The sequence below is a fragment of the Xyrauchen texanus genome, chromosome 18 (genome assembly GCF_025860055.1).
Source record: "Xyrauchen texanus isolate HMW12.3.18 chromosome 18, RBS_HiC_50CHRs, whole genome shotgun sequence".
Classification (NCBI taxonomy): Eukaryota; Metazoa; Chordata; class Actinopteri; order Cypriniformes; family Catostomidae; genus Xyrauchen; species Xyrauchen texanus.
The window spans coordinates 20,704,163-20,776,251 of NC_068293.1; the positions used below are offsets into that span (position 1 = coordinate 20,704,163).

Sequence of the window (72,089 nt, forward strand, 5' to 3'; positions counted from 1 at the left end):
AATTTTATTCAAGAATTTGAAAAGAGAGACCAAATCAGTCAGTTTGAAAATGAGAGTGAGTTGATATATCCTAACAATACAAAACTTGATAATCAATTTATAAAATAATTTCAGTTGACTTATTTTCGAGATTTTTGTGTTTCGTTTTTTGACATTTGAGAAGTGAGAATGTTTCAGGGGGAAAGAAAGAAAAAAAAGGGGGCTTGAGTTTAAGTGATTTCATCACTACAGGCTGTCATTACGCACAAAATATGTTATTAAAAATAAAATAAAAACAATTAAAAAATATGCTTGATTCTTCGAGTCAGTTTGCTTATAAATGTCTTGAACTTCAAAACAAACGGAACGCTCCCATTGTAATAAACGAAGATATGGAAAGCAAGGGTGTCCACAGGTAGCCTATAATTTGTTATATTTTGTCGATATGAGTGGATATCAGGCTACAAATGGGTCTTCCCCAATCCACCGTTTGCGCAAACTGTATACTGAAATCCTCACGTCAGACCACACGTAACGGGTTCACCGCCAGTGGGCAGGAAGACCATTTAAACCTGCTTGCTCATGTTGCGAATACCAGTTCATCACAAGCCGTGGCGACAGCTGCACCAACATCTGTAAAATCCACAGAGCGATGAGGGAAATGCACGTTTTAACCGTCGTGTTCGCTGTTGTATTTGTCGTTGAGGAGACTGAAGCTTGGGGTTTCAAGAATGGAATACTGCACAACTCCATCTGGCTCGGTATTTCTTAAAATTGTTATATGTTTCAATGACCCAAATAGTTAATAGTAGTTTCAGAGTGATTCATGTAAACTGTGTTTTGTGAATTAATTTTCTTTCTTTCTTTCCTTCTTTCTTTCTTTCTTTCTTTCTTCATATGTGTTTGTGTATGTTTCACCGAGAACCCATTGCATGAGTTACATTCTGTTACGGTGTAATGCAACTTACCATCCTCAGTCCACATTCAGAGTGATCCAAGGAACTCACAGACATTACTCTAGAGACTAGAAATGATTTAATAACAGGAAGACATATGAAAGCTCAAGTACCATTAGATATTTAAGCATTTCTTGACATTGTTTGAATAGTTTTGGTTTAAGACTTATTAAATAAATAACCTTATTGAGTTACTTATGATACCCCACCATGAAAGCACTTTAAAAAAAAAAATTCTTACAGCAATGCTTTAATGAGTCTCCAATTTAGCTGATTTCCAAGAGTTGTGTGTGGAACTCATTAATGATACCTTGATGTTTGAGGCCAACACAGTAAAAACATTGGTCCAACTTCTTCAGGGTTATGCATGCGTGCTTAAAAACAACTGCAAAGCAGCATGATGTTCTTTGAGAAGCAGAAAGGGGCCAAAACAGAGGCAAAAACATTACTGGTTTAGTAATCATACCAACAGCAACTATCATTGAATGTATATTGGATTCAGGATGTCTTGCACAATGCATAATCTGTTGTGGTCAATGTCTACAAGCTTTTGCTAACCATTTTGATGTTACCTCCTGTAATAGGTTTCCTACATATATTAGGTCTGATGTCATTCATGTTCCGAGATGTTCAGCAGACCTAGATAACTCCACATGAGTGCTGCTCTCAGAGTCCTTTTAAGCTGATAGTGTTACTAAATAAGACACATCTTCTCCCTTTACAGAGCAAGCAGCTGGAGTTTACCACCGTGAGTCTCGCAAAGGGAGATATCAGCTGACGTATAAGGAAGCCAAGGCTGTGTGCAAATTTGAGGGGGGGACACTTGCTACATATGATCAACTTGAGACTGCTCGCCAAATTGGTTTGTATCACAAGTTTGGCTCTTCTCAGATGCCAATAGAAACAGCAGTGGAGGGTCTGGCTCACAGAATAAATGTTGAAAACTGAGCAATTTCTGTTACTTGTATCAAATTGTAATGGCTTTATTCTATAAACAACAGCAGGAAGAAATTTTAAACCACACCTGAGACAGTCAGCAAGAAGAATGATAATGAAATTAGGAAAAGATTGAAATAAAGAAATCTCACAGAGATTCTGACACAACGTTCCATTAAATTTGAAATGTAATCATGACAACTCTCGGAATACATTTTAAAGTATTACAATGAATTTGACAAAATAGTAGGTTTGTACTCTGCAGACTATATCTGCTTGTGCTGCTGCTGCTGATGCAGAGCAAGTATGAAAACTTGCTACTGCTAAGAACATACATAGACATGCCTTTTCAAGCATGTAAAACATACGGCTGATGCACAAATAGACATACATACAACTCTGCTGTAGCAGGTTAAGACAAGTGGTGCAGGGGAAGAGGAGGATTTCAGTAGGCAAAAAACTCATAGCGCACTGGAGTGATATTGGCTTATTTGGAATCGACTGAGCAATTTAAATGCTAGACAAAGATGGAGCATGCATTTTGATTGCGTATCAAATGGTTTACCAGCTTGCACAATGTAACAAAAACTTTATCCCCATACATCATTTAAACAAAGTAATTAATCAGACATGGTTCCCACTAGTGTTATGTTTGAACTGTAATAAAAGTTTGTGTTATGTGTTGCCTGAATAGCAACACCTGTTTTCCTGAAAAGTGACTCCCTTTCTTTTGCAGCAAAAGTAGATTTGTTCCAGGCATTGGCTCTGTTTTTTTAGGAGGTCTTTGCTTCTTTTCTTTCTATTTGCAGCCCTCAAATGGTGCGCTTGGTTTCTCACAGCACAAAAGTTCTTTTTTCTCTTTATACCCCCCAAAGTTCACAGACAAATTTGGAAAATTACCAGTTTTCTTGTGGAGAACATATTATATTCTATCTCTTTGTGCAATACTGAAATTGTAATACAGTAATATGAACAATGGAAAAAAGGAATTATCAACTGCATTTTAACTATAATATATTATTTATAATAATTAATATAATTATAATATATACAATTCATAATTATATATTATTTATAACATATAATTATTTATGTTATTTAATGAGTCAGTTATGTGGAGATATTGTGAATATACTCATGGCTGAAGGAACTAATGCACAATGCAAAACTTTTATTAAAAAGAAAAAAGTAAAATAATTCCTTCCTTTAGAATATTAAGTCCCTGACAAATAATCAGTAAATGAACAATGCAATACAACAAGAATAAAGGTCAGCTACATGTGCAGCGCAGTGATACAAATAGTATCATGGTGGAGAGATCACAGCAGTGTTTTATCATGAACAATGCCCAGCCATTGACCAGTTATTCAGGACTGGAACTATCCATTTTATAAAATTAAATTATACTAAATTTAAAAATGTATGTTTTTGTAAAATGACTGGTTTTAAATTATAAAAGTATTCCAAAATCACAAAAATTGACCAATAAATGACACAAAAACAGTTTTCAGTATTTCAACAATTGTCATTCTCCCAAAGGGTTCCATGTGTGTGCTGCTGGATGGTTTGACAAAGGACGTGTGGGCTATCCTATTGTTAAAACTGGCGCCAACTGTGGTTTCGGAAAGGTTGGAATCATTGATTACGGATACCGGCTCAACAAAAGTGAGAAGTGGGATGTCTACTGCTACAACCCTGAGGGTGAGTTTGAGAAATGGCAGTTAGGCAATCCTGGGTGGATTTTAGTCATCCACTGAGAGATTTGGAATCAAAATGATTTTGACAAAGTAGATTTTTCTTGAAAGCTCTCCAGAGTGTCCAGACAGAGAGTGAAACAAAGCTGTTAGTCACAGAACTCATGGTTAGCAAGATATACATTTCCATAGTTGAAGAAAATGACTTTAAATCATAATTCAGTCATTCATTGGTTTCTTAATATAAGGGTGAGATAACTTGTGGTCTGGACAAAGACAACCATGACTTAACATTGGGGAAAAAATATCATGGCATATCATGACAGATGGATTGAAATAGAGGTCAGTGAACATCAGCACAGGAAATTATTCATACAAGTTGAACTGATACAAAACAAAAGCTCTGGATGTTAAAATATATGTCGACACAGGAAGAGAGCTGAGAACAAAATTGTATGCCACATAATACATTTATTATAAAATGCTTTTATGCTTGCTCTGGCTTAATTTGTGTGAGTTTGGAAGAGTCTAATGAAAAATGTGTCACACCATGATAAATCTAAAATAAGCCCCATAACATTTTTACAAGTTTGGTAATACATTGCCAGGGACCTTTCTGAGTTTGTGACGGGTTCTTTTTCCCTGATTTGTAATGTGTTGAGACCTAGTAAATGACTAACCGTTTTGGGGAATTTGAGTCAGCGGTGATCTAAACAGGGTAAACTGCTACAGGTTGAGAATGATGTCCTGTAAAAATTTTAAACACATCTTTGTTTATGTCTTCCTTTCAAATAACAGACATGACTTATAAATACAAAATAAGCTCTTTCAAGCATCTATTATGACTTGACTGACTCAATAATAATGTAATTATTCATTATTATCTCTGTCCAATCTACTCACATAACTTCACTACCTCATTCAGGGCAAGACACCAGATGTGTGAGTCACTAAGTACTTGCTAAAACCACAGTCATGAATGTGGATTTGTCATTGTCTGTGTAAGCAAAATGCTCAAATCCCTTTGGCTGCCTTCTCTAATTTATACGTTTGGTATTTATCTCCACATAGAGAGATGAGGAGTTGAGACATTATTTATGAACAATGAGATCACAAAACTCAATGGGTAGATTAAACATTAGCAATTATGTACATCCAGATCTCTTGAGAAAACTATTTACAGCTGCATCATTTATATAGAAATTAAATGTAAGTGACATATGGTTTTACTTACAGAGATAGTGTGCCCAAAAAGAAAGATTCTGTCATCATTTAGTACTCACCCTCATGTTGTTCCAAACCTGTGGGACACATAATGAGATGTTATAGCCTCAGTCACTTTTTACTTTCAATGTATGAAAAAAGATGCAACGAAAGTAAATGGTGAAAACCTTTTTTGTTCCATGGAAGGAAGAAAATCATGTGGGTTTGGAACGACATGAGAGTGAGCCCTATGCCTATAAGAGTGATTCAGAGTTACTTTGTTGCTGCACATTAATGATATTTCATATGCCATTATACTGTATTTTTATTTGATTTTGGATAGACTTTACAGTGAAATGTAAGATAATCAGGCCTTTGTTAAGGTGAACAGATCTTGTACACCAGTAATACTGTCATTACAGCAAAAGAGTGTGGAGGAGTGCATACCGATCAGCAGAAGGTTTTCCATTCACCTGGTTACCCAGAGGGCTATCAGGATGAGCAGATTTGCTACTGGCACATTCGTGTACGCTATGGCCAAAGGATCCGCCTTCACTTCCTAGACTTTGACATTGAGGAGGACACAGCTTGTCTCAGTGATTACTTGGAGATCTACGACAGCTACGATGATGTTTCAGGATTTGTTGGAAGGTGCGTTCAGAATATTATTTTGTTTTATTATACTTTGCTTTATTGTGTTTTGCATTGCTTTTTGTTCCGTTTTGTTTTTGTTCATCATTAATGTGAATTGTGTCTCACAATTGACCTTCACGTTCTGCTTCTTGCTACTGAGAGTTTACAGTGCTGAAATTATAAAAAAATTTGATTAAAAATATCTGAATAAATGTGTCTGTCTAGATACTGTGGGGATGAAATTCCAGCGGACTTAATAAGTTCAGGTATGTTGCTACAGTCATTTGAATTGTAATAATGTGGTAATTATCGTGCCTACGTTAATCTGGCATGGTTCTTTTGCATTGGGACCTCCAGGTGTGTTTTTATATAGAGTATGAATACTCAGACCAAATGTGAGTACATCAAGATACATGTAACTGTTTTTGGAAATGAATTCTTATTTATGGAAACTGGTGCATGTAAGCTGTTAACTCAAACCATAGGGCTGTAGAGTTCCCAAAATAATAATTATGATAAAAAGACAAATATTCTTCTCTGATTTTCTGTGTTTCTATATTGTCTCTTGTTCAGGAAATGTCATGACCCTGAAATTCCTCTCTGATTCCTCTGTGGGGGCTGGAGGGTTTCAACTACAGTACATCGCTGTGAACTCATCCCTGCACTATGACGATCATGCTGACACCTTCTCTTGACCGATGTTCAATACATCAGACCTACTTTTTACCACTGTGTCATTTTTATTATTATAATTTTTTCACCTAAAGTGCAATATAAATGCTAACAATAATCAGTTATATTTCTCTCATTGTTTGATATTATATAGTAAGCTTTATCACACACTATAGCCATTTGTATGTCCAACATTCTCTGATAAGCCTTATACACTACATGGCTAAACGGATGTGGAAACCCCCTTCTGATGAACAGGTTTAGTTAATCCAAGTATTTCAGGGAAGACAAATCTGAATGCTATTTGATTTGTGGCAATAGTTTGGGGAGAGCACTTTCTGTACCAGCAAAACATTGACCTTGTGCATAAAGTGTGGTCCATAAAGAAAAGATTTTCTGAGTCTGGTGTGGAAGAAATTGACTGGCATAAATGCTTTCTAGCACAAAGCCCAGACACCTTACATGAACACCTTTGGGATAAATTGGGAAGCAGATTGCATGCCAGGTTCCCTCGCCCAATATCATTGTTTGGCTATATGGCATAAATAGTCAATATCAGTACCTGGCCATGTGGCAGAAATATACTATTCTGAATTTGGCCCCTGACCTCACTGATGCTATTGTGTCTGAATGAGTGCAAATCCCAGCAGCCATGTTCAAATATCTAGTGAAAAGTCCTTCTCAGAAGAGTGAAAGCTGTTATCGCAGCAAATGGGTTTGAAATGAATTATTCAACAAGCACATATGAGTGTGGTGTTCTCACCATGTAGTGTTGCTCAGATTTACAAACAAATGTAATTTTTTTTAAAGATTGTAGAAATAGGTGAACGGTGTGTAAATATTATATAAAACATTAAATATTGCTCACATTTAAACAACACAATGTGTCTTGGTTTGATTCACTGTTCACTCTCGTTGTGACCAAGTTGGCATTTTCACCTAATGAATAATTTATAAGTGGGCGGAGATTACGTGGGGTTGAAGGTGACGTTAACAGCGCGTCGTGTTTGGCGCCAGCATTTTCGCGGGGTGTGAGGAGTGGACAGACAGAGCACAACCTTTATCGTTTATAAACACTGCAGTAAAAAAAATATAATATAGAGCTCGTGTTAATGATACCGCCTTCATTTGATAGAGTGTCTGCTGCCGTGAGGTGAGAAATGTAATGCCTGTTGTTGAACAGGGGGCTGGGTTGGTAACATGAGGAGGGCAACTAGCTCGCTAACTGGAATCTTTGTAGGGGAAGGATCTTTTGGATTAAATTGATTAAAACTCGAAATATACATGACGTTTACTGCACATTTTCATTTCAACGCACGTTTGTTGTTACGAAGTGGCCATGTGGGTTGTATACACAGCGCACATGTTTATGCAACGCTGTCAGCAAACGGATTCTATATTTTCTAAACATGTCCACCACGGTGAAAAGTGTCATATAGATGGTTAAGATCCGATATACAACAATTGCTCGAGTTCAATGGGTGATGTATTGTAAATAGCCTCTCGTGCACCTGGCTAAGCTATTACACATCACACGTATTGAAAACATCCTTGTCATTTTGTTAGCTCTCGTGCATCTTCCTTCTGAGTAGCGAGAGAACGCGATGTTCATGCTTCGGTTTTCTCCACCTTACCTTTACCACCAATAAAAAATTGACACTCTCTTCACACGATTATTCGCAGATTAGTGTAACTTTCCATTGACGACAATTAATTGCAATAATGTCTGTTGCACAACTCGCTGGACAGGATTGATTTGGTACTCCCCAAAATTGAGATCGTTCAGTGTAAACACAATCGAATGCATTACAAACTTGTATTATTTGTAATCAACTCTAAATGCACTTAACGCTAAATCTTAAATGGGCTTGTATGTCCTGCAGGTTGTTAGGATGATGGCAGCAGTGCCTCTATCCAGTGCCAGCCTCCTTCCTCTTCTGGAGTGTCTGGAGGATGCTACAGCCGGGCTGTCGGAGCAGACAGATGCCTACATCACCATCGCAAAGTAAGTATTTACCTACGGTTTGGTGTCTGCCTATGTCTGGATTAGCATCCACATAGGCTCTTTTTAGCAATTAACGTTTTGGTGATTCAAATTGTATCAAACAGTTGAACAAATGTACATCCGCTTATAAATGGCAATTGAAAGATAATGTTCTTGAAGTTGTTAATAGATTTACATTTCAGGCTTTTGTTCCTCTTTTTAATTCTCCCAGCCGTCTCAATGGAGAAGAAGGACGACAGTTTCTGCCTGTAGTTGTGAAGCATTTTGCACGCCTCAGTAAAGTCCTTCTGGTAAGAATGGATCTTGTATGAAAGAAAAGACTCATGTACTGTCACTTTATTTGTGTTCAAAACAAAATATTTGGCATTGCTTTTTTGCACATGCATAAAAAAAAAAAAAAAAGAAAGTTTAGCTTTTGAGAAGCCTACTATGCAGGGCACAGAAATCTGTGTGTTTGTGGATCGTATCAGCGCTGCAGGTGTTAAATTCTTTCTTTTTTTTGTTCAGGTTCACATCTCCAGTGAGAGTGAGGACCTGTGTCAAGCTGCACTGCAGGCCCTGGGCTTCTGTGTCTTCCATTCTCACATTGTTTCAGTTATCCCAGGTACACAAAAATAAATGGTTTTAATACTTTTGAAGTCATGTACATTTATTATTAATTGTTATTAGTTTACATTATCCTTTGTTTTCCCTCTCTCTCTTTTGCTGCAGCAAATGTTTCAGAAGATATACTTTCTACGCTTTGTAATGTTGTGGTAAATTTCAAAGAAAAATTTACGTGCACTCGAGCTTTATGGGTTATTTCAAAACAGAATTTCCCTCCAGAGGTGGTGGCCAAAAAGGTATTTGTTTGGTGTGCATGCACTTTAAATCAACATTATTTTTTACATTTATTAAAGTAATGTTTAATTTTAATTATTTTGTGGTTATGAATTTTACATTTCTACCTGTCAGGCCCCAGAGATTCTCAAGAGCCTGGAGGTCATGCATACCAGAGAATTACAGTCCATCCTCATTGATCATGAGTCGCTCAATGTTATCATAAGGTTTGCCTTATTTGCAGTCTTCCGTATTTTCTCTTTTGGTACTAATGGAATTGCTACAGGCTTGCATTGCTCTGCTTACTTGAGATACTGTAGGAAAGGCATACAATTGTGATGCTGATTTTGTAATGAACTTCAGATTGCTGGAGCAGGCTCCCCCTCAGATGGCTGCTGGAGCCGTGTGCTGGGCAAAGTTGGTTGTTCCTCTGGTAGTTCACTCGGCCAATAAAGTGCGCTTGCGTGCAGCAGCAGCCCTGGAGCTGGGCATGCCTCTTCTTCTGGAGAAACAGCAGGAGGTGGCAGCAATTGTAGAGCCAATGATGTCCTCTGTAAGCGTTGGCTTTCAGTTGTTTTTGTACAGTACATGTATAAATATGAAATGGAAATGACCATAATGCCTCTCTACTACTCTGGCACCTCTAGACTCTCATCCCTGAAATGCAGAAACTGTTCACTTCAAGAAATGAGATGAATATGCTTAAGTTGTGGCCCTTATTTGTGAGGCTTCTGGGAAAGGTAAGCTGGAAAAAGCTGTTCTTCAAAATTTGCTGTTTGATTTTCATTGTAATAAAGTTTTCTGTCTCTTTTCAGTTGCTTCACAAAGGTGGCGCTTTCATTAACTCCTTGTTATATTTGGAGGAGTTAGGTTTCCGCAGCTCATCTCCCAATATTAAGAAGATTGCCTTCATAGCTTGGAAGAGCCTTATTGACAACTTTGCCCTTAATCCGGGCAAGTTTTTTTTTAATGTATATATATATTTTTTTCTTGGTACTAATAGATGATGGTGGATTCCTTCCTACTTCCAGTGTTTGGTAACTGAAATATAATTAGAAATCTCAGCAATCTCTATAAACAAATTGCTAATCCATTGCAAGAAAACATTATGTGAGTTTTACAATCATCGGATTAATGTATGCTTCTGACATTTGCACACATTGGATAAGCCAGTAAGAACGTCTGTGAAGGTGTTTATATGCATAGTGAACTATCTGGATAATGAGCAAAAATCTGTGTGCCAGTCATTTTTTTTTAAACCGCTTATGAGCTTACCTTGATAAAAACCATTTACATGACCTTACATATTGTCATCTTATAAAGCATAATCGGTGATGGTACTTGCAAATACTCTAACTGAAAATTCTTGTTCTTGAGTAGATATCCTTTGCAGCAACAAGCGTCTGAAGCTTCTCATGCAGCCACTCAGCTCCATACATGTCAGGACTGAAGCTCTATTGCTCACTAAGCTCGAGGTGTGGTGGTATCTCACGGTCAAGCTTGGGCCCAACTTGGCTGCTAACTTTGAGCAGGTAAAATTCACTGTGCTCTGATAGGTGGCTTATGATTTTGGTCCTGGCAGGCTGGGACAGTTGTAACAGAAATTGTATGACCATGGTCGCTTTTGGTTACTAAGGAGCAACATATTTCTCTTTCCATTCCATCCATTATGCACTGTCGAAGGTTGGCATACCGCTGCTGCACAGCACGCTTCCTACTGATTCTCCACTACAGTCCCCAGCTACACCCGCTAGAACCCCTAACCCAAGTAATGGTACACCTAACACACCTAAATCAGGTACAGCTCATTTGATCTCTGGTGCCTTCTGCATCATCTCATCTTATAAAAGTTATGCAATGAAGTTATGCATTTTCTTTTTAATTTAAAAGTTACTTAATACACCTTGATATGACTTTTTTTTTATTTAAAAAATCTTGACAGCCTTAGAGTTTTCTGATACTATGACGTTCTGCTCACTAGGTATTCCATCTTGTAGCACTCCGAACACTACTCCTCGTATGAATCTGAACAGCAGTATGCAAGCAGTGCAGTCCTATTGCTCCATTCAGCTACTAGGGCTGGAGATGCTTCTGCAGTGGCTCTTGGGTCCAGAAGTTACAAGCACTGCTGCCAAAGAAAATCTTCAGCTCAGTCTGGGTAAACGTATACACTTAGTCATGTGTAAGCTTTGTAATTGTATCCCACCTTAATTTTTAAACAATAGAACAATTCTAATTGCTTTTTAAGTTACTAATGATTGATGATGGATGTGTCGGATTATCTCAATATTTTTTACATTGATAGAATTATGATAATGGAATGGCATCAAGGAATTGACCTTCAAATACTAGCAGATATCAGTGTTTTTTGTGTTTGTTTTCAGAGCCCCTGACTCACTCACTCCTTACCAGCCCCTCATCCTTCAGTAGACATGCCTCTATCCTCATTTCAGCAGCCAGAGATGGCTTCATTGCTGTGGGAAAACATGCTCCAGGTATTCAATACAGGGGCCAAGAATCATGATACCAACTCTGCATTTGTCTTGTTTTTTTGTTCAACATTGTCACAAAGGTTTATATTTTCAAACTACTACTTGCACAAATGACAGTCATTCTAAAGGAACCAGTTACAGAAAGGGAAAGATGTAGGCAGCTCTTTTTTCCACACTTTTGTCCTTGTTCATTATCACCTGATAGGAGTTTGTACTTGTCTCCACAGAAGCACTTCTCAATCTTGTTTGGAGCAGTCTCATTGGTTTTGTCAGTGCAACAATAGAAGCTGGTACGTGGTGGAGAGTTTCTCACTGTGAATGTAAAGGATTACTTGTGCACAGAACTTGCGCTATCATGGACACTGATTTATAGTAATTTAGAAAGTGTCCCCCCCCCTTCAACAGGTAATAAGAAGGAGCGGCAGGGTTCAGAGGTCCTCACCTTTCTTCTACAGGCTCTACAGTCCATCCTGTCCTCAGTTGTTTTGCCTCCGGAGCGTGCTCTGGTAAATGACACTTAAGTGCTTTATGTAGTAAAATAGTGTTGCCTAACCCGGCTGAGATCAGGCTTGCCAATTAATAAAATATTCTATCAGAATTAGTTTAATGATAAGTTAGATATTTCTTTCTGATTAAAATGTTTTGATTCATATAGATAACAAATAAAAGCAATACATATACAGAATCAATATTTAACCCCACCCTGAACCTGAACAACATCCCTGTTGTCACAAACGATTACAGACACACACACACACACACACACAAAAACGAAATAAAAATATAATCACACAGATCCGTACTCCTCAAGAGTACGGATGGACACTCCATCAATAATTTGGTATTCTAATATTTTATTTAAATGAAGGTAATTAATGAGTAGGGATGTGAATTTTTGATGGTACGATTATTGTCTGATTAAAAAAAAAATCAAGATTTTTACGATTATCTGCAAATTTACCTATTATGCAACAATAAAACCCTTCACAAACCTATCACAACTTAAATTTTATTGCAGCATTCATCAGGACATGCAGTTAACATGTATATTTCTACTTTTAAGTTGAAAACAAGTACGTAAAGTATTTGTATTTAAGTAGGTACAATTTTCTCTATCTGCTCTCTGACACCAAAACGTACCATTTAACTTTTAAAAAAAGTATGTATACCCTTTCAATAAATAAAAATAAATAACCAAAAACAACTATAACTTAAACCATATGTTTAAAATAAAACTGTCAGGCTAGGAGAACCTTATTTCTTTATTCAGTAATCTAACGATCAGCCGGATAATCACAGCAATTATATGCTCACTGAAATCTTATTCAAGTAGGAAAAACTATTCGGAAGCATGGTAGCATTTTAATCTTAAGCTTAACTCTTCAGATTTACAGTTTCAATTCAGTTTTTTACTTTACTATAAGGTAAGTAGTAAACTATGTATAATATGTGCTGTGTTTGTAAAAATATTACCTTCATCTGGGCATGAATCTCTGGATGGTGATCCCTCATTAGATGTGTTCACGGCTTTTGCTGACACTTTTAGTCTGCATACTGGATGCCCGTCTTCAACAATTCCTGTGTCATTTAATTGGATTCTATGGCAGATACAACTCCGGGAGATCACGTTATTCTGCCATGTTTTCATTTTGAGAGTTTCGTCTGTACTGAAAGTTCACGTTCTGCATGCGCCCCGCCGTACCTAGAAAAATCACCTTGTGAACTCCGTTACAATAGTAACAGCCAGGCAGAGGGCAGGGCACACACGTTCTTACGGTTTAATAACCGTGACCATTTTAATAACTGTTAATTTTTAAATCGGGTAATTGCGACATCCCTATTAACGAGAGAGACATTGTAAAATATTTTTTTTTATTCATAAAGTTTGCATCACCATTAAAAAAATAAAATAACAAGCTTCTAACTATATTCAAAACAAGCTTATATCATGTCATGTTTTTAATTATATTTTTTTATATTTTAAACAATTTAAGCTCTCTCAAAGTGAAGAAAAAGAAACCGCTAATGAAGTAGACTAACGCAGTTAACATACAGGAGTATAAAAACTCAGCATATAATAGTTATGTTTATATTGTATCTCATGTAAAATTTTTGTTGATTAAAACATGCATGTTTTGCATATCCACGTGCTTTGTAAACTATACATTTATACACACCAGTTTAAATTATGTAATGTCCCTTACCTCAGCTAGCATAGTCTTTCTCGGATGCCATGTTTGTAGTTTACAAAAGTGTCACGGGGATTACGTTGCAAGTTGCAACGGGGACGCTGCTTTCTGACGAGCTGCACATATATGAGAGTTAAACAGAAACCCAGCTTTCTCGCAGTAAGCCACATTCTCTCAATAACCAGATTTGTTTGGTGTCCATCTGAACGTACTGAGTGACCGAACCCTTTGCTCAACAAATGTGATCAACTTGTCCACACTCACAGTGCCACCCAGTACATTCTGTTATAACTGACTTTTTAGTTTGTGTGTTCAGGATTTAACATGCATCTCACCGTATATATGGCCAGCAAAGCAAAACTTGTGCAATTCGAATAGTATTTTTACTATTCAAATAATTATTGCAGAACAAATATTCGACTACTCGTGCACATCCCTACCCGAGAGCCCTTTAAAAATGCCAAATAGCTGCCCCATTTCCCATCAAATGAATCTCTACTCCCCAGCCTTCTACGTGACGCTTCCTCGAAAGCCGCCACCCTCCACATCTCCAAGCACCATTCTTGAAATGAGGGAGCTCAAGCCGACTTCATCCCCTTAAAATAATTTGTCTGCCGAGCATGACACTTTTTTTTAGAATCCTTGCCCACACTCCTTCCTCCAAAACCAGGTTTAAATCTTTCTCCCATAATCTCTTGACAGAATTTAAAGCTCCGTTGAACAGACTATGAATTAGCAGGGCATAATACACTGATGCCTCTTCCAAAAGCAGTAATCACCATTCCCAGAGTATCTGCCACTTTAGGGGGGTTTATGCTACCGCGATCTGGAAATCCCAAAATGTTGCTCCAGATTTTCAAAGGATCTCAACACTCCACTCTCATATAGGTCACTGATTGCATTAACCTCCCTCACAATCCACTCTGACCAGCAGAAAGGGGACTTATTAATACATAATTTGGGTACTCTGGACACTTTTGTCCATACTGAGTGCAAATGCTAGATTATGGTGTGTAACTTTTCTGATTTGTTTGATAGAAAGACTTTGCAATGGCAAGATCGCGATCAAGAAATTCATGTTCAATACAAAACCAGGGGGAGTCTCTCAGGTGGAAGCGACCATGAGCCAAATGTCTGAGACCGAATGCATAATAATAAAACAAACTCTTTTAATGCCTAGCCCACCTTTGTCAGTTGACCTATGCAATTAACAAATGTTATCGAGCACATTTACCATTCCAAATGAAGGACTTAGCATAGCAATCAAATTGCTGGAAATAAGAGAGGGGGGACATCTGCAGGGAGAGATTGTATTGGGGAGTTACATTTTGGAATACAATTAATTTTAATAACATTAACCATCCCAATCATAGATAAATGTAATGAAGCCCACCTGGTCCACATCACTCAAACCTTTTTATTAAACAAATTTGCTGGGAATAAAATGCCCAAATCTTAATGCCATGTTTGGGCCACTGGAAGGTGCCCGGCTGTAAAGCCGTTACCAAGCAGTACGCTGTCAGAGCCAAAGCTTCAGATTTAGACCAAGTGTCTCTTTATCCTGAGAACTTGGAAAAGGAGTTAATAGTTCTGTGTAGGCAAGACATAGATCTAGTAGGGTCGAAGACAAATAATAAAATGGCATCTGCTTAACGCAAAATTTTTGTGCCACACCTTCCGCCACCAGCCCTGGAAAATCATCCTCCTCCTTGGAGCTGCTAATGGTTCCAGGGCAAGACAGACCAATAATGGGGAAAGAGGGCAGCCTTTCCAGGTGCCCCTATCCAAAGTAAAATAATCTGAAATTAATCCATTTGTTTGTACTGCCGCTACCAGGTGTCTATAAAGTAACTTAATCCATCCAATAAAAGTATTCCCAAACATTTCCAAAATGTAAAAACATAATCCCATTCTACCGTATCATACGCCTTTTCGGCGTCAAGTGAAAATTGTACATTTTGTACAATATTTTAACATCTAGCTGGATCAGGGAAATTGGACGGTAACTCTTACACTCAGGTGGAGCCAGTTCTGTAGCATAAGATCTAACAAATTCAGCGGCTATGTCGTATGGCCCCGGAGCCTTGACTGTAGGCAAGGCCTTAACCGTCTGTGGGTGTTTTGAGCCCTGGAGAAGTTTTGACATGCCTTGACATTTGTGCATTTGTCAGTTGTTTAAAAACATATTAATGGCTAAAGTCTGAGAACACTGTATTCAGCACAAACTGGGCTAAAATAATATACAAGCAACATGTGTGAACATGTTTGTAGTTTTGAGAAAATAACATTTATCCATGGTTTTTGAAAAAACAAAAATTTAAAGTCACTGAAATAAGGTCATTTAACACATAATAAACATTTGTCCACAAGACGTTTGAGAACTGGATCTTGTAGCCTAGATTTTTTGCTACAAAATGATGTGAAAACCATCCTGATCACTCATTCATACAAAACAATATTGTAATTTAACTTTTGTAAGACACTTTTAGTGTTGAAAGTTCATATGTGCGGAGGCGTGAACGATAATGAATATGGATTGTGATTCACACCTGAGGACGCAAAAGACTCCTCCCCTGGGCCTATCAATGAAGAATGTGAGGAGACTTGATCAAAATCAAATTTCAAAATAAGTAATCTGACTATACATTTTCTTTACAAAAAGACTTTACTTAATTTTATACCTATACTACCATTTAAAGAAGTCTCTTCTGCTCACAAAGAATGCATTTATTTTAACCAAAATACACTTAAAAACATTGTGTGATCTCATTTTACAATCTAAAAGAACAGTTTTCTATTTGAATATGTTGTAAAATGCAATTTGTGATCAAAGCTGAATTTTCAGCATCATTACTGCAGTCTTCAGTGTCACATGATCCTTCAGAAATCATTATAATATGCTGATTTTCTAATATGAGTATATTTAAAGGGCATTTTACTCATTTAACCTGAACACATATTTGCAAGCACAAGCTTTGTTGTTGATAATGAGGCAGCATAAACGCTAGATAAAATATAATCTAAACATTCATATTATTTTTATATCATATTACATATAAAATTTATATCATACAGCATACAATTTAAATACCTGCTTTAGCCAAAACAACATTTAAATGTAACTAAAACTTGCTTATTAGGACACATTTCAATACTCTCAATCCTGGCTGGCAAGTCTGGAAACAGTCCCACTAGTAAAGTCTCTCTTCAAAATACAAACGTTCATCGAAGTCCCGCTCTTCTTCGGAGGAAAATTTTAACTCTTCCTTTTAATATCCTGGCGTTTCATCGCCTGTGTATCGTTACAAACATGCAGAAAAGTTGAGCTGTGTTGTGTTTAAATTAAACCTCACCGTCAGGGGCGTGTACATTTGCATTGATCGTCTCAGCACATTAGCGTATGAATGGCGCGCTCTGCGTCATTAGCTTTAATGAGTTGAGCCAGAAGAAACTGTACATCGCTTTGTTTCATACAGATTACATTGCAGGAGAATATTTGTTTTAAATTTGAATTGTTTTATTTAAAAGTAGACATTTGAAGCTTTCTTTAGACATATGTTTCATGTTTGTGTGATAAGTATTCGCAGAGTTTGTTCATTTTTGTGACGTGTTTCAGAAATATGCTCAGAAATATGCTCGTGACTGCTGAAAGCTCACCCTTTTTATTTTCTTTATTTTACAAAAGCACAAGGTTTTGTTATTGTGAGTGTACACAAATAAAAGTAGACCCTTTTATAGTTTCTAATGATGTCTTACACTTATCTGTATACATACAGGCATATCATGTGGGGTGCCAGCAGCTTGCAACATCCCTTCAAGATCTGTAAAGCCCTGATCATCAGTGTTTGGTGCATAGATATGTCAAAATCAACCTTTTGTACCTGCTGTTGAACACATTTTCTTTGCTTATACTTTCCACTCTGCAGCTTTTGTTGGAAGCAACTGTTAAGGGAATACCTCAAAAAGTGCTTGGTTCTGCAGCCTATCAAGTGGCAAACATGGATGTGTTGAATGTAAGTTCTGTATTTACCTCTTACTGTTAACTCTGTCACCTAGAGATTTGGGTTTATACTGTTATCACTACTGCAAAGTTAAGTCATAGGATCAGTAGCCTTGGTAAATCAGGTTTATAATTGTCTTTTCACTGATGTTGACAGAGTATGCTTAATGCTTATATTTTAAAAATGCCAATGTAGCTTGAATTTGTAAATAAGATTTTCCAAATCTTTTCCAGGGTACACCAGCACTTTTTCTAATACTGCTTTTCTACAACAGTAGCCAGCTCTCATCATTTCTTGAAGATGAGAGGTGAGCATGAAGATTTGTGTACTGGATAGGTCTACCTTTTAAATTTCATATTGCTCATAATTTGAACAAACCCATAACCTTGTGTCTGAGTGTTTTTTGTGTTATGGACATAAATTATGTATTAATTTTTTTTCTTTCTTCCCCGTCATTAAAATAGTTTGATTGCTTAGGTGGGGCAACTTTTGATTTTGTTTTTATCTGGTAGATTTTTTACAAGCCTGGAAATCCTTGTAAGTTGTGGGTTTTGTGGACAGACATCCCCCCTGGCTTTTGGAGAAGCTGTTTTAGGAGCAATTAGTGGGAGTGTGGAGGCTGTTAAGAACAAGAAGCAGCTCTGTAGAATGTGGAGTGTGGTGGTTACCCCTCTAACTAATACCATCACTCAGGTACAAAACTCAAATCCTCTGTGCTATAGAAAGTATAGAAAGAGTATTTTATCTCATAATGAGAAATAATTGTTCCTACACAGACCAATGAAGTGAATCAAGGAGATGCTTTGGAGCACAATTTCAGCGCCATTCACAGTGCCTTGATGTTCCCAGTCATTCACCTGTTGCCTAGTTCAGCCCTATCTCAAGTAAATCCCTAATTTACCTTTTGTGTGAATTCTGTGACATATATTATGTAAATATTTCATTAAATTCATGTTGTGGTTGAACTTAATTTCCTTAGACAACCCAAAAGACCATGATCAGTACATGGTCCAAGCTTTATAAGGCTTTTGCCCGCTGCTCAGCTTTGGTAGCCACCGCAGAGGAGAATGTGTGCTGTGAAGAGCTGTGTGCCAAGATCTCTGTCTCTCTTTATGGTGATGCTCTGAAAGTATGAGTTTCAACTGTTCGATTAATTTTGAAAACGTATAAACATATGAACATAATTGGTGCATTGGGGTTATTCTGTTTGTCACATCTTTTTTACATTTTTTTTTTAAAGAGTCCCTCTATGTTAGATGCAATAGCTAATGTCTTGCTGATCATCACAGAGAGTATGGACTTCTCTCCTTACACCGCACAGTTCCAGCAGAAGATGAAATGTAAGGCAAATCACTTGAGTTGTCAAAGAGTGCAACATATTTTAAATTGCACCATCACCATGTATTCATTTGTTAATCCATAGCTCCTCATACACCCTTGAGTTGGGCACGGAAGAGAAACAAAGCCCTGGGGAATTTCTCGAACTTCCATGCTCTCCTGATGCAGACTCTTGAAGCATTTCTTGCTTTGAACCCATCAGAAGCATCTGCAGAGCCCAATTGTGGGCTTGGCTTGACACTGATCTCTATTTTTTCAATCCTTTTTACTAACATCAAAATGCCCACATTCATACAAGAAGTGCTCTCAACCATCACCAAACCACTCGCACGTTTTTTTGAACAATTCCCAAGGTGTGTAGAACTTTCTCATTCTTAAATTGAACCTCTCTTTTGTTTTATGTGTAACACTGTGTCTTTTGATTAAAAGTTTTGATGAAGAGTCAAAGCATAGTGCAGCACTACCCAAGGTAAGAATATACTCCGTTATGTGTTTCCTTTCCAAATTAACATCTTTATACACACTTAAGTAGACTTTGACAGATTTTGTTACATTTATTCTGTAGTTAGAGAAACTGGCTGCAGACCTGCTTTGCTGTCTTCAGACACACTCAACTCTGCACGACGATGAGCTGCTTGCTGTGTTGTCACCCTTGCTTTGTGTGCTTTTCCCACACAAGAGCAAGCAAATTCGCACTGTGGTCACTCAGTTTTGGAATGCCACGTTTGGAAATATGCTCTCATTGATTTACCCAGAGGCTCTAAGGTATGTTTTTAAGGCAGTGGATTTTTAATCTGTAGCATGAAGAGAGCAGTTTTTTGGGCTTCCCTGAATCAAGTATACCAGTATACCATTTTGGTATGTGGTCATTTTTTTTGCAGGAGAAAATAGAAAAAAAAATTATTTCTTCCTAGGGCTGTTTTAAATCAGGCTAAGGAGAAGACTCCATTGATATTACCTGGATTTAAAGCCGTTACTACCCCAGATGATTGCAGTGAACCATATTCGGTATGTTCAGTATTTCTTTTAATACAAATTCATACATTTTCTGTTTTGATTCCCAATTGCCTTTTTCTTGGCTCTAACTAAAAGATGTTCTCTGACCAGAGTGAGAGTTCTCAGCTGGACCCTCAGGTCAGTGGTGTAAAGGTGACCTCTGTGGGAAAGAGGAATTCTCTTTTTTCTAGGGCAGAAAATCTGAAAGAAAGAAGCTCTGTAACTAAGCCTGTGTCTGTAAGTATCATTATCCAACAAACAAATCTATACTGTACTGTAAATCTGAATCTGTACTTAAATTGTACCAGTGGAGCTTAAAATCTGGAGCAATGCTTCAATCACTTCTCTAGGTTAAGCTGGATTTTGGATCCCCCAAGCCTTTGAGGTGTGAAGCTATTGAGGAGGCGGCATCAGTGGATTTTGTTTTTATTCCACCTGAAACTAAGGAGAGAGTGCTGACTGAGCACCAGAAAGAGGTCAAAAGGACTAAAAGGTAAGTTTGATTAACAAAATATACCAACATGTTGAGAAACCATGAATTTTAAAAGTTTTAATTCTACCATGGTTTTTATTTGCATAAGAGCTGATATTCCTGCTTTGTACAATAATCTGGATGCCTCCCTTGACACCGCAGTCTTTACACAATACTCTCAAAGTCAGGAGGAATCCATGTAAGTATTGGCCTCATGACTTTTTTTCCTTTATCCAATAATTTTCACCAGTTAGTTTTTTTTTATCAACATTCAATTGTTTTTAGGGACAAATTGACAACAGATGAAAAAGATCTACTAACAGAAGAAAAGATTCAGCTGAAGGTATAACCTTTTTATTTATTTATTTATATATTACAATTCTGGCACTGTTTAAGTTATTTTGTGGAGAAGCTGCGCTGCTTTATTTTAGCTGCATTAATTGCTTCTAATGCTGTTCGCCTCCTCCCCAAGGAGGTTGCCACAATTAAGGATCCAATCGCAGACGTTAAGTTAATCCAAGATGCCACCAGATCAGACCTAGAAACAACAGAAAAAGCTAAGATGCAATCGCCATCTAGAGATGTCTCGGTGGATGATGTGAGTGACCATGAGAAAAGTGGATTAGAGGAGATCAGCCCTAATGTTTCAAGTTCATCTGATATGATAACCGGTACACCACCTCAACCCAACAGCAGGCGTCAGTCTTTCATAACTTTAGAGAAATATGTTGAGGGGAAGCCATCTAGTCCCGCCGGTGTTACATTTACTGGTCCATTCACTCGGAAATCAAACAGACTGGATTCTTCAAAGGCATTGCAGACTAGTCCTAATGCCTCTTTGGCCTCAGAACCTTTTACGGAGGAGGACTCTCAAAAGATTTGCAGCACTGAGCTATCTGCTCAAAATGAGGAAGAACGCATGGAGGCAAAAGATGACATTAAGTCAACAAATAGTCATCCTTGCAAAGGCACAGATGAGGAAGAGAATGACGTGGTCCCAGATACCCAGACTCAAGTATCTAATGGAAAAGAAATGTTGGATATTAAGAATAGTCCTGTGTTCAAAGCCAGTGTGCAGGACACAAGTGCCATTGTATCTGAAAAAGCCTCTTATGAGGGAGATTCACAGACTCTTCCTGATTCTCAAAGTGATCTTAGCTCAAGTCAAGAACCAAGAAGGTCAGGCAGACGTCGAAGTCGACCTCTTCGTCCAGGAGAGGATCCAGTGGCGAGGGAGCCTGAGAGCCAATCGCCAGAAAAAAATCAGGTTGCAGAGCTGAAAAATGCACACAAGCCCACTCTAGCTCCTACTACATCAACAAATAGCACTTTGCCTGGGAGGAGCCTAAGAAGTAAGATTCTTGAGGAGAGTAAAGCTGAAAATGACCTGCTAAAGAATAAAGGGGTGGAAGGAGAGCCTAGCCAAACTGATTCACAGATTTCCTCTGCAGAGTCTTCTAAGGCACTTTCACAGAGAATAGGTATGTTTGGGAATAAAGAAACTGAGTCTTCTCATGAGAGGTGTCCTGTAGCTCGATCTGATAGCCAATCTAAAGAGAGACTGTCACCTCTTAATGAGCCTGAGAGTCTGTCACCAGGTAGACCTATGAGGAAGACTAGAATGAGCAGTGCCAATCTTGAGGGATTTAAAGAAAAGAAAGAGGCAGATGAAAACACCCAAAATAATTCTCAAAACGCAGTATCCGCTTCGAGAAAAAAAATTACACATCCACCGGTTTCTGATATAGAGCCTCAAAGCCAACAAATTGGCACGTTACGAAGAACAAGGAGATCTGCCCCATCGGAAGTAGTGGAGATGGCCAGTTCACAGACCAAAGATAAGCCAGCAACTGATGAACAAAAAGGGCAAGAATTGAGCGAAAATTACTCCCAAACACTAACAATGGTAAAGAGCAGATCTTTAAGAAGGAAAAACACAGAGGAAGATATAAGCTCTAGTAGAGATACAACTTTAAACTTAAGTGAGACCCCAGATTCCTCTGAAGGACAGGGTAGATACAAAACTCGAAGATCATCTAAAGGTTTGCTGGCCACTTCTGACAAAACAGAGTCTGAAATATCTGATAGCAGGGACAATGGACAAAGGCCTAAAAAGAGGCCACGGAATCAACAAACCAATGACACGCTCCAAGTTCCTGAGAAGGTTCTGGATAAGGATGATGGTAATGCTCGTTCTGACATTTCAATGGAGAGATCTACATCACAGAATGGGCCTGATCCTGAACCTAGTTTGGATATTTCAGGCACTGACACCAAAGAATTTGAACAAAAAGACAAAGAGGTCCCTGCAACTGAGAATGTAGTACAAGAACGGAGTCAAACCGACACCGAATTAAGAATGATAATGGATGCAGATAAAAAGGATGTGGCATGTACATCTATCAGTCAGAAAGCTGAGGGTGAAGAAACAAAGACGTCTTTACAGAACAGCCCATTGGTAACTGAAGATTTAAAGTTGAAGACAGAAGTTTTGCATAAATGCCCACATACAAGAGGGCAGGGCCGTGGACGTAGACGATCAAGAAACTGTAACTGCTTTAACAACCGTAGCTTGTTCTCGCAGGAAATTGACTCGCAGGATCTGAACAATGATCAGGTTCCACTTGATACAAATGGACTGACATCCCAATTGGAGCAGTCCAGTCCTACATCTTTATCAGAGGGAGACGAATGCACTGCAGATGCAGGTGTTATCCCAGATGCTGACATACAGTTATCTTCATCTGAGGTTTTGTCTTCTGAAAGCCCTATTACAAAGCTTGGTGATATTGTTTCTCAGCTGTCTCATGTTGAGGAAAGATCAAACCTAAATTCATCAAAACCAATGGGTAACTCGATCAAAGAGCTTTTTGAAGTCCAGGAAGTAAAGATGGACCAGTTTGAGGATTTAGGGTGTGGAGGCAGTCAAAAGGACATGGAGGAAGAGGACTGTTCAGAAAACGCATCAGCAAGTCAGGAACCACTTCAGAGTTCAACACCTCAAGACACCTCTCCAAGCAAAGGTCATCCAGTGGAAGATGCACCTAAATGCCAAGAGCAGCTAGAGTCTGCCCATTTCCAGCAAGAGGATGCAGTTATGCCTGCAGATAAGCAAAGTGAAGGCCTTATTGTTCCAGATAAAAAGGAGCTCATGTCAGAAAACCCAAATAAAGCACATACACTTGACAAAGACGCTCCTCTTGTTGAGAGAGAGTGTGAAGACACACAGATGGACAACCAGGATCTTCTTGCTGATGTACAAGAAACTGCCTCTGATGGTCTTAAAGAGTCATCAGTGCCTTCACAGATTAGTACCTCTGAAGTCTGCTTAGATTCTCCACCCAAACCTAAACCTTTAGAAGCTATCAGTGGTGAGCTGGAGCCTGGCCAGAGCCCGAGCAGAAGTAGAACTTGTGTATGGACGCCATCTGCCTCTCCATCCACCAGCATTCTAAAGAAGGGGCAGAAGAGAACTTTTGATGAGGATACTCCCTCTCCTATTCTTAAGGTATTTGACACGATGGTTTTAACATTAACTATATATTAATTGAAACAAATGTAAAATAATAATAGCCTTGAAATTTGTTTTAATAATGATAATTTTCTTGTTGAAAACTGGGCAACGTTTGTAAGATTAATTCAATTGATATTTAACCAGTTGATCATCTTGAGTATGAATGAATTAAATTAGTAGTTCTGACAATTTTCAGAAAGCGGCTACATATCACTTTTTGTTTTGCAGTCTCGTCGAGTGTCCTTTGCAACTCCAATTTACCATCAAGAATTAGCTGATGATATTGATCGACGTAGTCCTGTTGTTCACACCAGCTCACCTAGGTCAAAAGTCTTGAGTGGACAGTCAAAGGTTTAATATTATATGTACTATGAAATTATTATTATATATACACTGGCAGCAAAAAGTTTGGAATAATGTACAGATTTTACTGTTTCGGAAGGAAATTGGTACATTCACCAAAGTGCCGTTCAACTGATCACAAATTATAGTCAGGACATTACTGATGTAAAAAACGGCATAATCACTATTTGAAAAAAGTAATTTATCAAATCTAGACAGGCCCCAGTTACAGCAGCCATCACTCCAACACCTTGTCCTTGAGTAATCATGCTAAATTGCTAATTTGGTACTAGAAAATAATTTGCCATAATATTAAACACTTCTGAAAGATATTTGGTTCATTAAATGAAGCTTAATATTGTCTTCCATTTTTTTTTACCTAATATTGACCTGAAGACATGCCAGTCTATTGCATACTGTAGCAACTCAAAAACAAACACAAAGAATAAACTGCTTTCTCTAGATACTTGTCAGTCAATCATTGTTTTGAGGAATGAAGTCTATACAATGCTTGAAATTGCCCAAAACTGAAGATTTCATACAAAGGTGTACTCTACAGTTTTCAAAGACAAAGGACAACTGGCTCTAATAAGGACAGAAAGAGATGTTAAAGGCCAGATGTTCAACTAAACAAGTGATTAAGTACCACAGAGTCTCTAGGTTGAAAAATAGATGCCTCACATGTCTTCAGCTGACAGCATCATTGAATTCTACCCACTCAACACCAGTTTCATGTACAACAGTAAAGGGAAAACTAGGGTGCAGGCCTTATGGGAAGAACTGCAAAGAAATGCCACTTTTGAAACAGAAAAACAAAACACATGTAAAAGTGGGCAAAGAAACATAGACATTGGACAACAGATAATTGGAAAAGAGTGTTATGGATCTTAACCCCATTGAGGTTTTGTGGGATCAGCTAGAATGTAAGGAGCGTGAGAAGTGCCCAACAAGACTACAGCAAGTGTGGGGTGAAATGTCTCCTGAATCTGAACAAACTTGACAGCTAGAATGCCAAGAATCTGCAAAGCTGTCATTGCTGCACATGGAGGATTTTTTGATGAGAACTCTTTGAAGTAGATTAAGATTTATTAGATTTTTTTTTCTTCAAATTGTAATAGTTATTTTTATGTTATTAATGTCCTGACTATACATTGTGATCAGTTTAATGCCACTTTGGTGAATATAAGTACCAATTTCTTTCCATAAGAGCAAAATCTGTACATTTTAACAAACTTTTGGCCGTGTGTGCGTGTGTGTGGATAAACTGATGGCCTTCTAATTTCATTGCAGTATATCACTACACCTACGAAAGGCTGTTCAACCCTTAGCCCACGTAACCTCCGTAGCCCTGGATTCAGAAGTTCTAAAAAATGCCTGGTTAGTATTTTAAGTGATGTTTTCAATTTCTGAAACTGTTTATTTTCAGGGACGCAGCGATACAATTTTTCCGATACCTTATGTCGCTGTGTTTCCTTATCTGATACCAGAATTTTTTTTTCTTAAGTTTAGAATATCTGTACCTCACTGTGTGAAACTTATTGGGAGTACTCTATTGTATGTAAAGAAACAAACTTCTAAATACACTATACACATTATTTGTTTGCAGGATTTGTTAACTTTTTCTATTTGGATCGCTGAATGTTTACCCATAGGCTCAAATTGGCGATATGTGTAAACATAGGCTCAAATTGGCGATATGTGCTTTTGCTATTAAAAGCTATAATCTGCACTAGTACCAAGTATGAATGTTGCACAAGGTTTTAAATCAAAACAATTTACTTTTACTAACACAATCACACTAAATAAAAAATGGCATAATACGATTTATAAATACATAATTTTTTTTTAATGCTGTACCATTTGGGTATCTGAACTTTTTTCGTTTCTGTTCTGAACTTGATCATAGATTTCAGAGATGAGCCAGGAACCACGACCTATTGCTAAGGATTGTGTTTTTCCTGCACTGGTTGGCTGCTCTGCTCCTGTAGAGGCTGTTTTACCACAGATATCCTCCAACATGTGGTGAGCCAGTTCATCTATTTCCCCTATTAATACAGCTCTTTCGGTTTCTTTCCTCAATCTTGCATATTTAAAATTTTCAGGGTTCAAAATGTGAAAAATTATTTAACTTTACACAGTGTTTTAGAGGACTTAAATATGAGTAATTCTGCTGACTGACCATTTGGTCACATTACACATGTATAAAATTACTACTTTTCCAAAACCATGTTGAGTTTAAGTGTTTTTTTCTCATCAACAGATTCCATCACAGATATTTAAGTTTATTTTTTAGATATCAATGGTATTTCAGTACAAATCCTTAATTCTGTGTATGTTCAGGCCTCGTGGCTTTGGTCAACTTGTTCGAGCCAGGAACATCAAAACAGTTGGAGACTTGAGTGCCCTTACCCCTAATGAAATCAAATCACTTCCTATTCGTTCACCTAAGCTGTCCAATGTGAGGAAAGCACTTAAAACCTATCATGAAAAACAGGTAATGTGTAAGTTATCTTTTTGTCTCTGCCATTGTAATGAAAGATTGTTCTTACACCTTAAATTTGACCACTCAGAGGAAAGGGTGTTCTGATGAGCTGAAGAGTTTTGACGAAATGGAAAAAATTACATCGGAGCCTGAAGAGATGGAGTTTCCTCAAAGCCACGATGAAGAGCAAACACCAGAAGAATCACCAGAGGCTCAAGGTAATATATATTCTCAACGGAGAATGGCCAGACTGGTCTGAGCTGACAGAAAAGCTACGGTAACTCATTACTTTTTTTCACAATTGTAGTGAACAGAATATAATCTCAGAATGCACAACATGTTAAAACTTGAGGCGAATGGGCTACAACAGCAGAAGACAGTGTCAGGTTCCACTTTTGTCAACCATGGACAAAAAGCTGAGGCTGCAGTGGGCACAGGCTCACCAAAACTGGACAGTTAAAGACTGGAAAAACGTAGCCTGGTCTGCTGAATCTCGATTTCTGCTGAGGCACACAGATGGTAGACACACTGCTGCCATGGCTTTCTGTTCTTGGCTGACAGAAGTTCATCCTGACATGGTCTTCAACTGTTGTAGCCCATCTGCCTCAATGTTTCACAAGTGCATTCTGAGATGCTATTCTGCTCACTACAATTTTACAGAGGGGTTATCTGAGTTACCGTCAAAAAGGTTGCCGACCCCTGGTCTAGCTGATCTCACAAAAGCTCAATGGGGTTAAGATCTATAACACTCTTTTCCAATTATGTATTTCAATGTCTGTTTCTTTGCCCACTCTAACCTTTTATTTTTGTTTTTCTGTTTAAAAAGTGGCTTTTTCTTTCCAATTCTTCCCATAAGGCCTGCACCTTGAGTCTTTTTTTTTTTACATGAAACTGGTGTTGAGCAGGTAGAATTAAATGAAGCTGTCAGCTGAGGATATGTGAGGCATCTATTTCTCAAACTAGAGACTCTGAGGTACTTATCCTCTTGTTTAGTTGTACATCTGGCCTTCCACACCTCTTTCTGTCCTTGTTGGAGCCAGTTGTCCTTTGTCTTTGAAGACTGTAGTGTAAACCTTTGTATGAAATATTCATATTTCAAGTATTGTATAGCCTTCATTCCTCAAAACACTTATTGACTGATGAGTTTCTAGAGAAAGCAGTTTTTTTTGGTTGCCATTTTTGACCTAATATTGACCTTAAGACATGCCAGTCTATTGCATACTGTGGCAACTCAAACACAAAGACTATGTTAAGGTTAATTTAATGAACCAAATAGCTTTCAGCTGTGTTTGATATAATGGCAAGTGATTTTCTTGTACCGAATTCCCAATTTAGCATGATTACTCAAGGCCAAGTTGTTGGAGTGATGGCTGCTGGAAATGGGTCCTCTCTAAATTTAATAAAAAATGACTTTTTGATGCTGTTTTTTACATCAGTAATGTCCTTGACTATATATTGTGATCAGTTGAATGCCACTTTGGTGAATTATAGTACCAATTTCCTACCAAAACAGCAAAATCTGTACATTATTCCAAACTTTTGGCCTCCAGTGTATATGTATATCTAGATATGTAAACAGTTAAAGTCAGAAGTTTACATACACCTTGGCCAAATACATTTAAACTCTGTTTTTCATAATTCATGACATTTAATCATAGAAAACATTCCCTGTCAGGTCAGTTGGGATCACTACTTTATTTAAAGAATGTGAAATCTCTGAGTTATGTGACGCCATGTGAGAGTCGGATGTTTGCTAGTTTTATTTATATTTATGTCATAAATTGGTGAGATTCTATACACCCTTCTGCATATGTTCAATTCAAAATATTCAAAATTCTCTGGCTCTGAGACATTAAAAGACACTTACGTGCTCAAGCTGAAACCTCTGACTGGCCTGCAGACCAGGGACTCAGTTTGGATGGTGCGGTGTGAGAAATTCAGCAGCAACTGGCGAAAATGTCTGCTGACGAAAGTTGTTGCTGACTTGGAGGATCTTGCTAAAATGCGTCATCAGAGAGGGAATTAGCTGCTAACCCACTAGTGACCAAAGTAGATTTGGAACGGTGGTGAAAAATTTCGGAGTTTCATAATAGGTGAAACAACATCCAAATTGTTGGAATTCCGGAGCATGAAGAATGCAGAAATATGGTAAAATTCCTTGATGAGCTCTTCCAGAGTCTGCTCAACATAACAGTCCACAAGCTGAAAATCAAGGGAGCTCACAGAGTCCCGGCTCGCAGATCCGCTGAGGGAGACTGGCCCCGATCAATTCCTGCCAAATTTCTGGAGATCATCCGATAAATTGGGCGATGAGAAAAGGAAAGCTTTTCAGAGAATTTTCTTGTTCCCAGACTTTGCGAATTCGATGAGAGAAACGTGATCGATTCAAGGAATGCAAGAAACTTTTACATCAGCAGCGCTTTATTGGTGGATTTCCGAAGTGTCCAAGACCTCCCACTGACTTAAAACCCATAATAAATTTATATATTAAAAATAAATGGCAAACTGAGTGGGATCAATGCATCATGAACAAACTCCAGGAAATTAGACCTATTGTTGGCAAAAGAAGTTCCACTCTTGTTTTCAAATCGCTGGGACCAGATTGTCTACACCCACTGTCGTATTGGTCACTCCAGGTTGACTCAAGTTTTTTTTATGAGAAGGTTCACCAACATGTACCTTCTGCCAAATCCATTATCCCGTAAACATGTTTTATTAGTCTGTACTGTTCTTATCCCCGTGAGAAACCTTTTTTTATTCAGTCAGCACTCTGGAAGAAATTTTTAACTAAGTCAAACAGAATGCAATTTTATAGTTTAGGAAAAATATATTTTAATAACCTTTTTATAGAATAACTTAGAAGAAATAGCCATAGAAGCTGGCATGGCGTTAAAAACAAAAAAAAACCTACATCAACGGAAGGTTGCTTTTGCACTGAAGTTCCCGGCCAAGCTGAGAATGGATACCAAAGATGGCTGCAAAAAATGTACATTCCCACAGTAAGCATTGTCTTTCATAGACAATGGTGTGAGTAAACCATTTAAAAAAATTTTTTTTTACTGTGTCTGAGGAAGCTGGGTGCATTTTTGTTTCTTTTTGTGTTGGTTACGCCTAGCGGCAGGACTATGTTTCATGGAATAACACTCCCAAGAAACCTTTGTATTGACGAAGGGTCACTTTTACATTGAAATTCCAGGCCAAATTGAGAATAGATGCTAAGGATGGCTGCGAAATATCTACATGTCCACAACAAGCAATGTCTTTCATAAAATATATGTACTGAGGAATTTATGGTGTTTCTCTCATGCCTCCAGTCTTGCTGAACATACACTTGACTGTCCGAAGAAGCTGGGTGCCTTTTTTTTTTTTTGTGTGTGTGTTGGTTCTGCCTAGCGGGGAGGAGGCCTCGGGGAAGACCCAGGATTAGGTGGAGAGATTACATCTCCACACTGGCCTGGGAACGCCTTGGGGTTCCCCAGTCAGAGCTGGTTAATGTGGCTCGGGATAGGGAAGTTTGGGGCCCCCTGCTGCAGCAGCTGCCCCCGCGACCCAACTTCGGATAAGCGGTTGAAGATGGATGGATGGATTTTGGGATTCCCAGATCTCAGTTCTTTAGGTATTTACAGTTGCGCCTCCTGCTCTATATTGTATTGGAGTAGCACACACCTATCCTAAAGCGGCAGATACTTTGGGAGAGGTGATTAATGCTTTTGGAAATGTTCATGAAGCATCAGTGTATTACTTCCCTGCTAATTCAGTGTTTGGGGGATGGGGCTTTAACTTCTATCAAGAGATTACGGGAGAAAGATTTGAACTTGGTATTGAAGGAAGGAGTGTGAACTAGGATTAAAAAAAAATGTCAAGTCTATATCTAGAGATGTATGGGTTCACCTTATGCAATTTAAGAATTTACATAGATTTTATTGAACACCCTCTAGATTATATAGACTTGGTCTTAAAGGCACACCCATCTGCTGAGGCCAGGGCTTTGTGATAGCCGTTTCAATACCTTGACTTTGTTGTCCTTGCCAAAATTTTTAAAGTATGCTTGGGGTCATTGTCCATTTAGTTGACCATTACGACCCGATTTCAATATATCAACAAATTTCCTTCCTCATGAAGCCATCTATTTTGTGACATACACCAGTCACTCCTGCAGCAATTTCATTATAATAGAGGACATTTCTCCAAAAAGATCTTTCTCCCAATGTGCACATGCAAATTGTAGTCTGGCTTTTTATGGTGGTTTTGGAGCAGTGATTCTTCCTTGCTGAGCTGCCTTTCAGGTAATATCGATATAGGACTCGTTTTTCTGTGGATATAGGTACTTGTTTACCTGTTTCCTCCTGCATCTTCACAAGGTCCTTTGCTGTTGTTCTGGGATTGATTTGCACTTTTTGCACCAAACTACATTCATCTCAAGGAGACATCTTCCTAAGTGGTATGATGGCTGTGTGGTCTCTTTTTTTTTTTTTTTACTTGCGTATTATTGTTTGTACAGATGAACGTGGTACCTTCAGGCATTTGGATAATTTTCCCAAGGATGAACCAGACTTGTGGGAGTCCACAATTTTTGTTTCTGAGCTCTTAGCTGATTTTTTTTTTTTCCCCAAGGATTTCAAGCAAAGAGGCACTGAGTTTGATGGTAGGCCTTAAAATACATCCACAGGTACACCTCCAATTCAGTACACCACCTATCAGAAGCTAACTGGCTAATAGTCTGAAGGCTTGATGTCATTTCCTGGAATTTTCCAAGCTGCTTAAAGGCACCATTGACTTGGTGTATATAAACTTCTGACCCACTGGAATTGTGATTTATATTTAATTTTTAGGCACAAAATTTGGCATAGTGTGCATGTCTTCAATAATAATGCCATAAATAATTTTCATTTATCAGTTAATGTCATACAAAGTCCAGAAACATAAAGCTAATCAATATTTATTGGGTTCAACTTTGCCTTTAAAATAGCCCCAATTCTCCTAGCTACACCTGGACACAGTTTTTCTTGGTTGTTAGCAGATAGGATGTACCAAGCTTCTTGGAGAATTCACCACAGTTCTTCTATTTAGGCTGTGTTAGTTGCATCTGTCTCCATGTAATGCCAGACTGAGTCATTGTTCTGTGGGGGCCATACCATCTGTTGCAGAGCGCCTTGTTCTTTTCTATTTGCAAAAGTAATGTTTGGGAGTCTAAAATGTATTATATATTTTATTATATTTTTCCTATTGACACACTAAAGCTGAAGAATTAAATGACCATCTTAAGACAAATGTTTTTGTGAAACCTCTTAAGTGCCTAGAACGTGTGTGTGTGTGTGTGTGTGTGTGTGTGTGTATATTTATCAAAGTATTGAGTACCAAAACATCTTAACTGTAGCAACTCACCCCATTCTTTTTCCCACCATCTATTTGCAGATGACAAACCATCAGAAGAGGTTGTAGATTTAGGACAGCTGGCTGATGAAAGCAAAACTAAAGATTTGCTAACAGATGTTATAGCCCTTGCCGGACGCCTTACTCCAGAGGAACTTAGTTGCTGTTCACCGAACAAGTTGTGCCTGATGCACGAGCATCTGAGTGGAATGATGAGGAGCATTGTGACCCAGCTTCAGTCCCGGCTTCTAAGTAATCCTGACGATAGCTTGCCATGAGGACATTTTCACCTTCATGAGACATTTTCCTGAACTCAAGAATTCATTTTTAACTTGAAGATTAACCGTGGACTGCTCATTCCTCAAATTTTAGTTGAATTTTAGACTAGATTAAATTCTAATTATGCTCTCAGAGAATAGACTTTAATGGTCAATAGACATTTTCCTTGCTACTTAAGTGTCAAATACAAGACCATTATGAGTTTAAGTGATTTTAAAGACAAAAATTGTGTCAGGATGCCACGAAATTTTAATAAGAATAAAGCTATAGTATTAATGAAATTGTCTCTTTCCGTTATTTTAAGAAAACAATTTGGTGTGTGTGTGTGTGTGTGTATATATATATACACTCACCTAAAGGATTATTAGGAACACCATACTAATACTGTGTTTGACCCCCTTTCGCCTTCAGAACTGCCTTAATTCTACGTGGCATTGATTCAACAAGGTGCTGAAAGCATTATTTAGAAATGTTGACCCATATTGATAGGATAGCATCTTGCATTTGATGGAGATTTGTGGGATGCACATCCAGGGCACGAAGCTCCCGTTCCACCACATCCCAAAGATGCTCTATTGGGTTGAGATCTGGTGACTGTGGGGGCCATTTTAGTACAGTGAACTCATTGTCATGTTCAAGAAACCAATTTGAAATGATTCGAGCTTTGTGACAGGATGCATTATCCTGCTGGAAGTAGCCATCAGAGGATGGGTACATGGTGGCCATAAAGGGATGGACATGGTCAGAAACAATGCTCAGGTAGGCCGTGGCATTTAAATGATGCCCAATTGGCACTAAGGGGCCTAAAGTGTGCCAAGAAAACATCCCCCACACCATTACACCACCACCACCAGCCTGCACAGTGGTAACAAGGCATGATGGATCCATGTTCTCATTCTGTTTACGCCAAATTCTGACTCTACCATCTGAATGTCTCAACAGAAATCGAGACTCATCAGACCAGGCAACATTTTTCCAGTCTTCAACTGTCCAATTTTGGTGAGCTCTTGCAAATTGTAGCCTCTTTTTCCTATTTGTAGTGGAGATGAGTGGTACCGGTGGGGTCTTCTGCTGTTGTAGCCCATCCGCCTCAAGGTTGTGCGTGTTGTGGCTTCACAAATGCTTTGCTGCATACCTCGGTTGTAACGAGTGGTTATTTCAGGCAAAGTTGCTCTTCTATCAGCTTGAATCAGTTGGCCCATTCTCCTCTGACCTCTAGCATCAACAAGGCATTTTCAGCCCACAGGACTGCCGCATACTGGATGTTTTTCCTTTTTCACACCATTCTTTGTAAACCCTAGAAATGGTTGTGCGTGAAAATCCCAGTAACTGAGCAGATTGTGAAATACTCAGACCGGCCCGTCTGGCACCAACAACCATGCCACGCTCAAAATCGCTTAAATCACCTTTCTTTCCCATTCTGACATTCAGTTTGGAGTTCAGGAGATTGTTTTGACCAGGACCACACCCCTAAATGCATTGAAGCAACTGCCATGTGATTGGTTGATTAGATAATTGCATTAATGAGAAATTGAACAGGTGTTCCTAATAATCCTTTAGGTGTATGTGTGTGTATATATATATATATATATATATATATATAAATTTTTTTTTTTTTTTTTACAAACCACCACTTCAGGGACCTTTTAAAGCAAATTAAAAGTTTTGTTGAATGCAGATTTAGGTGTACTAATGCATTCAAAATCTTTAAAAGTTGGAGTTGAGTGGTTTTACTGTTGTTTTTAACGTGGTGAAAGCTAAAACATCAAACCTGCATTTAATATTGAACTGAAATACTCTTTAAGATGAGAATATGGGATAGTTTAATAGAAGTATTCTTTAAAAACAAATACTTACACTTTCATTGTAAGGCCATATTAACACTCACTTTTGCAAACTGAGGTATACATGGTTTTGTAAACATTCTACAGGTAAATAGTTGTTCTTTAAAATGTTACCACTTTTATCAAATCAAAATACAAGTTCTATTAGGTCATTTTTTTTACCATTTTGAATAAGTTGTTTAATAAAAATGTTAGCGTTCATTGGATCTGTATAAAACTAACTTTTTACATTTATTTATTTATTTTAACTTTTTATTTTTAGATTCCATTTTAAGTTGTTTAAAAATATATATTTATTTATTTGTTGGCCAAAATGTAGAACACGCACTCACAAATGAACCGATGAGACCAAAACACTGACAAATAGGCCTACAGAACACACCCACGCCTATACTCCCCCACCCATATCCCACCACACACAAAAACAGATGGAAAATAATGGTTGAGACACAGAGAAGAGTATTTAGCAGAGACAGGCCACTTCTATTAAAATGAATTAGAGAAATTATTTACCTTACGGGAAAATAACTAATCACATTTTTAGATACAGAAAAAGCCTGTCAATCAACTCGACACGCCCATGCGCATTAGAAATACAAGACAATAAAACTGTGTGTTTTTTTTTAGCATAATATGAGCACAATTTATTATACCAGTTGTGACGGAATGTCACACCCCGTGTTGACTTTTCCCCATTTGGTGTTGTGTGATGGGGCTCACCTGAACCCAATGAAAGGCCTCATCACCGCTGTCTCAAAACCGCACGTATCATATTTGATACACGAGTTTCTAAGACATATATTGAATCAGTGAGAGCAATACTTTCTTTGAAAACCTGTTGTATCTATTTTGATACGTGTATTCTGCCATCTTGTGGAATTTCACTGTACTGCAGGCAGTAGAGGGGTGATTTTTTTTTAGCTTTTCAAATGGCGGCTGCGATTGGATCAAGCCAGACGCTTTCGGCAGGAAAATAAAGGCTAATTTCAAGTTGTTAAGGTAAAAAAAAATATTGGATTGCGCCTGATATAATTAATTTAACACTTTCTGAATTGAAATAATGCATAATTACTTAATTTAATCGTTAAATTACAAGTAAATCGTGTTGGAAATTGTGTATCAACTTTGATACTGCAGGTATTAATGGTGCTTTATGTCTAAACAGTAGGCCTAATGTCAAATTGTAGTAATGTTATCTACTATGACTACCACAAAGTAAAATAAAAGGACTGGAAAAAAGATCTATGTAAAAAAAAAAAAAAGAGAGGAAAAACTGCCTAAAATGTTCTATGTTTTCAAACTGTTAAAGGCATAATAGATTTTTTGTATCTAAAATCTACACTGTTGTAAGCAAAACGTTCCCAAAAAGCCTGATGTATCAAATGTGATACAAAAAATATATCATAAACAAAAAAAAACAATTTTTTTTATTTTGATTCAAGGCTTAATAAACATCTAATTTCCAAAAATATATAATTTTCTGCCATTTTTTTTTTAATGTGTCAGGCTTTAAAGGGTTAAACACTGAGCGAGACTCTCTTCGGGAGATCGGTCTCTACCTGCTGGCATCTTCTGAGGTCTAGGAACGGAGTGGGGATTTAGTTGCGTTACTGGACCCACACCTTGGAACACCGGCGAGGAAGGAGGGGAGCGTGTCACGGCCCACGATCACCTGGACCTTCCCCTGTCTTCACTACTCTTCTTTCATATAGCCCTTTTCACCACGACGGCTCCAGATTCCACTTTGTTTTGGACATTTTAAATAAATGCCTCTCAGAGGCCTGAAGCCACACCCACTGTGTCTGTCTCTTGCTCACCCCACCACACAGTGTTGTCAGATTTTACTATCCATCCATCGTCAACCGCTTATCCTGTGTACAGGGTCGCGGGGGTCAGATTTTAGGCCTACTACTTAATTTGAAAAAAAATTTTTATCGTAATCTTGACCAACCGTTTTGGAGATTTCGGTCATTCTCCCTTCAAGTAGGTAAGAGCTGCACTTTCATGACGCCTGTTTACATAGAAAAATAGCTGCCCAAACTGCCCTAGAGCATTTCAAATACGGTCGCCGAGTGGACTGACTTACCTTGAAAAAGAGAGTTCGTTGCTTTTGTTTACATTCTTGAAATGGTCTATAGCCATCTTAAAAGCCATATGACTTAAGTGGTTAAATTTATACCATCAGAAGTGATATGTGTCAATGAGAAACGGATCAATATTTAAGTCCTTTTTTGCTAGAAATTCATCTCCATTCCCAGTATGCATGAGAATGCGAATCACCAAAAATTAAAGAAGAATGTGAAAGTGATCTCACCCACATCTACAGTATCATGTTGCTTCTGGAGACATTGATTTAACCACTTTTGTCTTGTATTACTTTTGTATGATTTTTTTTGAGTTTTAACATTTTGGCACCCATTCACTTGATGTGAGTATTTTCATTTTTGGGTGAACTCCATTTTAGGGTTTAACTATTTAGCACCACAAACATGCTTAGTTACATCTGCAGCAGATAAAGAGCACAATTTGAACAGTATACATTTCAACACCTTTATTTTGGATACATGATGCCGTTAACTGAAAATTTCAGAATAACCTGTGACCCCAAATCAATGACAGGAGACATGTTTTTTTTGTAGAAGTGTGGTGTGCTTTATTAGCTACTGATTCATGGTATACATCTTCCCCAAACTTCAGACTTCCAGAATCAAGGAAACAAAACACACATGCAAATAGTGGCCAGCCTTCAAGGAGGGAGAAGGCTTGTTTTTCAATTTGAAATGTTTTCACTGTAGAGGAAGTGATGGTGCTTCCTTAAGAGTTGCATGTTAGAATTTTTTGTTTTGCTTTTTGATTTGGCAGCTTATTGCTTCTGTCTTTTCAGTTTCTATAAAATACACTGAATCTCTGAAGATTTTCCTTTTCACACAGAAATTGAATTATTAGCCCATCTTTTTGCAAAAATTATATGTTGCCTTCCAATCTAAGTTCAATTAATACATATTTTAATTAATTTTATAAACCGTGGAACAAGCTAAATTTATTTTTCCCTGGTAATCAAGATTATCTGTGGCATAAAGTTTGCAGATCTTAAGTTGTACTTGACCTACAATATTTCTTTAATATATTTCTTATCTACTCCTGGAAAATCCGTTCCATTACAATCCAGTAGAAACGAAGGACAAGACACATCGGGCATTTGCTTAGACACACCAAAGCCATTGCTGTAGAGAGATGCATGGTGGTCTACATTCTCCGACACCTCTGACTTCTCATCGCCCACCCCACTCATTGCACTGGTAGAGTGGGTGTGCTCCTTGCTGCAGCGTTGTGCTTGAACTAAAAAATTTGACAAATAGGCCAACATTACATTCCCACTTCAATCAAGGAAGGTGTCAGATAAATACTGTACATCAGCAATGTAAGGGACCTTTGTAATGCAGTGACAGCAGATTAATTGTCTACCTGACATCATGTGAAGACTTCTGGAATGGATGTTGTCCTCAGCAGGTTCATAGACAAAGACAGAGCCAGGGTTTGTTCGCCATACATGCAGTTCTGTGATAAATGGTAAACCAGTTTAGTGAAAATTATTTTTCCTATTAGGCAACATCAAAATTGCTGTACTTTTTAAGTTTTATATGTTAATAACAAATGTATGTGTAAACAACGCTGAATATCTTTGTATTCATTGGGGGCAATATTGCCAGCACAATGGTGTGTCACTTAAAACACAGGAAAGAAAATCCATTTAGCCTTTTCCTTGGTTAGTAGTTGTTTTTTATTGATGTACACAACAAAAACCAACCTGTTCTGCCCGTACAACTGCCACAACTATGGGTAATTAACTTTTTACAGAGGGGTTGGACCAAGATACAGAAGTTTGCTTGTGTCATAAGTCTGGACTCGGGTGTTTCATAGGCGTGTACAGGTGTATGTGTAAAACCGACCAGTGATGGTTTCCTGATCATGTTCCTCTGCACGTCTTCTCTCCATCTCGCCACACGTCTCTGGATGCCACGGGAGCTGATGTCAATGAAGTCCTGGGTGTTCCCGTTTACATGCTCAGTTACGGGGTCACTGATGGTGGGAATTAAGTATGGAATGATATTAATCTCATTATTATTAATGAATGCACACACAATTATTCATGTACTACATTTTGTGAATGTATTTTACTAACCACAAACAAATGCCATTTGATTTGAATCTGTGGAATTCGGGATTGAATGATTGTGCAGCGATTTGTACAAATACAGACATGTTTGCAAATAAACATGGTCTGTTCTACATTAATAAATCAAAAATTGCTCATGCAAAAATGAATCCGTGCATTTGTGGATCAGAAGACACGCGTGCATTTATTGACATCTTGTTCGAATCGATCGTGTTCGGTTCATTTGGATTTTGAGACTTCCTTTTCGCAGTTTACAGCATTACACACACACACACAAAACTAACGAACAAGCCGGTGCTATTCATTAACGTGAACACGATTCGTAAATGTGTGTCACTATACAATGAAACAAATGCTTTTCAACCGGTGTCTGTAGAATTAAGAATTACATAAATGTGCAGCAATTTGTACAAATAAAGTCATGTTTGTGAGTATAAATGTTCTGCTTTGTATTTAAGTGTGACAATTTCCGCGTGCAAAAAGGAATCCGTGCATTTGTGGATCAGGCGACACGTGTGCATTTATTGATTCCTTGTTCGAGTCGATCCTGTTCGGTTTATTTGGATTTTGAGACTTTCTTTCTTCACTTTCAGCATTGAGGATCCAAACGCAACTGAAAGGCGAGGCAGGCAGCTACCACTAGATGGCAGTCGCACAGAATTACAGAGTTGGCCTGCCCTGGTTTGAGAACAGGTGATAATGGACATTTTGGCATTCTCCCGAAGAACCTTTAAAACATGGATAACACCATTTTAAACCAACAAGCTGGTTGGGTAATTAACACTAATCTTTTTCTTTTTTTTCTTTTATTGCATACTGAAAAGAAGAAAAAAAGTAACTTCCTATAGACTAGCAAGTTAAAAACAATGTACATTTGATATATTTGACATATTAATTACAGTTTATAAATATTCATTTGATGAGATATTAACAAAAACATGTTGGCTCTTCATTATGTATGTTAGATTACTGTTTGTACGAGCTGATCAGGGAGGAGAGAATGTTGGCGTGGCTCGTCTGATGTTTTCTGTTCGTGGAGAAACTGCAAGAAAAACAAAACTAAGGACACTTGTGACAAATGTCAAAAGGTAGTGTGTGGGAGCTGCACATGGATGGTAGAGAGTACATGTGTTGACTGTGAGTAATCGATCCACAAGCCTCAGTGAATGATGTGCGGGGTTTGCCCCCAAAACAGCCAGATGCCTTGTTCAAGTGAGCCCACTTTTACGAGAATTGTTCATAATGATTTTACAGCATAATATTTTCATTATAGTTTTACAGCATGATATTTTTGCTCACAGTAAAACAAATATTGCTTTCTAAATCGATTAGTTTTCCCACAGTTTAGCTTAATGTTCAGTATTCTTTATTAACTGTTTTGGCCATTTTGGGTTTGGCCTATATGTGTTTCATACATGTCTAAGGTTTTTACTATGCATTGAAATACACATTGGTGATGTTTTTATAAGCTATTGTATTGATTTGTTTTTATTTTACAAAGAAAATAATTTTATATAAATAATCAAAGTTGCATCTGTAATCAGCTACAATAGCAATTTCTGTGATTTTCGATGAACTAATACATTTTCACATTCATTAGAATTATGGTGTTTATTATTAATATAACAGATTCATTTATTCATGGATTTCGATTCCAGTGGTGGCTGCATTGTTTCCAATTCGTGTTGTCCAAACATTTCCAATAACTCCAGAGCGTTGTAAAATCCAAAAGTCAACATGTTTTGAAAAAATATAGATTTAATAATTTCCCAAATTCACAACATGTTTTTATCTAACTAAATATTCGCACTCAATCCATGTTTGTTGGCGTTTAGACTTTCAAAAACATTTTCACTGTGGTGAAAAAAACTTGCTGGACACAAAGCTGAGGCACGCACCTTCCGAGGCAGTCTAGCAGCTAATATATATATATATATATATATATATATATATATATGTATAGTCTAGCACTAGTATATATTAGAAAAAAAGATTGTATTATATTGGACTATCTATGTTCAGCTATGCTCCGTGCTCCATTTAATCCATATTATTCTATTTTATTCTAATTGAGGATTTTGTTCGAGGATTTTGACATTTTTAGGTGATGACGCCATAAAATATGACGACAGACATTAGAAGCTTCATTCTAAAACCTCAATAGAAGTTTCGAATAATATGACATGACATTTGGTACAGTCTAGTATGAACGGTCAGAATGACCGCTATGGCCATTCTAGTAGTAATAGAATTTCCACGAGCATCTTCCTAATGGTCGGAGCCCCCGAAGTGACCTGTGCAAAAAAAATAAAATCTAAGAGACTTTCGCGTGCGCACGCGTTACAGTTTCCGGTGTGTGTATAGCTCTTTTCCGATTGCGTCATTGCCATCATTCATTTACTCAAAGAGACTGAGAGCATGGTACTTTATACCCTCCCATATTCTTTCTAACTTTGGTAATATACATTTTCTTCTTAGTTGTAATTATAATATTGATAAAGTACCAGTGAAACTTTCGGAATTTCATCGCCAGGCCTTTTTATCATGGTCATTGATTTTCAAGCATAGGCCTAATTTTTCACCACATAAGTATGGAACAATAGGGATATATTATATAAGCGCAAATCGTTGTTTTTGAAACATTGGTTTGATAATGGCATCATATTGGTGGATCAGTTATTTAATTCAAAGGGTTTTCTTTTCACTTACAATGAGTTTTTGGCGCATTATAAGATTCCTGTAACACCAGGGGAATATGCAAACGTTTTTGGAGCAATTTCTCCTGAAATCTGTATGGTGTTCAAACATAAAAAAAGAATTAATACTCAACAATTGTTCCCACCTACTATAGTAAGCAGTGACGTGCGGTGATGTCTTAAAGAGGCTAGGCACTGAGTTATGAAAGCCAGATTACCTGATTTATTGTTTAAGCTACGTAATAACAGTGAACGTTACGCACAAGCGCAGCATATCAAGAAATGTACAAATCAGGATGTATATAGTGTACTCTCTCTCTCTCTCTCGCTCTCTCTCTCACGCACACACACACAAGCGCACAGCCGCATAGCCAATCTTTTCTTACATACCAATCAGTTTGAAATGATCGGATAATTTTTGGGCCCTTTTGCTGTACTAGTCCATCTAAGGCTGGCGTAGACCTCCCTCTTGCAATTAACTCATATTTGGAATTAAAATCGAGCTTGGAAAAATTTCTTAATTCCGTGATTACAGCCGGTGCTGTCATTTTGATTTTGATTTTGAATTTGGCGGGGATTAGGCATGTAGGCTACGCTTAGCTGTGATGTAATGACGTTAGCTACGCAAATGTCCAGGAATATCTTGATTTTAATTGGTCCATGTCTGATACGTAACGGAGATGATTACGGGCATAACATATTTACGCCAAAAGGCACAGCAGATTTGCGCTTTTTGCCGCACATGTTAAAGAATACAGGATCGAAGCGCATGCGTAACATGGGTTTTCTGCTTGTCGCCTGCAATGAATGGACCGTAAAAGCACTGCTTATTCTACCATTTGTTTTTAGTTGATTATGCGTAACTGCTACATTTGTCATCATAACGTCTAAACAATTGGAATAACACACATATTGCATATATAAATCACAAGAATAAAAAGTAAAAATATAAATACAAGTTTATTATTTAATAAACATTTTATTTTTGAATTTTGGCAGGGTAGGCAGTGCCTAGTTTGCCTACCCAGACCGCACGTCAGTGATAGGCCTAGCAAGTACTTATGTAGGTAATATCTGTTTTTCCCTTGAACAGATCTATAAGAGAGTTATTTAAAAGAAATTATGTTTGCCTTATATTCACTCATATTGGAATCGTTTTACAGAAGATATTGTGTGGAAAAAGGTTTGGCTTATACCTAATCAATATTTAATTACAAACAAAGTTAAGGAGGTATCATTCAAATTGATACATAGAATATACCCTGTAAAACATTACTTTATAAAATTTAAAAGTGATATTGATGTTAATTGTACCTTTTGTGACAGTTGCCCTGAAACTGTGGTTCATTTATTTTGGCATTGCCCAGATGTAAGACCATTTTGGCAAAATGTCTGTGATTTTATCACAAGAAACATTGATGACCAATTTATTTTGGAAACATATTTTATTTGGTATTTGGGAGAACAGTAGAATCAAGCATTGTCAGATTTATATAATTAATTTTATTCTTTTAATGGCAAAATTTTATGTTCATAAATGTAAATTCTCCTGTAAAAACCTTATTTTACTTCATTCAAGAAAGAAATTGAGCTTTATATTGATTCACTCCGATTTTCTATGAAGCAAAAAGCAATTAAAACATTGAAAATTTGTAATTGCTTTAATATCTTCATATAAATTAGCAACAGCCCCCTAGTGTGAAAGTCTTTGTTATATCTATGTTGTATGTCAATGATGTATACACAAGTGTTTGTACAAACTTTGTTGATAATTAAAAAAAAAAAAAAAAAAAGAGAGACTGAGAGCATGGATGCGCATGAATTTGTAGAGATATATTTTAAACTTGGCCTTCAAAGACATTACTGTCTATGACATTTGTAATACTGTCATGGCTGAGACACGCTTTGATCTTCCAAAGGACACTAATCAAGCAATAGACTTGTACTTGCATTTAACACGAGAACTACATGAATTCTAGAACTACTAGAATGGCCATAGCGGTCATTCTGACCGTTCATACTAGACTGTACCAAATGTCATGTCATATTTACATTCGAAACTTCTATTGAGGTTTTACAATGAAGCTTCCAATGTCTGTCGTCATATTTTATGACGTCATCACCCTAAAAAATGTCAAAATCCTTGAACAAAATCCTCAATTAGAATAAAATAGAATAATATGGATTAAATGGAGCACGGAGCGCCAAGCGAACATAGATAGTCCAATATAATACAATCTTTTTTTCTAATATATACTAGTGCTAGACTATACAAATATATATATATATATATATATATTAGCTGCTAGACTGCCCCGGAAGGTGCGTGCCTCGCTTTGTGTCCAGCAAGTTTTTTTCACCACAGTGAAAATGTTTTTGAAAGTCTAAACGCCAACAAACATGGATTGAGGCGGAATATTTCGTTAGATAAAAACATGTTGTGAATTTGGGAAATTATTAAATCTATATTTTTTCAAAACATGTTGACTTTTGGATTTTACAACGCTCTGGAGTTATTGGAAATGTTTGGACAACACGAATTGGAAACAATCCTATGCAGCCACCACTGGAATCGAAATCCATGAATAAATGAATCTGTTATATTAATAATAAACACCATAATTCTAATGAATGTGAAAATGTATTAGTTCATCGAAAATCACAGAAATTGCTATTGTAGCTGATTACAGATGCAACTTTGATTATTTATATAAAATTATTTTCTTTGTAAAATAAAAACAAATCAATACAATAGCTTATAAAAACATCACCAATGTGTATTTCAATGCATAGTAAAAACCTTAGACATGTATGAAACACATATAGGCCAAACCCAAAATGGCCAAAACAGTTAATAAAGAATACGAACATTCGCTAAACTGTGGGAAAACTAATCGATTTAGAAAGCAATATTTGTTTTACTGTGAGCAAAAATATCATGCTGTAAAACTATAATGAAAATATTATGCTGTAAAATCATTATGAACGAATTCTCGTAAAAGTGGGCTCACTTGAACAAGGCATCTGGCTGTTTTGGGGGCAAACCCCGCACATCATTCACTGAGGCTTGTGGATCGATTACTCACAGTCAACACATGTACTCTCTACCATCCATGTGCAGCTCCCACACACTACCTTTTGACATTTGTCACAAGTGTCCTTAGTTTTGTTTTTCTTGCAGTTTCTCCACGAACAGAAAACATCAGACGAGCCACGCCAACATTCTCTCCTCCCTGATCAGCTCGCACAAACAATAATCTAACATACATAATGAAGAGCCAACATGTTTTTGTTAATATCTCATCAAATGAATATTTATAAACTGTAATTAATATGTCAAATATATCAAATGTACATTGTTTTTAACTTGCTAGTCTATAGGAAGTTACTTTTTTTTTTTCTTCTTTTCAGTATGCAATAAAAGAAAAAAAAGAAAAAAGATTAGTGTTAATTACCCAACCAGCTTGTTGGTTTAAAATGGTGTTATCCATGTTTTAAAGGTTCTTCGGGAGAATGCCAAAATGTCCATTATCACCTGTTCTCAAACCAGGGCAGGCCAACTCTGTAATTCTGTGCGACTGCCATCTAGTGGTAGCTGCCTGCCTCGCCTTTCAGTTGCGTGTGGATCCTCAATGCTGAAAGTGCGGAAAGAAAGTCTCAAAATCCAAATGAACCGAACAGGATCGACTCGAACAAGGAATCAATAAATGCACACGTGTCGCCTGATCCACAAATGCACGGATTCCTTTTTGCACGCGGAAATTGTCACACTTAAATACAAAGCAGAACATTTATACTCACAAACATGACTTTATTTGTACAAATTGCTGCACATTTATGTAATTCTTAATTCTACAGACACCGGTTGAAAAGCATTTGTTTCATTGTATAGTGACACACATTTACGAATCGTGTTCACGTTAATGAATAGCACCGGCTTGTTCGTTAGTTTTGTGTGTGTGTGTGTGTGTGTGTGTGTGTGTGTGTGTAATGCTGTAAACTGCGAAAAGGAAGTCTCAAAATCCAAATGAACCGAACACGATCGATTCGAACAAGATGTCAATAAATGCACGCGTGTCTTCTGATCCACAAATGCACGGATTCATTTTTGCATGAGCAATTTTTGATTTATTAATGTAGAACAGTTTATTTGCAAACATGTCTGTATTTGTACAAATCGCTGCACAATCATTCAATCCCGAATTCCACAGATTCAAATCAAATGGCATTTGTTTGTGGTTAGTAAAATACATTCACAAAATGTATCTCTTACATGAATAATTGTGTGTGCATTCAGTAATAATAATGAGATTAATATCATTCCATAGTTAAGCTGCCTTTACTCTTTTCATAGTCCTGGTGGTATCTGACCGGGCATGCCCAGCAGACAGCAAAACATGAGTATTCAAAGAACGTCTGACTGGTAGAGCAACAATCAGTTTAAACTAAACCGAAGCAGTAGATTTTTAAGATACTTTCACTGAACATATACTATAAACCCCTAATGCTAACCCTAAATTTAATCCACAATTATTTATTTTTGTTTTTATTATTGTATGGTTCATGGGTCATTCTTTGGGAACAGTGCCATCTGTATGATCACATTACCAACTATTCACACAATTAACAGAGTACTATTAACTGTTTCACATTATTCAATACACTTATGTCTGTATGTGTATATATATATATATTTGACTAAAATAAATTGTTTATTTTGCAGTTGCGTTTTATGAGAAAATGCAGAATGTGTCTTAGTCCTTCACTTTCTGTTCAGCCCAGTACATCCCTCTGAATAAAAATGGCTTGATTTTTCTGACATCATTTCTTTGATCACCTGGTATAAACAGGTATGTTTCTGTAAGAAATATAAATTGTACATGCCAGGGGCGATTCTAGGGTCAGAGCTTTAGGGGTGCTGAGCCAATGAGCCCCACTGCCACCACCCACCCTCTTTTCACACAAAAATAAAAAATATGTCTATTGAAAAATAACTATCATTTTAACTCCAAAATCCAGATTTTTTTTTTTTTTTTTTTTTTTTTTTTTTAGACCTTTTCAGAGCACCAGCTTAATTGTGAGAGTTCACACAGACAGCCCCCTGTAACAAACACAAAACCTTCTTCACTCAGCTGGTTTTCCTGACCGTTAACTCCATGTGCCTTTTGTATCAACAGTCATCAGATTGGTTAGATTAGATTCAATTTTATTGTCATTGAACAAAGTAACAGGTACTTGGACAACTAAATGTAATTCATCTTCTGTAAATTATTTACAAAAAATGGTTCTTGAAAGGCTCTTTTTTTGTGTGCCAAACTGAGTATGAGGGTATTGAGACAGCTTTAACTGTTTAGGACCAGTGTCCTTATCCGCTAAGTCTGAACAGCTCTCTTCTGTCTCTGCTGCTTTGGCTTGGTGGTCTCTATGTTGCACTCCCTCGGTCTCTTCATTTCTTTCACTAGTCAATTCCCTCTCATCCCTTATGGACTCTCCCTGTTGTTTTCCTCCTCCTTTATTATGAAAAAATGTGGTGTCAAATAATGTTACAAAAAGTAAATGTAATATAGGCTACTTAATGCCAATAAGTTAGTATAGGAGTATGAGTAGTTACTGTTTTGCTTGCCACTATTCACTATATGTCAATTTATTGTTGTTGTTTCCTCACCTGGTTCTTCCTGCATGCTCTCCCTTTCCCTTTCCCTTTCTCCTTCTCCATCTCCCTCTCTTTCCCTTGGCACTGACAATCATACACAAATATCTTGTAGGGAGGAGAGTTGAGGTCAGTTTGTCATGTCACAAAAATGTTATGGAGACCATTTACAGATTCTAAGGATATGATCAAAAGGCACACAGAGGCGTGCCATTTTAAATGTCTTTATTATTATTATTATTGGGCTTAGAAACTTTTTTAAATCACAAATTCCTTTCACAAGAGAAGCTGTATTCTCCATTGTGGGTTTGAAATAAATAAAAATAATAAAAGCAGAGGACCATTGGCTAGATAAGTAATTTGATACAACAACAGATAGCTGGTTTGTATTATCTCTTACTTTAGCTTAACACTTTTCAGAAGAACAAAAAAAAACAAAAAACAAGACAGAGGTCATTATGGACTGTCCCTAGTCTCTCACCTGAATCTGTCTTTTTTCTTTTAAAGAACTGTCGTATGTCCATTGCTCACTGGCAGGCCACACACACACACACACAGAGAGAGAGAGAGAGAGAGAGAGAGAGAGAGAGAGAGAGAGAGAGAGAGAGAGAGTCAAACACCTCTGTCAGACCACTGTAAAATTACACTATATTTAAGACGAACTCATAGCAATGAATCACACAGACAGCCCTCTGATTTACTGAAGCTGCAACCACCCTACAAGTGGACAAATAACAGCACAGAAAATTATCAAAATGCAATAGAAAGTCAAACGATCAAATTATTATTGGACAAATTCATAATGAACACATATTCACAAAATAAATTAGGCATAAATCTGGCACTTAGCGACATTACCAAAATATTCCACCAATCAGCATCCATGTGCAATTTGAAAAAGAAATCATCAAAAAGGAAACCAAAAAACACCAAAGAAATGTGGTTTGACAGTGAGTGCAAAAATATCCGAACAACAGTACGAAATCTTTCAAATCAAAAACACAGAGATCCTGACAATGAAGAACTCTGCCATCAATATTACAAAGCCCTTAGACTGTACAAACAAACTCTAAGAGTAAAAAAGGAAGAACACACAGAACAATTATTTCAAGAAATGGAGGAGTCAATAAACACCAGTAACTTCTGGAACAATTGGAACTCTCTCTATAGGCCACAACAGGAAGAACTGGCCATTCAAAACGGAACATATGGAGGACACACTTTGAAAATCTGTACAAAACAACTGAAACAAATCCTGCTCGAAATGAATTAAAAACCAAATTAGAAATCCTGAAAGAAAAAATTAAAGACAATCAGAACCCCCTGGATTTCCCAATCACAGTAAATGAGCTTACAGATAGACTGCATGCTTTAAAACCCAACAAGGCATGTGGCATTGATGGAATATTAAACGAAATGATCAAATACACCAACGACAAATTCAAAACCGCAATAACCAAATTATTCAACTTTGTTTTGAAAGTAGGATATTTCCCCGACACCTGGAACCAAGGCCTAATTACACCAATATTTAAACAAGGAGACAAATATGAGCCAAACAATTACAGAGGCATATGTGTCAATAGCAACCTGGGGAAAATATTCTGTTCGATTATTAACATAAGATTGCAGAACTATCTCAAAACCCACAAATTTTTGGACAAAAGTCAAATTGGATTTCTGCCCAAACACAGAACGTCAGACCACATTTACACTCTTCACACGATCATTGATAAACATGTATACCAAAATAAATCCAAAGTCTTCTCTTGCTTTATTGACTTTGAGAAGGCTTTCGACTCGATCTGGCACGAAGGACTCTTCCTAAAACTACTGGAAAATGGGATTGGAGGGAAAATATTTGATTTGATAAGCACCATGTATAAAAACAATACATGTGCTGTAAAAATAGGAAATAAGCGAACAGAATTTTTCTCCCAACAACGAGGAGTCAGACAAGGTTGCCCATTGAGCCCCACTCTATTTAACATATATATATATAAACGAATTAGCCAAAGCCTTAAATAAGTCCACTGCCCCGGCCCAACCCTGACGCTAATCAGAAGTTAAATGTCTCCTCTTTGCAGATGATCTAGTCATTCTGTCAAAAACAAAAGAGGGACTACAGCAGCTCCTCGATGTCGTAGAGACATTCAGTCAAACATGGGCTCTCAAAATTAACCTCGCAAAAACTGAAATAATGATTTTTCAAAATAGATCCAGGTGTAGGGAAAATAAATACATCTTTAGAGCAGGAAACCAAGTCCTCCAACACACCCACGAATACACATATCTGGGGCTAAAACTGAGTTCGACGGGGAACTTTAATCTGGCTGTGAATGAACTGAAGGCAAAAGCAATGAGGGTCTTCTACATGATCAAAAATACTATTCCACATGAAATTCCAATTCAAACCTGGCTAAAAATCCTACAAGCAATAATTGAACCCATTGCTCTGTATGGCAGCGAGATATGGGGACCTCTAAAAACCCAAGATTTTTCAAAATGGGAAAAAGAGGCAATCGAAACTCTGCACACCCAAATTTGTAAAAGCATCCTAAAAGTAAACAGAGCGACACCAAACAACTCTTGCAGAGCTGAATTAGGACAATACCCCCTATTGATCAATATCCAAAAAAGAGCTGTGAAATTCTACCAGCACCTGAAGCGCAGTGACCCGAGCTCTTACCAGGCCGAAGCCCTGCGGTGCCAGGAGCAGAACCAGCCCCGGAGCGCACTCTCACAGCTGATGCTCAAACTACAGCCAGACCAGCACAGCAATATCTGGCCCAACCAAATTATAAAATTACAAAAACTAAATTACATTACCTATTGGAAAGATGCTACTAAATCACAAAAAAAGATGGAACTCTATTTAAACCTGAAAAGAGATTATAAACCAGCAGAATACCTGAGCTGTGTAAAAGAGCATAAAGTGAGAAAGACCCTGACCAGATACAGGCTGAGTGCCCACTGTCTGGCTGTAGAGAGAGGACGGCACCGGCAGAGGTGGCAGCCGAGAGAGCAGAGACTGTGTTCTCTGTGCTCTCAGAGAGAGGTGGAGACAGAAGAACACTTCCTCATACACTGTGATCACTATCACAGCATTATATCGGACTATTTCACTAGATTCCAACAACTAGAACCACATTTTATGGCATTACCAAATTCAGATAAATTAAATTATATTTTGGGAGAAAACTCCAGCTCAATCATAACAGCAGTAAAGTATGTAATTAATCCTATGAAGAAAGCTAATAATACATGGCGATTAATGCAAGAGTTGAAAAAATGAATGCCATTGTCACCAGTGGTGCTGGATGTGTGCACTACTATTAACTAAATTCCAGCAGACCACACTCATTTTACTATTATTAATTTGTGTTCTGCATTCTTCAGTGCCAGTCATGCCTGTTACGCAGCCGCTGTTCGCATTCACATATGGAGGCCCACAGTAACAGGATGCCCCAGGAATATAGAGACTCGCCTGCTGTGTTCTCTGCTGTAGTGCACGCTACTTTGAAGGACACCAAGCTGTCACCTGTCTATTGCAATATGCTGACGACATCCTGCTTTCCGGCCCGAACATCAAGTCATGCACAGCCGCTTCAAATATTGTGTGCAATGCATTAGTGAAGGCTGGCTTCAAGGCATCAAAAGAAAAGCTGCAATGGGTGAAACTGAACTATCAATCTGGGTCATGAACCACAGAAAGGAACATTACGTCTCTCCACAGACAGAGTGAAGACGATTACTAGCTTCCAACACCCTAAAACAAAGACTCAAATGCAAAGCTTCTTGGGTTTAGTGAATTATTGTCGAGCATGGGTGCCAAACTGCTCGTTATATGACAAAATCCTGAGAGAAGCAACACTCACAAGGGCTGAGAACCTATCAAGTGGACTGCTTAAATGGACATTGCAACCAAATCATGATGAACCGTTTCATCTGTACGTGCATGAGGTGGCAGGCACAGCAGCAGCGATCCTCGCTCAGTCCCATTGCGGAACATATAGAGCAGTGGCATACTTGTCAAAATTTTAGAGGCAGTCGCCAAAGGCCTCCCTGCATGTTTGCGAGCAGTGACTGTCACAGCATTAATGGTACAGGATGCGGAACACATAGTATTATCTCACCCACTTACCGTTCACACCGCTCACCAGGTAAGAGTCATTTTTTACAAAACATTACCACACAGCATATGACTGCGCAAAGAATAAGTGGTTACGAAGCAACCCTTCTCGCAACAGCAAATTTAACCATTGTGTCCTCATCTAGTACACATGGCCCCACATTGTGCTTACATAAAATGTTAACCAAGGGGGCATTTAACGAACATGACTGCCTGTCACAAATCGCAGACCAAACCTCGTGCAGACCGGACATTTTTACGTCCGCTCTGGAGGAGGGGGATTATTGGTATATAGATGGATCATGTTCAAAACCAAACGTAATCGATTCCATCAATCAAAATTACTGCATACACGCCGTCAGAGCAACTGTGCACACAATATTAGACTCATGTCTGACGTGCGCTCGATACCGCCAACACAAACCATCATCGCATGAAAGCTTACCACATCCTGAGGCACCGTTTCAACATCTACAAATTGATTTCACTCACATGCCAGCATGCAGAAATCTGAAATTACTCCTTGTAATAGTAGACAGATTTTCTAAATGGACAGAAGCGTTCCCATGTGCTAGGGAAAATGCTAAAACGGTGGTAAAAGTAATGGCAAAGGAAATAATTCCTTGTTTTGGTATACCAACAGTAATAGAGAGTGACAATGGTACACCATTTGCGTCAAAGGTGACACAGCTCCTAGCAAAGGAGCTCAGTATTAATTGGCATTTTAACATCCCATACCACCCGCAGTCGGCGGGAGTGGTGGAACGCACAAACCATACATTAAAAGAAAGGTTGAACAAACCATGTACGGAAACAGGTAGGACTTGGGTAGATGTTCTTCCTGCCGTTATTACTGAACTCAGGATGACACCATCAAGTGTAACTAAAATGCCCCCATTTGTAACTAAAATGTCCCCATTTGAAATACTAATGGGTAGACCTTTCTCGACCCCGTGGGTCAAAGGTCGCGCTGGCTTTCTCTCCACAGGTGACATGAAGGTGGTGATCGAGGAATTTGTGGATTCCCTAATCAAAACATTGAATGGCATTAATGATAATATCTCTCTCTCTCTCTCTCTCCTATGCCCACAGAAAAACACACTCACCCATTTGTTCCAAATCAGCAGGTCCTAATCCGCAGATTGAAACCAACAAAGACTGGGGAACCGCAATACCAAGGTCCGGCAATGGTCATCGCCGTGACCCGAACAGCAGTCCTGACCGATCTACAGCTACAGTGTATACGCGCATGCCGCGTTAAGCCGGCACCAGAGGAGGGACCGACAGGTAACTGCTGAGTGCGACCCCCACTGGAGGAGCTGAACACGCAGCGTCAGTGGCTAGCATAACGCAGGAGCCCTAGGTCCTGAGAAGTAACACCACATGTGGGAAGTCAAAGTGCCCCCAACAGCATGCCTCATTACCAAACGACTGGACTGGACGATGTGCTCTAGTCAACAGCTCTGGATCAGTGATGATAATCAGGATGCGGCCAAACAGCTCCATAGGATGCAGTCGAGTGAAGAGGTCACCTTCATCAACTCTGACCCAGCCAAACTACACTCCGGAAGATCAATGAATATGGAGCAGAGTGGACAAGTTTTTCCAATAATTTTTTGCCCCCATTGGCATAGCGAATGTTATGAATCAGGTCGAAATGAACAGGTTTGATTTAGTTACATTTATGAATGTTACAGAACAAGTGTTAGAGGGAATAGAGAAAGAGCTCAGGGAGCTGCGTTTAATGGCCCTCCAGAACAGGATGGTCTTAGACCAGCTCACTGCAGCGCAAGGAGGAGTTTGTGTTATGGTGGGTGAAGCCTGTTGCACCTACATCCCAGAAGAGTTTGGAGCAGGTGGAATCATAGAGCAAGGTATAAAAAATATTTCTGAAATGGTAAAGAGGTCACAAGACCGCACCAATGGGGATGTTGATTTCTTTTCAGGTTTTTGGACGTTCATTTATAAAATTGAACATTACGTAATGGTCATATTCTGCGTTTTGCTTGTATTTTTCATCATCGCCTGCCTATGGCCTTATTTTATGGCTTTAATCAAACAAATGATTTCCAGCTCTATTAGCTTAGTGGTAAGACCACCTCACGTTGCTTATTGACCCCTAAGAATGAGCGAAGAAGATACAAGGGTAAAATTCCCATGGTAAAGGTTTTAGCATGGTACAATGTTTGTCTATATCTATATCTGTATAATCTATATTAAAATTAATTTCAGTTTGACGTCAAATTTATTAGGATGCTGAGAAAAGTTTGATTAAAAGAAGCATTATCTGGGTTTTTTGGGGACGCCTATGAGAAGCATTGTGAATGGTAGGGTCACACTACAGTGTACCGTGCTAATAGCCTCCGGATTGTGCTTTAATCTCTCGATCTCAGAGGTTTCTGATATGGCTGTTCCTTGCCCCAGCTCCTCCTTATACTGGATCTTTACAAGCATAAGGAGGCATTAACTTTTAATGTGGAATGTAGTTTTCATTTGTTTTGTCTGGGGATGCTTCTGAATGTACACTCAAATCATGGAACAGACTAAACATTTAAGAAATAATGGTTAAACAAACAACATTTCAAACACATCTATAAAGACAGACACAACCAGGAAATGACAATATGTAAATCTGATAATCTTGTAAACTGGTTAGCCCTGTTTAGAAAGGACAAGTTCAACAACATCAAAGTGATGACCATTAGGCTTTGCCTTAGATATTGTCAAGTTAATAACAACATCTAAGGTCTGTTTAGGCCATCTATATCAACACTATATAAAAGACCTGCATGTTAAGAATTGTTATCTAGTGGTTGCAGAGTAGAAAAAAAAGGAAAAGGTCATTTCTAAAGCAAGAAATGAGAATATAAAATGACACAAAAATAGAAATGTGTGGTTAGCATGTATGAAAATATATATATATATTCATTAAGCAGTAAGTACCGAGCTGAAATTCTTTGTATTTTCTTTAACACAAAGCATTTCAGGGGTGTCTTTAACTGCTGAAACTTTGCCCTTACATATTTTAAGGTCATTCTGGTATTGAAGCTAAAAAGAAAAGAGCACAAGGGCAGTTAATCATTATATAAAAACCGAACAGGAAAAAACTGTGCAACCAAAAATCATTCAGGAGAATGTACTTAACTATTGTATGCCACATTACAAAAGCATGAGAAATGTGTAATCTTTTAACATAGAATCTGCCTAATCTTAATATTTCTTTCTTTCTTTTTAATTTTCACATGACAAATACATCATACATGAAAGACCGAGACCAAGGACAACAAAGGATAAAAAAAGACCACATTCAAGCTAACAGGAACATAAAACACCGTACTATGGACTGAACAGACACTTATGAGGCTGAAGTTCCTCTGGTTCTCATGCACTCTCTGCATCTCAGGAGTGTCCAAAACAGGCACATAGTCTTCTCAGCCTCCTCCTTGTACATTTTCTATCAGATAAAACATAAAGCCCATAATAATGTAGTTTGCAAAACACGTTTCAGGTGTTCATGAGAGATTGCACTAGAATAATCAAAACAATATTTTGAAAAACTAAAATAAAACAGAACTTGGATTATAGCTTGTAGGCATACAGCGACAGCAAGGATTTGCCACGGATGAAATCAGCAACCCTCATACCTGGCTCACAATGTTCCTGATCTGTTGAGTGTGGATGATGTCAGGGGTGTCAAGTACTGTGGTGTATGTGGCTCTGTTGTGCTCAGCATTCTGCTTGTACTTGGCCTGCAAAACATATAAACTTAATTAATTGTTGAAATGTTGGTGAAATGTGGAACTGATGAGTTGTAGATAATCTATATACCTGACTGAGGACCTCTGTGGCATTATTTGCCCTCAAGAAATCTGGAGTGTCATTAGCCAAAGCCAGCATTCCCTTTCCATTGATCTCTTGCTCCAGTGCTTTCTTGTATTCTCTCTGCACAAATTTGGCTGTATGTTTATCAGTTTTTATTTTATAATTATTTTTATTTATTTACATTTGACATTTATGGAAATATTCCTGAGGGCAATAAACACAGTAATTACACATTAAATTAGTGAAGTTTAAAGGAATATCCTGGGTTCGATACAAGTTAAGCTCAATCAACAGCATTTGTGGCATAATGTTGATTACCACAAGTCAATTGTCTTTAATATTTTCTTTTTAAAACTCATGTATTGTTTGAGCTGTAAATTTTTTTAAATTGTCATTTTTTTGTCATTTTTGGTTTATAGTGTTTGTAGATGTTACATCGTCATGGCAACAAATTTGTACAATTGTCTATACCTTTATAAAGAATGGATTAGTAAGTGATGTTATCACACTAAAATCATGTAAACACACATATTGTTTATGATTTGTGGCTATACTTATGAAAAAGTGAGTATTTTAACATTCAAAAATCGGCCCCCATTCACTTCCACTGTAAGTGCCTCACAGGAACCCAGATTTATGCTTTTATTGTAATTTTTTTAAGAAAATGAGGGACAAGTCAAAGTTAATTTTTGTGGTAATCAACATTATGCACAAATGCTGTAAATTGAGTTTAACTTATATTGAACCCAGAATATTCCTGTAATATATAAAGACAATAATAAGTAAGCCATTTGTAGTAAGTTGACTTCCTAAAGAGTTCAAACACTGTGGCTTTTAAGTACTTTCAAATCATTGCTCTGTTTAAGTGATTTGGTATGCCAAAATCTGGCTCAACTAATAGTGTTTGTTTGGGGCAAAACCACATTTTTCATCATTTAATGGCAGACAGGATTGGAGCATAAAGGTCGATATCAGTGTTTGGGCAACAAGTTTGGATTCAGTGATTATTTTTGCAGTTCCTTCTGATGCCACTAAAGGCACAGACTTACACACTTCACCTTTATGGGAAAATGCATTAGAGGATATTAACATTAGAGCTGTGGAGAAAAAATAAGCGAATTAAAAAATAAGGGAGTGAATTTAGAACTGCAAAGACAAAATTACATTTAGTGGGAGTCTCACCAGAATAAGAAGACTTGCTTTACTAAAACATGGTTAGCTGGCGTATCAGGGAAGATGTCCATTACGGCAATTAGTGATATCATTAGCAAGAGGTGGCTGGACCAGTTGCTGCTTGATTAGTGTTTTGAGGAGGAAGTGGAGTTGTGGAAGAGGACTACAGGTAAGATAATTCAGCTTCAGCTTTTGCCATCCTACCTCACTCAGGATCTGAGTAGTATTCTTCGCTCTCAGTAACTCAGGAGTTTCCTCCGGCACTGTAAGCCCTTTACCCTTCACCTAGATCCTTCCTGTACTCTTTCTACAGGGCGGAGAAGAACAGAAATACTGCAGACACAGAGCACAGCACAAACACAGACACAGTACCCAGCCAGCAATGACATGTGGGGCCCAAATGGGTTAAGTATGGGTTCCATGGTTACTGTGTGGGCATGGGCTTTGGCTGGGTGAAATCAGCAGGTCCCATGTAGGTTTTGTAGTATGAGTCCCACATAGGAAGCCCATATGAGCTGATTACATGGGCCCCATAAGGGACAGGCATGGGCCAATTGGGCATGGGTTTGAACTGAGAACACATATATGGGTCCTGCATGGTATATTTATGGGCCAAGTGGGCATGGTTTTGATCTGGGAACACATATATGGGTCCTGCATGGTATATTTATGGGCCAAGTGGGCATGGGTTTGATCTGGGAACACATATATGGGTCCTGCATGGTATATTTATGGGCCAAGTGGGCATGGGTTTGAACTGGGAACACATATATGGGTCCTGCATGGCATATTTATGGGCCAAGTGGGCATGGGTTTGATCTGTGAACATTGAAATTGTTTTTTAAAGATTATGTTTGTTGTTCGATGTAAAAATTTTGTATTCATGTATTTTTTGGAGAGATGTTTTTTTTCAGAGATTTTTTTTTTTAAATATATTTTTGATTTGTTTACCGGTATGTTGTGACATTTAAATTGTTTTTTAAAGATCATTTTTGTTCAATATGACAATATATTTCTTGCAGTTCAAAGCGTCAAGTGTCTTGTATTTATCTTGGACTTATATTCATTCTTAGTTTTTCTTAGATTGTTTCCTTAAACCATTTGGCATGGTTGGGCTTAGATAGGCCTTGCATGAATTGCCCAATTATGACCCACATAAGATCACATAAGATCCTTACAGAGCCCACTTTAAGCTCATAGGGGCATTCACGGTTGAATCCTGGGTGCAAGCCCACTTTAAACCCATTTAGGCAGGTGGGGCCCAAATGGGTCTGTCATGAATTGCCCAGTTAGGACCCACATAAGACTCTTACAGAGCCCATTTAAAGCCCATCTGGGTAGCCATGGTTGGATCCCGGGTGCAAGCCCACTTTAGACCCATTTGGGCAGGTGGGGCCCAAATGGGTCTGACATGAATTGCCCAATTAAGACCCATGTAGTACCCTTACAGGCCCCACTTTTAGTACGTCTGGGCTTCCACGGCTTGCCCCAATGTGGATCCCGGGTGCAAGCCCATAATGGGGCCCACATTTGCTGCCCATGAAGGCCTCATCTGGGCCCCACATGTCATTGCTGGCTGGGTACTGGGTGCAGTACTGCTGTCGCTGACATCCAAGCATTTGCTTTGGGTTTATCAAAGTCAAGAAGTCAAATCTAAGATGGTCAAATCAAAGATAGTCAAAGTGTAGGTTGTGTATACAACATCAAAGTATACTGTATGTGACCTGCTCCTCATTTTGTGTCACTGTGACCCAGGAACACATTTTTGAGTATTCTGTGCTTAATTAAAAAGAAATGTTTCACTTAAATGATTACATCTTAGCAACAGTTTGGAGCAGTGACATATATCTATCAACAGAAAGTGAGACATTCCTTTTGACACATACACACAATAACACTCAGGGTTACTGACCAGAAGGTTGGGGGTTCAAGCCCCAGCACCACCAAGATGCCACTGTTGGGCCCTTGAGCAAGGCCCTTAACCCTATCTGCTCCAGGGGCGCCGTATCATGGCTGACCCTGCACTCTGACCCGAGCTTAGCTGGGATATGTGAAAAACTAATACGTTCACTGTATATATGCAAAAACAACTGTGTATAATGTGTGACCAAAATAAAGGATTCTATTCTTATTCTATTCTTCTAATAATAATAATAATAATGTTTAGATTTACACATTTCAATTTCATAACAAAAATCCATTGCATTGAACTGAGTAATCTTTAACAAAATAAATAATAATAATAAAAAAAACTAAATATTTTATGTTTTATTCATTTCATTTTGCTAAAAATTATACAACTGTAAAAAATATTGGAATTTTGTTATGGAAGTGAAATCTGTAAATCTTAAAAACAGGAATAAAAATATCTATATATATTTGTTTACTTTAGTGCAAAAAACGAACAGGTTATTTTACAAAACAAATATGTCATTTCAAGTGCATGCATGCTTGGGTTAACTGAAATAGAGTGGAATTGGAAGGAGGTTTAGAAAACCAAGAGATCTAACCATAAAATATTTTACCAACCTAATAAACATAAAAAGACATCACACACATACACAAAAACATTGAGAATGGGAATTATTGAGAATGTTTTACAGCAGGAGGAGCTCATGCATACGAACCACAGCCAACTTGGGTGTGACCGGAAACTTCAAAGACAATCATGTAAGGATTATAACATGTTCGTGGTCTTAGTATTATTACCAAGATGGGAAAAGGGGGATATAAGGGCCACATGTTACCTCACTAGCAATTTTCGTGGCATGTCTGACATGCATCATGGCAGAGGTGACCTCCAACACAGAGAGGATTTTGCCTTTCATGGACTCCTCAAAGTCCCTCTTATACTCTTTCTATCCACTGCAAAGATAGGAAGGTGAGAGATACATGAAGCTTCAGGAAAACGGCTCAAGTCTTACCATGGTCACATGGTTCATCAGTCGATGAACGTGTCATTCTTTCAGTTTAAATTATTTTGAGTAACTTGATGTTTAGTTAAACTGTTTCTTCCACATCATATCAGTGTGTTTTACAATGAAACTATCATAGAAGCCATAACTATAGAGAGTCATAAACATATGACCAAAAAAAATGCATTTCATAAATCCATGGATCCAGGATGGAGATTGTAGCTTAAGCTGTACTTACTTATATACTTCCACATAAAAGCACACACTGTTTGAATTTCACTAAGCAGTTCAAGTCATTCACACTGGGTTACAAAATATACTTAGCATATACACTGCCATTTGTTTTGCATTTTTGTGGTCATTGAGCTTTAACAGTTCACATGGCAGCAGAATTTACATGACTTTGCATATGTTGAGCCTCCTTAGCAGTCACATATGTGGGAGTCTCAGCATGTCTTTGCCTCTTTCTCTTTCATACTTCTCCTTATACTTCACCTGTAGTCAGACAAAACACCAAAAGTAAGGAACACACAAAGAGAAAAGCTGATGCTGAGGAAAAAGTACTGAATGGATTCCTTTTAAGAAATAATGAAATTAGAATTCCCTCATCATTTACACACCCTTACATCGTCTCAAACTTGTGTGTATTTTTTTCTTCTATGGAACACAAACAAAGATATTTTGATGGAGATATGATGTCTGTTTTCCACAAAATGCATGTAATAGGTGACCAAATTTTAAAGCTCCAAAAAGGACAAAAGGCAACATAAATCTTAGTGGTTTAATCCATGTCTTCTGATTCGATCCAATCTTTTTTGGGTGAGAACAGAGAAAATATAACTCCTTTTTCATTATAAATCTTTTTATTATTAACAATTCCATTCAACAAATTAAATAAACATCACAGAAAATGTGGAATCAAATGATATAAAATTAAACCCTTCCCTCCGAACACCCCCACCCGACACAAATACTCACCCCAGTGGTCATAAATATTTGGAAACCTAAAAAAATAAAATAAATAAATAATAATAAAAAAAAATTATTCAAATTGCACACACACATTTAAAACTAGAGTTCCCTCTCCACTACCCCTCTCTGAAAGCCTTCCAAAAAGGTCAAATATCTGCCCCATCCCTTATCAAATAACCCCAGATTTACCAGCCTTCTATACAACCCTTCCTCAAAGGAAGGGTTGTATAGACGAGCACCACTCATGAAATGAGAGCGCTCCATCTGACCTCCATCCCCTTAAAATTACCTGTCTGGCGATCATGATGCTTGTTAGGACCCAACTCTTTATGTGCCATTCTCAACGTTGATGACCACCCCATCACCCAAAATACAGTCTGGGGCAAATTGAAAGCTAAGTGCCCAATACATCACATACAGAACTCCTGGATCTTAACACACCCCCAAAAGACATGGGTTATGCCTCCATCCTCTGATTGGCATAGCCAGCAGGTGGGTGTGTCTTTAAGACCAAGCCTTTACAATCTAGAGGGGGTCCAAGTTTAAATCTTTTTCCCATAATCTCTTGAGGGAAGTTGAAGCTCCATCTCCCAGACTCTGAATTATCATGGAGTAATACACTGATACCTCATGACCTTTTCCAAAAGCAGTAATCACCACTTCCAGAGTATCTGCTGCTTTAGGGGGGTGTATGCTACTCCCAAAAATAGTACAGAGCAGGTGGCACAGCTGTATATACCTATAAAACTGAGATCTGGGGATCCCAAAATTTTGAACCAGATTTTCAAAGGATCTCAACACTCCATTCTCAAATAGGTAACCGAGTGTAGTAACCCCTCTCACAATCCACTCTGACCAGCAGAAAAGGGACTTATTAATACATAATTTGGGGTTCAGTCATAGTCATAAGCTCGAGGCAACATTTAAATTAATGTCAGAATTAAACACTCTGGACACTTTTGTCCACACCGAGTGTAAATGCGAGATTATGTGGCGTAATTTAACTTCTCCGATTAGTTTGATAGAAAGACTGTAATGGTAAAATAGGGGCAAGAACTTCCAGGGAGGGACTCTCTCAGGTGGAAGCGACCAATGAGCCAGATGTCTGAGACCGAATGCATAATAATAAAACAAAATCTTGGGTAGGCCTAGTATACCTTAATCAATCGGCCAATGCAGTTTACCGAAATGTAATCTGGGACGTTTACCATTCCAAATGAAGGACTTCACTATGCTATCAAATTGTTTGAAATAAGAGAGGGGGGCATCTACACTGAGAGATTGTAGAAGGTAGTTGAATTTTGTAATACAATTTGTTTTAATTATTTTTATTAAAGGGTCAAAATAAACTCACACAAATTTGCTGGAAATAAAATACCCAAATACTTAATGCCCTGTTTGGGCCACTGGAAGGTGCCTGGCTGAAAAGCTGTAACTGGGCAGCACGCTGTCAGAGCAAAAGCTTCGGATATAGACCAATAAACTCCAGTATCCTGAGAAAAGGAATTAATAATCCTGTGGAGACAAGGCACAGATCTTGTAGGATCAGAGACGAATAATAAAATATAATCTGCATAAAGCAGAAGTTCATGCGCTACAACTCCCACCATCACCTGGAAAATCTTCCTCCTATCCAGAGTACAACAAACTGAAATGAATCCATTTGTTTGTACTGCTGCTACCAGGTGTCTACTTAATCCATTCAATATAAGTATTCCCGAACCCGTAAATTTCCAAAATCTTAAAAAGATAACCCCATTCTACCAAATCAAAAAGCTTTTCGGCATCAAGTGAGATAGCAGCGACTGGAGTCTGATCATTCGCTACTGACCACATGATACTGATGAAACGCCTTTCGTTATAAATCTTGACATCAGCAGTCTGCTTGGCGATCATGATTTCGAGCTCGATTACACTTTCTAGCGCCATATAGTGCTCAAGCACTCAGAAGTGTAATCATGCTTAAAACCATGATCATGCCTAAAGTTAACTTTTGGTCTGTTCTCACCCAAAACCAATCATATCGCTTAAGAAGACGACTGGAATCATTTGGATTACCTATATGCTGACTTTATGTCCTTTTGGAGCTTGAACATCAGATTAAACATCATATCGACATCATATCTCCATTAAAATATCTTTGATTGTGTGCCACGGAAGAAAGAAAGTCATACAAGTTTGAGAGAATAATGAAAGCATTATAATTTTTGGTGAACTATTCCTTAAATTGTTGGTTGAATGAATATTGTGCTTTTTGCATATTGTTCTCTATATTTTTGTTAAGAATGTTCTGTCCTTTTTACTGTATGTGGAATAATCTGACATTTAATATTGCTAAGATCTAAGATTCCAGGAAAAGAGTTAACTGTAGTCTCTATGGCTAGGAAACGCACTAAAAAAAATACAATGGATGTTTATGGTGTTTTCACAATAAAAAAAATGGTACAGGTTTTACAACTTTGTTGTAAAGTAGTTTTACATAACACAGACATACATACACACACGCACACACAGACAGACAGACACACACACAATTCTTGTAAAGTTGTTTTATGGGACAAACTAACCCAAACAAATAAAAATGCAAATGATGAATACAACAATTTTTGCTGCACAAGAATGACAAGGCTGTTAAAACAATGAAATTAAATAAACAGGTCAAGCTTGTAAAGTACAGGAAAGCAGAAAACTCCAGAACTGTAACTGACTTACGTGACTCTGCATCTCTGAGGCCAATTTGTGGTGAAGCTGCTTAGGTGTGTCAGGTATCATATGGTAGTGACCCCTACACTCAAACTTCTTGTACTGATACTAAGGAGGAACACCCAATAAAGCAGCTCAATATAACAACTTCAATCCAATGCGTTGAGCTTCATCTCTCCGATGTCAAAATTGCCAAAAATAGACAAAAAAGCAAAAGGAAGTGGGGACCAAAAAGGAAAACAACGTTGACAGCTGTCAATTTTATGCATCTCCAAGGGGACTGTATATTGACATAATGACAGATAAGGGAATATACAACAAGCTTTCTTAAAATATTTTAATAATATTTAGCTTTAACCTTCTGGGATAATCTTCAAAAATGTATTTGTATACAGACAAAATATGAATGAGGCTTTTTTTTATAATAAAATCCTGTTAAAACTGATGAGCAAATCTGAAGGATTATATCACATATTCAAATGTACAAAACAAAATGGAAATTATTAAGAAAGATCATTAGAAAAAAAATTTTAAAAGGGAAAGAGGTTGAAAAGATTTATGGAGAATGATGTTAAAGATATAAAAAGAAAAATGGAAAAAAGCATCCAGAGAAGAGTGCAGTGACTTTAGCACAGAACTATTCACAGATATTCACCAGGCCACCATCTGGTTAACTTACATCACTGGCATTGAGGTAGGCTTTCTTGGAACGAACCAGGAGGGGTGTGTCATGGATGGCAGTGTCCCTGTGCTTCATCTTCTCGTTCCTTGTACTTTTCTAAAGATTAAAGAAGTGACGAATAACAGGCATGTCTGCATACAGATATGTTAATCAGTGCTAAAAAATTGTTATATCAATATTGTTAAAAGCACAAATTACCTCACTGTACACAACTTTCATTGACCAGGCATGATCCCAGAGTGGAGTATATATAATTTGGTGAAATCTCTCCTGATCTTTTAACAGTTAATCAAAGCATTCCACTGTTGATATCATTTGTATAGTGAGAAAGATAACAGTGATTTACTTTGTTGGTCAGATTCTGGACCCATTTGGCTCTTTGAATCTCCAGACCATCCACAGTGTTGTGGATTTTGTCTTTTCACTTAAGACCATCAGTGCGGTATACCAGCTGTGGATAGAAATAGAGGTGTTGGACAGGCTTTAAAAAAGACTTTGATTTCATCTCAGGCTTATTCTGAGGCATATGAGCCACTCACATCACTGATGTGGGTCTGAAGCTCACACATTTGTACTCTGGTGTGTCCAGGACTACACTGAAGTTGGCAAAGTTCTTCTTGGCGTTGACGTCATATGATTGCTACCAAAGAGATGCCAACAAAAATTCTGATTAGCATCAAAAAGTCCTATGTCATCTAAAAAAATTACAATCAATGAATTGTGACATTCATAATAGTGCTATTTAACATTTAGTTTTTTTACCCTATACTTGGTGATCTCACGGATTCGGACCATCTCCGGGGAGTCCACCATGAAGCAGCCAATGCCTTTCAGCCACTGCAGATCCTCTTTATATTTCAGCCACAGAACAGTCAAACATAGTTACATCAAATGTTACATTCTACATTCTAGATTATTATCATGATCACTTAAATGCCCAAGCAGAAAAAGCCTAATGTGCATCAATTGCAGTATATAATGTGTAACAGTATATTTAAGTGCACATATGAAGGACACCTACATCGCTGCTGATCTCATTGACATGGAAGCAGTGCATCAGCTGTAGGGTGATGGGTTGGGGCAGAAGAGTTCCTCTGCAGTTGTAGTACTTCTTCTTGTAGCACAGATGTAGAGGAAATTGTACAATGTCCGCTGATTAGAGCAACTAATAATTTTGTGGTGTAAAATGGGGAGATACAGTATGCTCAGAGCTTTTACCAAATAATATGGAAATACTTACATCACTAATGGCCTGCTGAGTGGTATTAACCTGTATGAACTCAGGGGTGTCATACTCAGAATGGATCTTGTCCTTTTCCTTCTCATATTTGTCATGATACAGTCGCTAGGAGAAAAATGCAATCAGACATTATAACTTGTATCTAAGAGCTGATGCTTCACGTGTAATAAAGTTGCCATTTCTAAACTGAAAAGCATATAGTTCACCCACATTTTTTTATTTTGTTGTCATTTACTCATTCTCATTTTAATCCAAACCTGTATAAATGTATTTCTTCCGTGGAACACAAAAAGAGATGTTATAGGCATGTTTAGATTATAGGCATGTATGTTAGTCAGTCAACATTAATTTTCATAGCATTTTTCCATACAATTAAAGTAAATGGTGAGTATGGGTGTCATTCTGTCTAACATATATTTTTGTGTTCCACAAAAGACAGAAAATCAATCAGGTTTGGAGCAACATAAGAGAGCAGAAAGTAAATGATGAGAGAATTTTCAGTTTTGGGTGAACTATCCTTTTATGAACTTGGATAGCCATTCTGAACTTACTTCATTGGTGACCTTGTTGATTGTGACAAAGTTGATGCCTAGAGGATCCATAGTGTAGCTCATGGCTTTCATCTGATCATAGACTTCCCTGTATTTAACCTACAGAGATTGGAACATCAAAAGAGGGATGAGACATATGCATAACATTACATCTCTTTTTTTATTTTCAGAGGCTGAGAACTGAGTTGTTTCCTCACATTGTTGGTGGCAGTGCTGTTGACCTTGGCCTGCCTGTTGAGTGGAGTGTCATAAGGTAGAGCATAGCCGGTAGGCATAAAGTTCTTATTGGGCTCTTTGTAGAAGTTCTGGAAAACAAGCAAGAGATATTAAGTATACATCTACGGAAAGACCATCAAATTATGTTATGAATGGGTATTAGATATCATACGTCATTCTGGATGTAGTTGGCTTGGCGAGCCCTTTCGGTATCAACAGTCACATGAGGTGCAGCGTTTTTACCCTTAACATTGACATAGTCATGGTGGTAGTTGAGCTGGACAAGAAGCATATGAGTTAGAAGGTTCTTTTTCAATTAAATGTAAGAGATCAAGTTATGAGCACTCTGCTTGCATGTTTCATAGACTGGGGTGTCCTTGACCACAGAAAAATGCTTGAAGTGCTCAGTTCCTTTAGCTCTGTACAGATTCTGAAAGATAAAATTACACAGGAGTAGAGGACAAGATGAGAGATGATAGAAGAGCAGGAATGAGAATTGTAAGGAAAGTAACGATTCCTTTCTGAGTCTGATTCATCTTAACAATTCCAGTTTCTTAACGGTTCCATTATCTTCCAGAACTTTTGAGGACAAAATAATTTTGTACACATAACAATTTTTAGTTCATTCTAAGGATGCACCGTTATGAAAAATTTTGGACAAAACTGATACTGATTTCAACAAAAAACGATTGGCCGTTACCGATAATATGCCACTTAACTTATTTTGCCATCAGATCACTGTTTTGGTCAGGAATACATTTTTTTAAATGTACAAAGAGGTATTGTTTTTACAAAGTTTTCTGATAATTAATTATAAATTAACTATTGTTTTCATAACAGCATTTTCAGGCTTAAAAGTAATTTGCCATTGGTTTTAATTTGGTCAATAATTGGCAATAAATATCAGCGGCTGACACATTGGTGCATCCCTATACCAAGTCGGACATGACGAAATAATTAACTTGCAGTTCTGTAAACTTTTGATTCAGTAGAAAGCAACGACTAATAAGAGTCTTTCATAGGAAATGCTGTGTTTTGCATAGTTATGTTTTGTATAGATTCAAAAGACTCATAAGAGCAATTTGTTTGGAGTACGTGCAGTAATTCTGAGTGATAGCGCAGGAAACACTGTCCTAATATTTTAGCAAGGTGAAAAATGCATGTTCGAGAACCGATAAGGGAACCAAAATCAACGAAAATGACCGAAAATCATTCAGTTGCATTATTGTGTCAAAAATAGAACCGGTTTTCTGAAAAAGTTCCGGTTCTCGATTACAAACCTCATGGAAGAGCAGGGGTAAACTGTTGGAAAATGAAATGAGTCAACTGTACACTTACCTCGCTCTGCAGGTTCATAGCTTGCTTACAATGTAGAATCTCTGGAGTGTCCCAAGTGTAGCAGCCAATACCCTTTAACCAGATGAGATCATCTTTGTAGAAGATCTAAGATAAGTTGCAATGTCAAACCAGTTAGAAATCTCACTTGGCACTAAACTCCCTTGCTGGATTTTGTACAGGAAAATAACCAGAATATATGAACATAATTGCGAATGATGTTTGAATGTTTGTGTCTCTGAAGTAGGGATAACTCAAGTCACTCAGTTGCTTGTTGACCTTTCAGGCATGCACGTACACCTGCATATCAGGCAGGCAGATCCACTGGTGCAAGTATTTATGGTAGTCAACCTCACTGACCGTCTTCTGAGTGTTGCGTGCAGATACTATGTCAAGCATGTCTGCAGGTACGTGGATCTTTGCCTTGGTCTTCTCATAGTTGTGTTTGTACAGGCACTAATGGAAAAGGACATACCATGGGGTTACAAAGGTGGGTTTAAGTTAACAATTACATGTATGTCTTCAAATTTGACCTGTTACATAACTCACATCCAGTATTAGTTTCCAGCTTTGATACATCTTGCAGTAGCTGGGTTGTCCGCAAGACACTTAGGCAGGCTGTACAGGGTCTTGAACTTCTCATAATCTTCCTTGTATTTAACCTACACAAACAAAAGGAGGTTTAGAACAATGTATAGGACAATTATACAAATTTTCTTTATTGAGGAATTAGTAAGCACTGGAAAAGTGAATTAAGTAAGGACTCACATTGCTCAGGATGACCTTCTTCTTTTTGGCATGGAATAAAGCATGGGAGTCGTGAGGGATGTGGTAGCTTTTGGCTTTGATCTTGTCCCAAGCGGCAGAATACGCTTGCTGAATGCATACAAAGAATATTCAATGACACGGTGAGCAACGGTACACAAAATATTTTATAGAAATTTCCAGAATCTTTTCACTCAGGCTTACGGTGCTATATATCTGCTTCAGGTTGAAGCATCTTGCATAGTCATATGTATCAAGAACAGTGGTGTAAATGTGCTTCTCCTTATGGTATGCCACTCTGTAGTTCAAATGCGGATATAAAATAAAACAAAATAAATGTTTTGGTGTAGTTTAAACCTGCAACTTAAATTCTCCAGAGAAAACTGAAGGACTTGAATGAATGAATTCACAGGCGTTGAACTGTAGAAACCTCACTAGCCCAAGTGTGGCCCACGATGGCAGTCACATATACAGGGGTGTCTGTCACGATGGAGCAGTTGTTCATTTCCTTCTTCCCTTCGGCTTTGTACTTGATCTGTGCAGAAAAAATTAAAACATAAAGACAGAAAGAATTATAACTTCTGTTAAACTGTATCTTTGTTACAAGATCCTCTTAGAATTGATACTCACCTCACTTTGTAGCTCATATGACTTCTTGGCTCGCACAATCTCAGGAGTATCCCAGCTATAACAGCCATCACCTTTCATCCAGTTAAGGTAATCTTTGTAAAATACCTGGCAGGGGATAATTTGTCAAATATATCTTTTTAAAAGACCTGATAAAGCAAAAAGAAAAATGTTGGTTTAACATCAGTGTGTGAAACTGAGGTAACCTACATCATTCAAGATCTCATTAACCTTGTGGACACGGATGATATCATTCTGTTCAGGGTGGCATGTCCACTGGTGCAGGTGTGTACGGTATTGCACCTCGCTCAGGATGTCCTGGCCTTTCTTAGCAACCTCATGGCTGATCATGTCAGCAGGTATGTGGTAGTCTCTCTATTGGACAAATCAACAAAAGTTGTAGCGTAATGTAGCTAAGGTTTGTCGCCAAACGCTTTTTAATAAAAAAGTCGCTAAAGATGTATGAAAAGTCTCTTAATCTAGCGAGTCGCTAAATTGGCAAAACTGAACTCGAGTCTTCTGGTCCAAGTCGTTCGTTCATTTGTAACGTGACAGCCGTATACGCTATGCACATACGGCTGTAACGTGACAAAATAACGAATGACTCGGACAATAAGGTTCCAGAGAACTAATAATTTCTGTCCCGCTTGCCAGGATAGGTTACTTAGGTAAAGTTGGTTTTATATTCGCACATTCGCGGACTTCCGCGTTCAATAACTCGTGAACTAAACGTTGTTGCTACACACAACACCTATCACATATAACTACAGATAAAACACCAGAAGCTACAACATAAATTTCCTCAAAACGATCTTTCCTTCGCACTGGACAAAATACATTGATCTCTATGCGCAGGCTGCTAAGAAGGGACCATCTACAAAGTGCAAACCCGAAGGAAATTAAAATATTAAAACAATGTTATTTGTGTAGTAACAATATTCAGCTCATGAGATATTGAACGCGGAACTCCGCAAATATGCGAAGCGAATATAAAAAGCAACTTGCAGACTTGATCTGTAGGACCTTCAGGACCACATAGCCTACGTTGACAGCACCATGAACATAGTCAAGTTTAAAAAAAAAACCCCAACCAGGCTATAAATAGTTTCAGGTTTGATATTTGCTGCGTATTCACCTAGACTGCTTTAGTGTACTTTTGTGTAGGCTATTGTACATACAGTACGCAAAAATGTTTTATGTAAAAGTTACAGTAATTCACCAAAGGGATTTTTTCATGTTCCAAAGGTTGTAGTATGTTCCTACTGACCAGACTGACTTACTACAGGTGGAATTTTGACAGTACCTCCCTTACTGTACGTTCAGTATACAAATATTCATTTAAAAAAATTACAGTAATTCCCCGAAAGTATTTTTTCCTGTTCCAAAGGCTGTAGTGCTTTCCTATTGACCATACTGACTTACTACAGGTGAAATTTTCACAATAACTCCCTTACTGTACGTACTGAAGGGTTGGGGTCAGAATCCCCTGTCTCTTCAATTTAATTATATATATCCTTTTTATATATATCCTTTTGAATGATTACTTTATTCTTATTAAAAATTCAACAATCAAGTATGTATCCTAATCATTTCTGTATTCATTTTCTTTTAGGTGCATTCCAGTGTGTGCCCTTGTGTTGTGTTCACATGCAAGGGGCCTTTTGATGATAATTGTCTTGGGATTCAGAGAGCGGCGAGAGAGACTCTGTACTCATGTATTGCATATATATTATATATATATATTGTAAGTAAATCAAAACCAAATAATTTACAAGCTTTTAACTTCATGAGGTGCAATGGCAAGGTATCTAACACCGGAGACGTCCTTGGTGAATCTGCCTCTGGCTGGACATTCCTTTACAGTCCTTTTTAAAGTCTATCAACTTTTTTTGACATGTTCAGAAATCCCCTCCTGGAAACTCCCTCTGCATACATTCAGTCTTTTACAGCCAATTGGTCAAACACAAAATCTTGAACTGTCATTATTTCTGGAAGTCCCCTTAGGACTTTTGCATATAAAACTCTTTGTCTCTTTGTCCTCTTTTTCTGGACCTTTCCATCATCGCTGTATCTTCTGTATCTCGTCCGCAACACATAGACGGTAATGATGGCATTTTTCTCCTTTCTTTTGCAAAGCTCTTTCTAATACATTTTCAACTCCTCTCTACTCTGCCACCATCATCTGCTTAATAAATGCTTACAACATTCAGTGTTGTATGTTTTTCTTTATAAACCATTTTCATAATAAGAATATTTATAAAACAAGTTACAGTGTTTTCCTTAATAAACCAGCTTCATAATAAAAATCTTTATAAAACAAGTTGCGGTGTTTTTCTTAATAAACTATTTTCTCAATATAAGGTTACAATGATTATTAATACAAGTGTTTTACAGTAAACACATTCTTAATAAATTGTTTAACAACTACTTATGGTACCTTTCATTATAAAACCACTTTTTATTAGTTACAATTGTGGTTTACTATGACCCATAAATACTTTATATACCAAAAGCCATGAATAGAATAGAATAATTGCATATTTCACAACAATATCCACATATCTGCATCTATATATCTGTCTTAGTTGACTTGTATAAGTTTGAGGGTCAATTTATACATAATTTCACCTTATTTTCATTAAGTGAACATCTCATGTGTATTTCTTTAGGGAGTGGAGTAAAGGGGCATATTATCTTTCCTGCTTTCCTGGAGTGAAATGTTTTATCAGCCTGTTAAGGTGGACTGCTCTTCTGATAATGAGCTCAGGCCTTCTTCAGCCTCGAAGAGAACTGTTGTTTGTCAGTGTTCTGTGTGTGTGTGCGTTTGATATTCTCTGCAGGTTCTGAACTTTGTGATATAGCCTAAAACATTCTCGGACCCTGGAAGAAGGTCACCACGGACTTAAATCTCGGAAATGGACGACAAATATTCTGATTAACGGCGATATACCCACTTATCTATCAAAAATGTATTATTGTTTAGACTTTATGTTGTCTTAGCCAATCAGAAGTAAACGATTATGTAATGCATGTCCTTGGAAAAGGTATAATTGTGTGAGATTTGTTTGTAAGGTAGAGTTGGCTTGCGACCTCCTCGTGACTTTGACGCTGGCTTTACCAATTTAACTGCAAACTATTCTTCAGTAAAATTGTACTTATTTGATTGAATTTCACGACTCCTGGTCTTCTTTCATCATATTATCTGGTCCTGGATCTTACAACTGTACCCCCCCAGGTTCCAATGGTTGCAGTGCTTTCCTAGTGATCAGACTGACTTACTACCTGTTGAATACTGCCAATACCTACCTTACTGTAAGTATATTACAATCATATTATTCTGAAGAAATTATTCTATTTTCAACTTTTTTCATGTTCCAGAGGTTATAGCATGTTCCTAGTGATCACTCTACTCAATTAACTTTGATCAATGTATTAGGTAAAAGTATGTATTATAACTGCTGTTCCTTGTACAACACATTTCTTTCATTGATTAAAGAAATTCAGATACTTTACATTTATCATATTTTCAACGTTATAAATAAGCAACACCCTTATTGTAATGATTCAAGTTAAGTTTTTGTTATGAAGTCCTGAAGAAGTGGATTCTGGAATACAGGATAATGTATGAAATTCTGAACCATGGACAGCGCCGTTTCCAGTGTGCGAAAAACATGTGTTGTGCCAAATTTCAACCTCCGCCAAATTATTACCCTCTATTGGTACGTTTAGGATTAGTTATGGGGAGTGGTTAGGGTTAGGCAATCAGGTACTGACTTCAACGGGTGGGGGGGGGGGTACACTTTCCATGTCAGGTGGTACAACATAATATTTTTGTTGTACCACCTGATATAAAAACTGAAATTAGTTTAAACACTTTAAAATATCATTTAACATCTGAAAATTGTTTAAACACATTGTCTTCAAGAGTGTTGATGTCATTAGAAGTCTTACCAAGTGAGGCTGGATCCGAACTGGAGCTGCTGTAATCTCTAGTAAAATATGCTGAGCATCCTGAGATACAAACAACGAGACAACAGGAGAAAGATTAGCATTGCTGCTGTTCATATTATTTCAGGCAAAAGATGGTCATGTGCACTTTTTACTATTTCATCACATAGTACAAAATTATGATATGTGTTAATTGAATGCTTAGCTAAAGAGATGTGTCTTTAATCTAGATTTAAATTAGGATAGTGTTTCTGGGCCCCCAAACA

General features: G+C 37.7%; 3 protein-coding genes and 1 long non-coding RNA gene across 6 annotated transcripts; 2 read left to right on the top strand and 2 right to left on the bottom strand.

The window, feature by feature from the left end:
* Positions 1–529: 529 nt before the first annotated feature.
* LOC127659138 (tumor necrosis factor-inducible gene 6 protein-like) lies at positions 530–6,946 on the top strand. Its single transcript, XM_052148807.1, has 6 exons — positions 530–740; positions 1,660–1,797; positions 3,411–3,572; positions 5,191–5,419; positions 5,627–5,667; positions 5,975–6,946. Exons 1-6 carry the CDS (start codon positions 632–634, stop codon positions 6,094–6,096), a joined length of 801 nt encoding a protein of 266 aa, XP_052004767.1. The 5' UTR covers positions 530–631; the 3' UTR covers positions 6,097–6,946.
* Positions 6,947–7,092: 146 nt separating this feature from the next.
* LOC127659059 (telomere-associated protein RIF1-like) lies at positions 7,093–32,638 on the top strand. Of its 2 annotated transcripts, XM_052148689.1 has the most exons (36): positions 7,093–7,226; positions 7,957–8,078; positions 8,290–8,368; positions 8,586–8,682; positions 8,790–8,920; positions 9,033–9,124; positions 9,261–9,450; positions 9,545–9,637; positions 9,713–9,851; positions 10,278–10,429; positions 10,581–10,695; positions 10,879–11,055; positions 11,282–11,392; positions 11,617–11,679; positions 11,795–11,895; positions 17,505–17,591; positions 17,813–17,886; positions 18,092–18,272; positions 18,356–18,463; positions 18,559–18,708; positions 18,820–18,919; positions 19,003–19,270; positions 19,347–19,386; positions 19,483–19,682; positions 19,832–19,925; positions 20,025–20,150; positions 20,264–20,406; positions 20,495–20,584; positions 20,671–20,728; positions 20,858–23,893; positions 24,128–24,250; positions 25,532–25,618; positions 26,148–26,263; positions 26,582–26,735; positions 26,812–26,941; positions 32,139–32,638. In XM_052148689.1, the coding sequence occupies exons 2-36, from the start codon at positions 7,966–7,968 to the stop codon at positions 32,372–32,374; spliced, it is 7,254 nt and encodes a 2,417-aa protein (XP_052004649.1). In that variant the 5' UTR covers positions 7,093–7,226; positions 7,957–7,965; the 3' UTR covers positions 32,375–32,638. The 2 variants fall into 2 exon arrangements, with proteins under 2 accessions (XP_052004649.1, XP_052004650.1); XM_052148690.1 differs by lacking the exons at positions 7,093–7,226; positions 7,957–8,078; positions 8,290–8,368; ... (5 more) ...; positions 9,713–9,851; positions 10,278–10,429 and having other exon boundaries at positions 10,584–10,695; positions 10,895–11,055.
* Positions 32,639–63,345: 30,707 nt separating this feature from the next.
* Positions 63,346–66,646, bottom strand: LOC127659207 (nebulin-like). Of its 2 annotated transcripts, none has more exons than XM_052148918.1 (8): positions 65,321–66,646; positions 65,130–65,237; positions 64,933–65,031; positions 64,382–64,486; positions 64,163–64,252; positions 63,904–63,989; positions 63,681–63,781; positions 63,346–63,592 (listed from the first exon to the last, which is right to left on the bottom strand). In XM_052148918.1, exons 1-6 carry the CDS (start codon positions 65,438–65,440, stop codon positions 63,972–63,974), a joined length of 540 nt encoding a protein of 179 aa, XP_052004878.1. In that variant the 5' UTR covers positions 65,441–66,646; the 3' UTR covers positions 63,346–63,592; positions 63,681–63,781; positions 63,904–63,971. The 2 variants fall into 2 exon arrangements, with proteins under 2 accessions (XP_052004878.1, XP_052004877.1); XM_052148917.1 differs by having other exon boundaries at positions 64,163–64,255.
* A 1,026-nt stretch (positions 66,647–67,672) lies between these two features.
* Positions 67,673–68,624, bottom strand: LOC127659208 (uncharacterized). Its single transcript, XR_007972506.1, has 3 exons — positions 68,086–68,624; positions 67,879–67,983; positions 67,673–67,783 (listed from the first exon to the last, which is right to left on the bottom strand). It is a non-coding gene; the product is annotated as an uncharacterized LOC127659208 (long non-coding RNA).
* Between the last annotated feature and the right edge of the window lie 3,465 nt (positions 68,625–72,089).

Coding starts and splice junctions, on each gene's coding strand:
- LOC127659138 (XM_052148807.1), top strand. CDS start 632: ATGAGGGAAATGCACGTTTTAACCGTCGTGTTCGCTGTTGTATTTGTC. Junction 741..1,659: donor GCACAACTCCATCTGGCTCG/GTATTTCTTAAA, acceptor CTCCCTTTACAG/AGCAAGCAGCTGGAGTTTAC. Junction 5,420..5,626: donor GTTTCAGGATTTGTTGGAAG/GTGCGTTCAGAA, acceptor GTGTCTGTCTAG/ATACTGTGGGGATGAAATTC.
- LOC127659059 (XM_052148689.1), top strand. CDS start 7,966: ATGATGGCAGCAGTGCCTCTATCCAGTGCCAGCCTCCTTCCTCTTCTG. Junction 9,638..9,712: donor TTGTGAGGCTTCTGGGAAAG/GTAAGCTGGAAA, acceptor GTCTCTTTTCAG/TTGCTTCACAAAGGTGGCGC. Junction 20,729..20,857: donor AAGAAAAGATTCAGCTGAAG/GTATAACCTTTT, acceptor CTCCTCCCCAAG/GAGGTTGCCACAATTAAGGA.
- LOC127659207 (XM_052148917.1), bottom strand. CDS start 65,440: ATGCTTCTTGTCCAGCTCAACTACCACCATGACTATGTCAATGTTAAG. Junction 65,238..65,320: donor CCAACTACATCCAGAATGAC/GTATGATATCTA, acceptor CTTGTTTTCCAG/AACTTCTACAAAGAGCCCAA. Junction 64,256..64,381: donor CTCAGCAGGCCATTAGTGAT/GTAAGTATTTCC, acceptor CTGTGCTACAAG/AAGAAGTACTACAACTGCAG.